The 72,089-nt window shown below is 40.7% G+C and overlaps 1 protein-coding gene and 1 pseudogene across 1 annotated transcript; both read left to right on the top strand.

Moving 5' to 3' along the window:
* Positions 1 to 18,143: 18,143 nt before the first annotated feature.
* LOC149500353 (uncharacterized) lies at positions 18,144 to 21,374 on the top strand (annotated as a pseudogene).
* Positions 21,375 to 21,387: 13 nt separating this feature from the next.
* Positions 21,388 to 24,702, top strand: LOC149500352 (uncharacterized). The gene has a single exon (XM_089737057.1). The coding sequence runs from the start codon at positions 21,388 to 21,390 to the stop codon at positions 24,700 to 24,702; it is 3,315 nt and encodes a 1,104-aa protein (XP_089593183.1).
* Positions 24,703 to 72,089: the final 47,387 nt, after the last annotated feature.

Here is a 72,089-nt window from a genome sequence, read left to right as displayed (position 1 = left end):
AATATCGATTCACTGAATCGATTCAGTACGACATATCGATTTAAAAAATCGATTTATTTGGTCCGAGAAATCGATTCTTCGATTAATCGATTTGAGATCGCCATCCCTACTTCTGATGTCGCATACTAAAGGCCACTGCTCAAATCCATTTTCCATAAATATTTTAAGACAGCTTTGGAAAATTATCGAAAAACTCAATTTCAAGCATTTAAGAAAAAAAGAGGGGATAGAAAATTTTGTTTTTATTTATTTTAGCCTTCATTTTCTAGTGTCGCCCAAAAATGTATTGAATGGAACGCAGTCTACATTTAAAAAAGTTTCAATTTATTTATATTTATACGTAGTTTTAAGACATAAAACACACCGTGAAAGATTTAAAAAAAAATGTGTGGTGTCGTGGGGCACCGGATAAGATCGAAGTTCCTATAAAAATATTAATTTTAAGTTCTATTCGAAGTATAAAGAAAATAATAATTCTGGTATACATCATTTAATATTATTAAAAAAAAAAAATATGGGTCTCTGCGGAGAGGTGCCCTAACCGGGAAAAAACGTCCGTAACGTAAGATTTTTACTAGTAATGCACACAGTGTACGACTTAACTTTGTAATAACGTACAAAAATATATTTTTTTATTATATATTTTTTTATAAATCATTGTGAATAAAATAAAGTTGATAACTTTGTAAAGAATTTTTTTTATACCCGAATAATTATTTTCTTTATACCTCGAATAGAACTTAAAATTGATATTTCTATAATAAGGAAATTCGTTCCTATTCGGTGTCCCACGACACCACACATCTTTTTTTGGTATTACACATGGTCGTGACCTTGGGCGAAAGTAAAAAAAAAGAATGTATCGATCCTTGGAACCTGTGGAATTTTTCGGAGTTCATCAGACTTCTTAAATTTGGTGATAATGATTTTGAAAGATTTTGTTTCAAACGGAACATATAAAATAAGTAATACTATAAAAATATATATATATATATAATACTATAAAAGAAAATCCAACTAAAAAATAGAAAATATATTTAATGTCAATATATTCGATTTTACATGATAATGATGTTTAAAATATAATATTAATTTAAATAGAGATATTCAGGGCTCTAATGTTATATTTTGTTAAATGTAAGTATTTACTATAGTTTTAATTTTATATTGTCAGTAAAATCGTATTTATATTACGCAGTATAAACGCAGTTAAGTCTTTCATTTTCTGGAATGTACGATATCATAATATGTACATGAAGTTACTTGATATCGTTTTTTTTAGGAATTAAGAATACATTTACAATGAAAAAAATGACATATATATTGACAACGTTGAAAGATGTGAGATAAATAGTCATATTCCTTAATTGCTTTAATTTAGAAATTTGAACTTAAGCACTGTGTAGAATGCAGTAGTTCGACAGTTAATATCAAGAGGGTAAATAAAATAAAATTTAATAGACAAACAAATAATCCATCAAAAAATGCAATATACGAGGTATCAAATACAAAAACGGGAATCAACAAAAAAACAACAATCTTATATAAAATCAAAATCCACTTCTTTTGTTAAAAAGGTTCAACAACTAAATAAAACAAACATTCAAAGGGTTGGCCCTTCAAAATGAAAGCTTCGTGTTGCAGTTGAAATTCTATAGCCCTTTTATTTAATAATAAATGGAGAGGCTTTGTAAAACGATAAGGCGTATTTTTAATCGTACTTTTTTTTATCGAAGTAATTAATTAAACCGTGCTGACGTCGAAAGTGGGGCTTCCGCTAATCAAAAGACACGGATGAGTTCCTTGACCTTTCCGGATATCTTATTCTTAACAAGGAATCGATGAAGCCTGTAACCGATACCGTAATCTTGACGTATTGGTTATTTAATTTACGAACGTTTTGCTTACGTTGCCACCATACACGTTACTTGAAATGTGCTTAAATTTTATCACATATAGCGCTTTTGAGTAAAGCCTGTACCAGACAAATTAGATTGTAATTGTGACTTTTAGCTTTATGAATAACCTCATAAACGTGGCTTCTGTAACTCGATAGCCATTCGCGTGACTCAGGAAAAAAGTATATATGGGTACACCTAGCAGTTAGTAGCAGTTATGGTAGATATGAAATCGATAACGTACAATCTGGGGAGACAATTTCGAATTTCTCGATGATATGCATGCGGAACTTGAAATGTATTACATTTTTCGTAATTTCTCGACGTCAAATTTACTTACCAGAACGTAACATATACCGTGACCACGCGATTGTAATGAAGAAACCATACACTGATTTGTATAATGTGACAACTGTTATAAAATATAATTTGTAACTTGTCTATGGCGGATGGTGTTATCCACGCTGTAATGTTTGAAGAATAATGTCTAACACCAGATCATAAGCGATAAAAAATCTGGTGTTTTTATTTCCATTTTTGTATCTAACTTATATGTACATTTATAAGCTCGAATCGTTTGAGTGCTTAAGATTTACATAGCACTTAAGAATAAAGGTTGCTCGACCACTGAACCACCAGTTTTGACTAAATTAATATTCTCTTTCTCTATACACCATTCGCCTAAAACCAGTCAATACATATAGACATTGTTATATTTTGTGTATCTTTATACATACTTATATTCCATATAGCGAAAAATGATGTTTTCTCGGTCAGTTTGTATATTCGAATCGTGAATTTAAATTTTCAAGGAATTACTTAATTAATTCGGGACATTTTTTATTTAGAATTTTGAATTTATTTGAATTTCCTAGAATCTGGACATAAAACAAAATGTTCCAAGTAATTTACGTTCCCATTATAAATTGATACTCGTACTTGTTCCCTCCATTTATTGCTTGTATTTTCTAAGAACAAAAGCTTTACTTAGTGAAGCTTAAAGATTAATTGGTTTCCGTTCTTACTGTCTAGCTTAAGAATTTTCCGAAGTCTAATCTTTTTAGTACGTATCCAACATTATATGTGTGGGACATTTGAACACGCTACTGGAATAAGCAGTTTGGAATTCAAACAGTTTTTGAAACGTGTGATGTGTGTGTGACCTTTAGATTCATACATGAAGTAAAAGTCCAACCGAATCGTATCTCACTTCAGTTCAGGCACTCTTACATAATTCAAACACGCGTACTTAATTCAGTACGGAATCCGGAGCGAACGCGGATCACATGATCATTAAGATATCCAAGGATCATCAAAACAGTGCTTACTCCACCACTCTTTTGTGATCTTCATAATTAATAGGCTTAATATTTCATACACTTCCTGAGTATTCTCGTTAATTTTCACCTCCTCTCCTGCCCCCCCTCTGTGTCTCCCCTGCTCGTAGTGCTACGTAGATTAAGGCTTTTACTCGGCATAGGATCCATCAGTCAAGATTAAGAAGTGAAAACGACTATTCCGTTTAAAACCCTCACCTTATTTCTTTCTTATATTCCCACATTAATGTAACTTCTCTAATTAAAGAGTACAAACCAGCAAATTCAAGTGTCATATGATAATTATGCGTTTTTTCTTTGTTTAATGTATGGCGTCATGGTTTTTTTGTTTCCCGAACGAATAAGGTGCGTTGATTTATTAGGAATATTTTTTATATGCAATTGAAATGAAAAATAATAAGTTGAAACTTTTCCTGAATTAATCTAAATAAAAAAGTGAGTTTATATTTTAAAGCAAAAACTCATAGGTAGTGAAGATGAGAACAATATAAACATTTAAAAATTCAAAGCAAAGAAGCAGAAACATCACTGTTGAGAAGAGAAGCGTCACTAGCTAAAACGTTTCGAAATGGTTTTATTGATTTTTAAACATTTATCGCGATTAAATTACAACGCTACAAGAGACACTTTGAAGTCATAGGTTGTAAAATAATTTCTGTTTATGGAAAAAAAAATTACGATGTAAAATATACGGTAGCGATTTGGTTGTGGCTCTGGCATTGGCGATGCTCTTCTTCTTCTTCTTATCAGCCCACAGACGTCCACTGCTGGACATAGGCCTCCCCCAAGCCTCGCCACAAAGACCGGTCCTGCGCTGCCTGCATCCAGCGGATCCCCGCGAACCTCAATAGGCGATGCTCACGTATGATAAAATGCTACCGGGTCCCATAAGCGCATCAACCCGAATCGAATATAATAGAACGGTTTAACCTCGTTATTTTTTGGTTACTTCGGAAGCTTTAAATTTACTTTACGGTTTTCGTGGTCACGTACTGGTAAATTATTATTCATCCATATTTAAATATAACGTTAAGTACGGTCTATTTTTCTGTAAATAAACAAGTGATTATTGCAATGTATATTAAAGGTATGCTCATCGTGTTCGTGTGACTATCGTAGCCTTCGTTGATAACAAACAAAAGTACTAAAGTAAAGCTAGCAACTCAATTTATTTTCGCATTTTTAGCATTGTTAGCTATTATTTCGCCAATCAAGCTTGCAGTTCGGTTTTAATTGAAGAATAATTGCGTTTCATAGCAATACAGATTTCCCTGTTATGTTTGTTCCATGTAGTATGTTGTATGTAGTTGGACAGCAGTGCTCACGTTTTGATGCCTATAGCTAAGGTCTAATCTTTTTTTTTTTCCGGCCGGGGGCCCGACCTCCTACAAAGTTCCCGCGGCTAGGTGGCGCGCGGGGTATGTGGGACTTGATGATCTGCAAGAGGTTGGGAGCAGACCGCGGGCCCAAGGAATTTTAGGGCCCTACCCACTAAACGACTCCCCTGCACTCTTCGCCCAAGCGTCCGATCCCCTGCGAGGTAGCTAAAGTCTAAGCACGGGATCCCTTTTTCCCTTACCTATTCGTTGGTAGCCTATGGGGCTAATCCAGCTACGCCCGGACGGCTAGCGAGACCATAGACTTGCACATAAACGCTAAAAACACAAACATAAGAAAGAAACTAACTAAACACAAGTTGATAAAACAAACACAGAGCGATACATCATAATTAGCAGGTCGTTGCGAGCGTGCGTAGTTAATTAATTTCAATCAAAACGCACGACTGCTATTAGCTCCGGACACCAAGCCGGCGTTTCATTTTTGTAAAGCAGTTATCAAAAAGTGAATGACACTTTAATTGGCTTTTACTGGAAAGATGGCTTCATTCCATATCCAGTTGTTTGATTAGCGAATGGATCGTTTACAATTTTGTTAACTTAACACGCTATTTTAGCGTCATATGTGTTTATATATAGTTGATCATGGTATCGATAGGTTTTTTTTACCAGTGCCCCGCCTATTTTTGCCGCGAGGCTGTCATACGTTCCAACATGTAGACTATGACAGCTGCTATACAATACGTTTAGACTGTAATTTTTTTAATGAGTGACAAGATGAGTGAATAGCCTCACGGCACATTTCGTGTTAAATGCCTAACGAATCCCGAAGTCAATAATCAATTTAAAATATAACGGCTATCCCACTCTTCAAACTGGGACGCATTACTGCTCCATCAAAGAAATAGGTGTGATTTCCATCCGTGTGATATTCACGTTATGATGTCTTTCTGGTTGAGCCTTTATAACCAGGCAGACCGAGAAGTCAAGGTAAAAAAGATAATATTCAATTTCTATTTATCATTATGCTGCAAATTTTTTACAAAACACATTTGTACACGTGTATTACTTTTTCAAATTCAAACCAGGGAACTAAATCTGCAACATATTAATAACTAACGAAACCCTAGTAGCGAAGTATAGATTTCCAGCAGAGCTTTCTATTTATGCGATACCGGAGCAATAAAATGGACTTATGCATGTGCCGTCACAGCATAATGCAACTATCATACCTAGGCTGTGTTCTCAGTTCTTGTACATTATTAATTTCCTGTCGGTCACGTATTTTTCGAGAGGCTTGAGTCCGCTTTTCTCTTATGAATAAATGACGAGCTAACTTACGTAACGATTCAGGTAGCTTCACGCAAGAATTTCCTGTAAAATTCACGTTGGACGTATCGGTGGCTCGATTTCAAACTCACAAACATTCGAGAACAATTCTCTAGGATTCTGTGTCTGTTTAGAAATCCAAGGCTAATGTACTGTTTACTTGTGAACGTCAATTGAAAGTATTCGATGATTGTGATGATGAACAAAAATTAATGGTTTTCTAACTTCAAATGTTTCTCGCATTCCTTTAACTGGCTCCAAACTTTCGCAGAGAACACAATTTTGCTGTTTAAAAAAAAATTCGTTGATGTAATCAAAGATTGTTGGCTTGTAAAGGTTTCAATCCTTTACACTATTCATTCATGAATTCAAAGAAAACGGTTGCTATTCGTAGAAAGTGTACATTTCAATGGAATAATATTTTGTGCTGATTTATAGTGGAAAAAAATCTATTTCTGTTACATAATATGTCAATTTATTATAATAATTATATTATTATTAGTATTTATGACTTTGTACGGTGAAGAGAAAAATACACTTTTTCAATTGTTTGTTTTTATGCAGATTCTTGCAAGCAAAAACTCATTAATCTCAATAAAAACTCATTCAACTAATCACAACGATTTTCCATTAAAAATATGTTTAAATTAAATTTTATGTTTGTAAACATTTTATAGCAAGCATAAAATAGAATAGATTGAAACATTCTTTTTATTAGCCTCATGAAACCGGAGATGTATTTTTATTACGACTTTGAAATATGCCCAGAATTTTGTTGAAATTTCTTAAGAGACAGAGCATCTTTCCACTTTGATTAATAATTGCATCATTATTTTCGTTAATCATACTTTTTTTTTTTTTTTAAAGGTGCAGCAAATTTAATTTACAATATAATTTAAATGTATTATGACAAAAAGTGTTCCCATTAAGCTATTACTTAGATTATTTCTACTATAACGAAACGAAATATTTTACGCATTTATATCTGACGCAATTCTGTTATTTTATTCCAATTTCAGAAAAAGCATAGTCGTTTCTTTAATGTACATGTAACAAATTGACGAAAAATTATTTTTTTCGTAAAAAAGTTTTTCTCAAATCAAATCAATTGTTTAATCATTATTCTAATTATCTTATATCATATTCGAGAAAATTTCGATATATATACGAAATAAAAAATAAAAAATTCTATTTAAAAAACTAAAGTAGGTACGTGTATCACATTAACACTTCAAATTTAACCTCACCATCGTTAATTAGACTTTAAAATCCCGGAGAATGTGTTCCCGTCCGACTCAACAAGGTACAAACCCCCATTATTCCAGTTTGAAACTCATTTCAAACTCCCGAATTACAGATACTCCACAGCGTTCCAAATAGCCCGTTACGAAAGCCTTCTCAGTTCTGTATAAAACGACTGTCTAAAAGGCCATCAATCATCCTCGCCGCGATCCCACGAGGTACCGCTGTAGTGGTTAGATATACTAGGTAATAACAATCGGAAGCCCGTAGACTGTTGAATTACTGGGGCGGGCGAGCCTCTATTGCCTCCCGAGCAAACAAAGATGCAATAAACCCAGCCAAGACGACTGTAACGCTCCTACTATCTTAATAGTGCTTTTATCCATCGGGCTGGGTTACACATGTCGCTTTGTGAACGTTCCCAGACCTGCTCGACTGAGTTTTATTTAGGGCTCGTGTGTTTCGGGATATTGAGAATGTCCGTACAATGCCCGGATTGTTTGCTGTCCTATTGTAATCTCGAGTGGGGATGTGTGCGGTATGTTGATGCGTTTCTTACGTCGATATTGTTGGATAATGGCTAAGTGCTTTCTTCGATTCGTCTTGTATCTAAGCAAGTTATATAAAACTAAAACATAATTCGAATTTCTTCTTGAATTCTTGAAATCGAAATACCATTGGTTAAGCACAAAGAAAACTCGATATTTGAACGTAACATCAGAACTCTAACACGGTAGGAAAAGAACCATTTCGTGTCCAGCTTTGCGACTGGAAAAAGGATCCCGGTAGCGGAAAATTTACTCTCCCTGCTTCCCGTATCTTATTTGCTTTTGAATCTACTCACAATGTGTTCTTAAAGTCTTACAGAACTTTTACCAGTATCGAATTACTTTGGAATTTATTTGAATTCGCAAACATAGATAAAATTCGAGTTTTATTCGGAGAAAGTTCTTTTTCGCCGTAAGGCAAATCTTTGTGTTATAAAGTTCTGATAAGAGTCATTAACTTTTCAAAGGTCAATGTGAAGATCCAAAAGTTCAATTACTGAAATTATTTACTGATTGTTTTTCGTAGTTGAAATACAACTAAGTAGTGAAACTTGAAAACTATAGTACTTTAATCCATCTCCGAGTTATATTGTCTATTTTATTATTGTAATATTATTATAACCAATAATATTGTAAGGTCTCCAAAATATTAGGCTGAATAAATAAAAACTGATACATACTCAGTGCTGAAGCCAATGGCTCAGCGATTAAGGCAATTGGGTTTTAGAAAATTGCAATATTTTTTTTTATGTAAAATGAATAAGAAATATTACAAAAAAAAAACTTGATAACAAAACTCTTACTGGCGATCGCTCAATGCAACTCCTTCAAAAAAATCTCTGCCACCAAGTATATGTACGGGTGGCGCAGACGCCTTTCTGTCTGTATATTAATGAAATCTAGAACAATCTCGAAAGACATCTAAATAATTTATAGCTCCGCAGGTATAGCCTTGAAAATTTACATAACAAAGCGGATAACGTAATTTATGGCGGTTTGTGTTTTGTTCGTTTAAAAATCGATGAATTACCAGTACTACAGTTACGATTCATTTGCATAACTAATTCTTTACATAGATTCCTATTCCTTTAAAATTAAATTACGACATTTTTTCCATAGAAATACTTTTCAAATTTTATACAAAACTTATAAAACAGAATTACGTTTTGATTATGTTCATATGTACACTTTTTGAGGTCGTCGTGACCTAAAGTTCAAATCCCTTAGGCGCATGCCAACTTTTGTAATGAAGTACGTACTTTGTACTAAGTTCAGGAGTGACTTTCACGATAATAGAATAACATCATGTAAAACATTTTAATGCGCAAAAATATATGTTTGAGTAATTACTGGTGGTACATTGTGGCTACGACAGTTATGCGTTCTGACTTCAAAAGATCAAGGTCAAGGCTTCGATGCACGTTCTGATGTCCTTGAGCTCCAATAATAATTATACACCAATTTTGATCTATCATCCTACCATTCACCATTTCCGATTCACCCAACAACGCAAAAAAACCATTAATTTGTTACCTAACTATCTCTAGGAACATTTTTAACTGTTCTTTCTCCTTTGCAAGTGCTATCCTTTGAAAGTTAGGGACCTTTTATACTATACAATTTCTCAAGAATCTAACCCAACTTTGTTTTACTGTTTACGGGTTTTATCCATCGGCCGTTTACAACGTAAAGAACTAAACCCTCAAGTGGACATTACCTTTTCAAGTAGCCAGTCTACAAGAGAACATGGTTGACAAACTGCGGTACACATTCGGTCGTAACTAAAAAGGTAAATCTAAAGTTTGTTTTGTATCGCTTTTTTATTTTTTTATATATCTGTTGTAATCGCTACGAAAATATATATTAATTCTACTTGAAAAATAAAGTAGCTAAGACGTTCTTTTCAAAGAAAAGCCCACATATCAACAAGGAAAAAAATACAAAAATAGCCACATAAAATATAACGTTATTCTGCTAATACTGCTTACAGGTGAAATTATTAATAACAGGGCGCGATGAAGAAAGCCTATCTGACTAGTAATTTAAAATCAGGCACACTTTAATGATCAATAGCGTTTCGATATTCAGTAGATTAATCAGTCACATATATTGACTCCTTTTTTTATGAGTTATGACTAACAGAGAATCTCTTACTCTATCTGGTTTTGAATAGCTAGTAATGCATTTTAAAGTGATTATTGCGGCCTTGGCAACCTTGACTCGCAATAGGAATAGGCTGGAGTGTAGTACCTATCAGGACCGTGAGATCGTTCACCTATTCAAGATAATAGAACTGCAGGCTGACACAGGCCAACACCACGGTAAAATTATGTAAAAGTAACAAAGAATTTGGGAAAAACGATAATTGTGTAGAGGTATTCTTAACGGTAAAGAAATGTAGCCAAGATTGCGTGTCCATCTTACGGCCTGGCCACGGGGATCGGCGGTGCGAACAGCGAAGCGGTGGGCGAGGCGACCATTCGCGCAGCACCGTTTGCAGGCCACGGGTACTCACGTTCGCCGCCGCGACTAGTAAGGAAGTCCGACAGCGAAATGTCTATATCGAAATTATCTCGATATTGCTTACAAATTAATAGTTTTTTGGTTCAGGACCTATTATTTGGAAAAGATTGTGAAGTACATGATTTGAATAAGAATTGGAATATACCTATAGATGGAGAATTATTATTCCACAAGAAGTACGAGAAATACTTTGGGTGGCTAGACTTCCAAATAGCTGGTCTAGCTAGTATCTCAACTATTTTTTTTTTATTGCTTAGATGGGTGGACGAGCTCACAGCCCACCTTGTGTTAAGTGGTTACTGGAGCTCATAGACATCCACAACGTAAATGCGCCACCCACCTTGAGATATAAGTTCTAAGGTCTCAAGTATAGTTATAATGGCTGCCTCACCCTTCAAACCGAAACGCATTACTACTTCACGGCAGAAACAGGCAGGGTGGTGGTACCCACCCGCGCGGACTCACAAGAGGTCATACCCCCAGTAATTACGCAAATTATAATTTTGAGGGTTTCATTTTTATTACACGATGTTATTCCTTCACCGTGGAAATCAATCGTGAACATTAAAATTTGTTGAGTACGTATTTCATTACAAAAATTGGTACCCGCCTGATATTCGACTACCGGTGCATCGCTCAACACCGGACGTCTTATCCGTTCGGCCACGACGAGTTTAAAAATATAAAAAAAAAAATTAATAAAAAATATAAAATATAAAAATTTCGGCGTTCATTTTTCGCGGCGAAAACAACTAAACTCATTTAATCACTGCACTATTCGCCGCGACTACCGCTCGACTCCGTGGCTTGCGCCGTCGGCCTGGCCACGGGGATCGGCGGTGCGAACAGCGAAGCGGTGGACGAGGCGACAGTTCGCGCAGCACCGTTTGCAGGCCACGGGTACTCACGTTCGCCGCCGCGACTACTAAGGAAGTCCGACAGCGAAATGTCTATATCGAAATTATCTCGATATTGCTTACAAATTAATAGTTTTTTGGTTCAGGACCTATTATTTGGAAAATATTGTGAAGTACATGATTTGAATAAGAATCGGAGTATACCTATAGATGGAGAATTCCACAAGAAGTACGAGAAATACTTTGGGTGGCTAGACTTCCAAATAGCTGGTCTAGCTAGTATTTCAGCTTTTTTTTTTATTGCTTAGATGGGTGGACGAGCTCACAGCCCACCTTGTGTTAAGTGGTTACTGGAGCCCATAGACATCCACAACGTAAATGCGCCACCCACCTTGAGATATAAGTTCTAAGGTCTCAAGTATAGTTATAATGGCTGCCTCACCCTTCAAACCGAAACGCATTACTACTTCACGGCAGAAATAGGCAGGGTGGTAGTACCCACCCGTGTGGACTCACAAGAGGTCCTACCACCAGTAATTACGCTAATTATAATTTTGAGGATTTCATTTTTATTACACGTTGTTATTCCTTCACCGTGGAAATCAATCGTGAACATTTGTTGAGTACGTATTTCATTACAAAAATTGGTACCCGCCTGATATTCGAACACCGGTGCATCGCTCAACACGATTGCACCGGACGTCCGTTAGGACACGACGAATTTAAATATATAAAATAAAAAATAAATAAAAGATATAAAAATTTCGGCGTTAATTTTTCGCGGCGAAAACAACTAAACTCATTTAATCACTGTACTATTCGCCGCGACTACCGCTCGACTTCGTGGCTCGCGCCGTCCGTATTCATGCATTTGTTTTGCTCGCCCGCCGCATCGCGCGATTCGCTCGGTACATTTCGCCGGTCGCTTCGCCGGTCGCCGGTGCGCGTGGCTTGTTAGGTACATTTCTATGCGCTTGTTTTAGTCGCTAGACGCTTCGCCGTTCGCACCGCGCGAATATTCGTATCGGCGAATGTCCCGTGGCCAGGCTGTTAAATGTATTTTTTTTTATTGCTTAGATGGGTGGACGAGCTCACGGCCCTCCTGGTCTTAAGTGATTACCGTAGCCAATAGACATCTACAACGTAAATTCCGCCACCCACCTTGAGACATGATTCTATGGTCTCGGTTCAGAAGAACGGCTGCCCCACCCTTCAAACCGAAACGCATTACTGCTTCACGGCAGAAATGGGCGAAGTGGTGGTACCTTCCCGCGCGTACTCACTAGGCGTCCTATCACCAGTTGAATTAAATGATCAGTTTGAAATTGACTAAACATCCTATAAAGACTTAATGAAACTAAAACTTAAACGTTACTATCATAATTATATCGTAAAGAAAACAGTAATATACACAAGTTAGTTGGTTAATAATTTAATGGTGTCGTGAAGGTTCCTGGTCGTAACAACGTGTTACGTGTTTCCCCCGGGAAAGACGGATCCTCGTGAAATATGACCCTGTTGACAATTCATTTTATTTTAGGGGCCTATTTTCTCGTAGCCACACAAACTACTTCTCTACTGGTAGTGTTGGTATTTTCTTAGAAAACTTGTGGTGCATTATTTCTAAAATTTACGCGAGTTTATACATGATTGAAAACACTTCTACGATTTACAAGTTTCTCATAGCCATCACTACTATTGCATAATGTTACGCGCTGGGGCTCGCAATAAATAAAAATTTCACCAAAATACAACTAAAAACTGTATTCAGCACTTAAAACACTTAAACACTCAACAAACACTTTAAAACTCTCAATTCGCTTGTTCCGCTTCGCTTCAGGTGATCCGTTCTCTGTTTCGCTTCGAGTAGTTCCGATTAATGACTGACTGCGTGCCATCCCTACAACGCTTTTATAGTGGATACCTCATCCGTAGAATTATCGAGAATGTTCCACACAGCTCTAGTCGTAGTTTCCGCTATCTGTCAATAGATGGCGTTGCAATTCTCGAGCATTCTGGATCTTTCGATATTCGTTCGACTATTCGGCGATAGATGGCGCTACTCTTACCGGCGTAAAAATAATAAGTCAGTGTCGCTTATGGACTGCAGCAATACTAGGGACACAAACAAGCTACTGCGTAGTGGCAACCTGGTCTTAAAATAAATAAATAAAGTTTGTCGTCGTAAATTAAGTTTATAAAATACATAAATTACCTTTATTTTGCAAATATCTGGATTAATCCTCAAACTTGCTGACCTTTCCGTTTATTTCTGCCAAGCAAACTTCATGCACTCCGTAATAGTCGTCATTTCAATAAAGTTAAGGTTTCTTATCCAAATATATCAGTATTGAGTTAAAGTTTGCCCTGCTAGGTAACAAATTAGGTAGGTCACGAAGCAACAAAAAGTCAATCACCATCAAAAAAGCAATCAATTTATGTAGTATACAAATATCATAATCTGTGTAAGAAACACCCTCCTCCTCCCTGAGTCGCATTCCTCATGTCTGATGGTCGTGACCATCTCCTCCCATTATCCTTCTCTGGATGATGTTTCGCCATCTTCCTCTGTTCACCCAATCGACCCATAAAATCAGAAAATGAATTCTCATTTTAGAGCACATTTTACCGAAATTTGGTCCCTTATTTAGTGCAAAGCCGACATTATACCTAGAACACATATTACGTACTTAGTTACGATCATAACCTGCCTAAGTGAGGTTACACGAGTACCCGAGGCACTTCCGTTTACACAGAACTACTTACACGTAAGTGCTTGATCGGCTAAACGGCGCTTGGCTAGTTACCTTTCGTTTTAGACCATCCGCATAATGATTTTATTACGTTACCGTCGGTGGCAAAGTAAGGTAAGTTTCTGATTCATTCGTTTTATGTACAGTATTTAGGAATCGCGTTAGTATTCCGGACAGATTGAAAAGACCAGCGAGAGGTATACTTAAAAAAAAAAGTTGTATCAGTCAATTTTTACTGTGTTAACGCTGATGTTAACACGGTAAAAATTGACATATCTCAGACACACAGTGAGACTGATATCTACCTCTCATTACCTGACGTTATTTTCCTTTGAAGCATTTTTAGGAAGGACGCGTATTTATTTCAGTATTCGAAATTTAGGTTGGCGAATCGCAGCGTAAAAATTTATACGTAGAACACAAATACACTTTACATACACCTTTTATATATTTTAATACAACATGCGTATTATATAACTGAACTACTATAGACAAAATTAAATGCTGGCCTAAAAACTTACTAACTTTTACTTGTTAGAATGAGAATGTAATTAGCAAAAAGAAGGACTTCAATGTATGATTTGAACACTTTACAGTAAAATTATAATAAAACAGCCGAATAGGCCAATGAACGCATTCAAACAATTTTAATCCTCTTACACAACCAGCATTGGGTTGGTGCAAAATAAGCACATTACATTCAAAATTAAATTTTAAGGTTTTGGTTGTAAAGTTCAAATTTTCTTGTTGCTGGATGTAGACGCGTGGCCGACTACACTCAAAACTGTTGGGGCGAGTGCGTTGAGAAACTCCTGAGTACCCACTCGGGGTGACAAGGGACGTAAGTGCCATTTTGTTGGGTCCTAAAGTGAGTCTCGTAATGTTTTCACATACTTTTTTCGTATTTTCTTCTTCAATTTTAGTATGATTCCCTATTGAATTTTTTTCCGAAATTATCCTTAGTAATAAAATAATATTCGTTGAATTTGTTCTCTGTTTTCTGGTTATTGTTTTATTAGATATAATCAAATAAAAGTTTTCACTATAAACACAAAGTCGTATTTATCGAAGTGCACCTTTTTAAGGCGCGTTGAGAGCAAAATTTAACTCGCGAGATTCGTTACGGCTAGAGAGAAATTACAATTTAAGAAGAGGGAGAGTGAGAAAATGGACAGAGCGTCTCGCGAACGACTCGACCGTGGAGAGAGGGGAAGGACAAAGCGAGCTAGGTCGCTTCTCTTGTACACAGCATTCCCTATTACAAGAGAAATTTGATTTAAGACTAAAAATGTAGAAAACCACAATACTACACACCGCAAAAGAAGTTTTACTTCTTTCACGTGCACCAACTTGCATCCGCACCATTTTTTAACAAATTATTTTTTTTCAATTCTAATTCAATCTCACAATGTATGTAGGTACTTCATAATTTTAAAGACTCATTTGAGGCTGAAAAATAACTTTAATCGAATCCGATCACATAACTGTTTTGCGGCATAAACAGTCACGAGTATAATAATTTCAAAATCTAATATTGTTCGATCTCAAGATACGAAACCACAGACGCATTCAGTCGCACTCAAATTGTGGGAACGTTATTTTCCTATTTTGTGGGCCCGATAATCTATTTTAGGGATCAGCACTAATTTCAATAATTGAAAGCACAATAAGGACCCGACGACGGCTAAAATTGTATAGTTCTGTTATAGTTTACGTTCGAATGAGTCAATTCAATTTATAACAGGCTAATACGGTTTTCGAAATGGATTAGTTATATTGAGATGGGAAATGAGACCAGGGTTATTTGAAACTTCAGTATTTGGAGTATTTGATCGTATTGTATAGATTTTATAACGGGTGATAGATCATATTGTAATGCACTAATGATCTATTCATGTGGGTGACATAGTGAGTTTTTATTGTGATGTTTATGTAATCCAATAATCATTTAACACACGCTCATAAAATCAAAACACATACAATATATTGTACACAATTAGAATTCAGTATTTTGGTAATAATTTTACTGCTTATGAAATTTTCTATTTACTGCTTCATATCGCTCGTGTTTTGACAACTTTTGGTGCCAGCATTCTGCTTATATCGATAGCCAAGTAATCAAGAAAAACTGTTAATTCAATTCAAGTTAAGTTAAAATCAAATTGCATAGAACAACGCTAAATCTTAATTTATTTCGTATAGGCATGTTGGTGGTGGCCTTGCGTGAGTAAGCATTTGTGACCAAACAATATAACTGAAGTATGTAATTAAATTAAAAAGTTGACGATATAATTTTGATTAAAACAGCATTCATGTTTTATTGTTTTTCGACGAAGACAAAACAACTTTCTTACCTTCTTTTATTTGTAAACTTATTTCTAAAGACTTTTATGTAAGTGAGGTCAAATTAAAACAGCATAATATGGTATAATAATTCACTTTTCACATTCAATCTTATATCTATGTACTTACATTGTATTTCTTAATATAAGAGATTTTTTGAGTATTTTATGAATTAAAGAATGTGAATGACTGAAAAAAAAACAATATTTGATGGAGTTACGTCAAATACGGTAATTATATTCTTCTTCTTCTTCCTATTCGTACACTCTTGACAGATTGGTCATGGTCATGCATCAGTCGGATCATGCGATACCGATGCTCTCGCGATGCGACGCCATGTGACACGGTGTTTCGCAGAGTGAGAGCAATCATTTATGTTGGACATTTATATAGACAGTATTTTCTTAGATTTTTGCAATGTTATATATTTTATTTTTAAGAACCATATAGTATGTGATTCAGGCTATAGACATTGCTATGTAAAAGCCTCCTTGAGATATAATGTCTCAACTTATATTGTATCACGGTTTTTCAACAAAAAACTGAACCGTAATAGAAAACCATCTAAGTATTTTCTTCAGATTTCTTCAATACTTAACTTTGAGAATCGCTAATAAGATTTTTTTTTAAATAAATAAAATTACAAACATCGAAATCTTATTTCGGTTGTAGTGCCATCAACCAAATAATCGTTTACTCAACAGAGAGTAGCATTAAAAAAAAAAAAACGTAACCAAAAATCCTTTTAAACGCAATTTTCTCATCAGCGCTATTTAAATATTTTCAACATCCAATCGCGGTGCAATTTAAATTGGAGCCGACATCAAAGATTGGTACCGTGACTCGGCAAAAGGGTGAGCGCACACGGTAATACCCAGGAAGCTCTCTGGTTCACGGGCACATTCCTCGCGACGCGACTCCGCACTATGAAGCCGCCTATTGTAAGGTACACACGGGATGTTGACACAAGAAAACCCATTACCGAGGCAGAACATCGGATTTACGACTGTTTGCTACCGGCGTTCTCAAAACCTGTATGTTTTGCCTTTACACGTGGATCGTTTTTTTCTTTTTAATTAAAGGTAGGTTGTCGCTTTTACGTGCACTTGGGAGTCGTTACACTTCATTTACAGCTTTACACGCCCCGTTCCCCCGGCCTATCTGATTTGTAAGGTTTACAATCCGTACGGAAAATTTATACGCATGAATAATGTATTGTATGCTTGTTTTACGATCTTTGAATAATTGGACCCGACTTATTGTAGTGCTAAATACTAGTCAGGTGACGTAATTCGTTTTGTAAGTAATTTATTGTTTTATGGCATCTTGTTGAGAGATTTTTTGGTATTTAACAATTATATTAGTTTTAAGTTGACGAATTAATTACTCTTTCAATGCGTTTAATCATATAATAGGTGCTTCGGAAGGTGGTAGAAACAACTGGCAAGGCGCTACTAAGCGCAGATTTGGCCATTCCTGTTCATGTAAATGATTTATTTTGGTAAATTAACGCTTAAATACACATTACGAAAACGTTTTGAGAAATAATATTATAATAATTTGCAAATTTGTGTATTGGCTTTCATCATTCTACTGTTTCTTAGAGGTTTTCTTTAAGAATTTAAATAGTCTTAATAAAAATCACATTACACATTTTATTTGTTAAGGTTTTTTTGGGTGCTAAGTGTTCGCGACGGACATAAATAAATGCAGTTAAATAGATATTGTTCACGACGGACATAGATAGTTTTAAAAGTAGATAGAAAATATAGTTATAGGTTGGCTGTAAAATAATAGAAAAATGTCCGTAACAAATAAATGAATAGTATGTTAAAATAAGTTGAAGAATAAATAGTTATAATAGGGAAATGTCCGTAAATAGTTAAATAGAGATATGTTCGCCAAGAACAGCGAAAATAAATAGACATCCAAATAAACGGATATGTTGTGAAATAATAAACGTGAATAGAGATAGTTAAAAATAGGAAAATAGATATAAGTAAATTTGTAAATATTTGTTTGAAAATAAAGATTGGTCCTCGTGGTCTTTAATTTGGCGTGGGAACGCAGGAGCGAGTCACAATACGGGCAACTAATAGAGCGACTAGGCAAAACAATAGGCGAGCGAGGCGGCCGAGAGAACAATAGACGCCCACCGTGCTCGGACTCATAATAGCGCTGGCCGAGTGCGTGTGGGCGACCATAAATAAGGGGCCTACCTCGCTGCAAATTCAGTTCGAGACAGCGAGCCGACGAGTCAAGACCTCTCCGGAAGAAGAGGAGAGCGCCAACCGAACAAGAAAAGACTCGCTCCTACGCCCTGCGCCGGTCAAGCCACGAGGACCGTGTGAACGCCATACTTGAAGCCTTCGTTATTTTCCTCGAACCAATCCCAGCACCCGTTCCGCGACAGCCACTGCGGCAATACTCGAGCCACCACGTTTCAACGAGTAAGAAGTCTAAAAATCACACGTGGTGGCCGAAACCTGAGCGGTGGCCGTCCGGAATATTGGTCCTTCGAGCCGGATTCATTTGAGGAAGATCGAAGAAAATTGAAGATTGAAGATTGAAGAAATGGTGCTCACACGGTCCGAGAAGATGAGGTCGTCACGCCTTGACCGGCCCGGCGACGAAGCTGTCTCGGGCTCAACTTCACAAGACGCACAGCAACGAGCTGTGTCGGCCGCGCCGCGTTCGGGAGTGACGCAGGGACCGCCACCGATGGCGGCAACCTCCTCCCAGTCAACCGCGCCGCGTTCGGGAGTGACGCAGGGACCGCCACCGATGGCGGCACCCTCCTCCCAAGTGGAAAAGTGTCCGGGAGTGCCGCGGGGCTCACAAGCGATGCCCCCCTCCCGCCATATATTGCCTACGCAATACTCGCCGGCGTCGCCAACGGGACCGAACAGCGGGGTCTGTCGTCGAGTGGTCAGACCTCCCAGCACCGCGACACCGGCAACAACTTCAGGCGACGCAGCAACGGAGAGCGTCGTATCCGCGAGCCAGAACAGAAAAGAGTCAGCGCTCACGGCCAATCCAATTGTACACGGGTCCCACATCACGGACGCCGCTGCCAAAATCTCGACGACAGAAGAAGGCTCCACACTCCGCGACGGGATGGCGCCACCAGTACGAGGATCTTCAAGAAAGTCGAGTCAACAGTCACAACGGCTGTTGCTTATGGCGCGCCTCAAGGAAGAGCATCTTCGCGCCAAAGAAGAACAAGCCCGACTCCAAGCAGAGCTCGCCGCCGCCCGCATCTCAACATTAGAAGCCGAAGCGCTCGTTGAAGAGGAGGAAGATGCGCGCACAACACTCACGGAGGACGAGAACGAGCAATCACAGCGCATCGATACATGGCTCAGTCAACAACGATCGATCGCGCTACAGGGAGTCGAAGAAAGAGTAATGCAGCCAACACACGGATCACCAGCCACCATCGAGCAACCGCAACTGGAACTTCCCGCACCAATAGAACAGCTGAAGCTACCGGCCCCTGCCGCGGCACCGATTGCCGTACCTGTCGCACCGAAGAGCGACATCGCCGAACTAGCAGCTGCCATCGCGACGGCCGCCCGCCAAGCCAGGCCCGGACCATCGCATCGGTACTACGGGGAGCTTCCAGTGTACAGTGGATCGCACCAAGAATGGCTCTCCTTCAAGGTCGCCTACGCCGAATCAGCGGACAGCTTCAGCGCCGCAGAGAACACTGCGAGACTTCGGCGTACGTTAAGAGGAAGAGCAAGAGAAGCGGTCGAAAACTTGTTGCTGCATTACACCGAGCCCGCCGAGATCATGCGGACTCTAGAATCGCGCTTCGGACGTCCAGAAGCAATCGCCGCAACGGAGCTGGAACGACTGCGCGCGCTGCCACGCTGCACGGACACACCGAGGGACATCTGCGTATTCGCGAATAAGGTGAACAACGTCGTCGCCGCTCTGAGGGCCCTCGACCGCGTACATTATATGTACAACCCGGAGCTCACCAACATCACATCAGAGAAGCTGCCGTCCACTCTACGCCACCGCTGGTTCGAATTCTCAGCGACTCAACCGGCGGGAGAACCGGACCTCGTCAAGCTGTCGCGCTTCCTGCAACGCGAGGCGGACCTGTGCAGCCCATACGCACAGCCGGAGCCAGAGACGAGAGTGGAGAACACCAGCGGTCGGCGGAAGATGGTGAATACGCCTCAGAGGACGCACACCACGCAAGCAAAGGAAGAGAGGAAATGCGCAGCATGTCAGAAGCCGGGGCACATCCCACAAGATTGTCCCGAATTCAAGAGAGCAGCCGTCAGCGAGCGCTGGGATACGGCGAAGCGCGAAAATTTGTGTTTCCGGTGCCTACGGTTCCGGTCCCGGGGACACGTATGCAAAAAGAAGAAGTGCGGCGTCGACAGCTGTGAACGCACGCACCACGAGCTGTTGCATAAGAAGTCAGCATGGCAGAAACCAGCAGAGAAGGAAGAGGCGGTCACCTCGACGTGGGCCGCAAGCAGAGCGACAGCCTACCTAAAGATGGCGCCAATTACTGTCATCGGACCGGCGGGAGAGACAGATACATGGGCTCTGCTGGACGACGGGTCAACGATCTCGCTGATCGACGAAGACTTCGCGAGACGAGTGGGCGCCAAAGGACCGATCGAACCCCTCTTCATCACTGCCATCGGAGACAACAAGATAGACGCAACACGCTCACGACGCGTCCCGCTGAAGCTATGCGGACGCACGGGGGAACCGCAAGAACTGAACCTACGGACAGTCAACGGCTTAAAGTTAACACCACAGCGACTGAACGTCGAAGTCCTCGCGTCGTGCCATCACCTCACCGACCTCCGCCATCACTTCAAAACGAGCTACGCCTCGCCGAAGATCCTGATCGGCCAAGACAACTGGCACCTGCTGGTGACGGAGGAGATGCGGACGGGACGACGCGATCAACCAGTGGCGTCTCGTACTCCGCTCGGGTGGGTCGTGCACGGAGCACACCCGGGAAGCAAGAGACAGCGCGTCAACTTCGTGGCACACGCGACGACGGCCGACGCGAACATGGACGAAGCCCTCAGGCACTACTTCGCGATCGAGGGACTCACCGTCGCCGCCAAGACACCGAAGAATGACCCAGACGAGCGCGCGCTGAAGATCCTGCGAGAGACCACTCAACAGCAACCCGACGGCCGCTACGAGACCGCACTGCTGTGGCGTGAGAAGAGCCTGAAGATGCCCAACAATTTCGAAGCCGCGCTGAATCGCCTGACGTCCGTAGAGAAGAAACTGGAGAAGGATCCAAATTTGAAAGAGCGCTACAAGCAACAAATGGACGCACTGGTAGCGAAAGGATACGCCGAAGTAGCTCCGTCAACGGGGACGAAGGACCGAACCTGGTACCTGCCGCACTTCGGCGTAACACATCCGATGAAGCCGGACAAGATTCGCATCGTGCACGACGCCGCTGCGAAGACTAGAGGGAAGAGCCTTAACGACTTCCTGCTCACCGGCCCGGACCTGCCGCAGTCGCTGCCCGGAGTGATGATGCGCTTCAGGCAGCACGCCGTCGCAGTCTCAGCGGACATCACAGAGATGTTCATGCAAATAGGCGTCCGAAGCGAGGACCGCGACGCGCTCCGGTACTTGTGGAGGGAGGACCCTTCACAGGAGCCTACAGAGTACCGGATGAAATCTATAATCTTTGGCGCGACAAGCTCACCCGCGACCGCCATCTACGTGAAGAACGCCAACGCGGAGAAGTACCGACTGCAGTACCCGGACGCCGCCGACGCAATCATACGCAACCACTATATGGACGATTACCTGGGAAGTTACCGGACAAGCGAAGACGCGATCAGGATCGCAAATGAGGTGAGGGCAGTACACCGGCAAGGCCATTTCGAGTTACGCAAATGGACCTCGAACAACGAGGAGGTACGGTGCCACATGACCGACGAGGCCCCACCTACAAGTGTGACGCTGTCCGATGGAACGGAAATAGAACGAGTACTTGGCCTGGTGTGGAGACCTGCTGAAGACGTCCTCGCCTTCAATCTGGACATGGCGCGAATCCCAAAAGAAGTCTTGGAGAGCAGCGCGCCTACGAAGAGACAGGCTCTGCGAATAACGATGTCCGTCTACGACCCCCAAGGCATCGCATCACCAGTCACTGTCGGAGCGAAGAAGATCCTGCAAGAAACGTGGCGCCGAGGGACGGCGTGGGACTCCCCCCTCGATGAAGACCTCTGCGCGATGTGGAGAGAGTGGATCGACCACTTAAGACGCCTGCGCGACGTCTCAGTGCCGCGCTGCTATCCCGGCTACTCAGACGCCGCCAACCTCCAGCTCCACACATACGTAGACGCCAGTGAGTCCGCCTACGCCGCCGCGTTATACTGGCGCGCCGAAATGCCCGACGGGGAGATCAGGACCTCCCTCGTACTCGCCAAAGCCCGAGTCGCGCCCTTGAAACTCACCTCGATACCGCGCCTCGAGCTACAAGCTGCCGTGATGGGCAGCCGCATGGCCGCGGCTGTCACAGAGGAACACGATAGAAAACCAGACGCGAGAGTGTTCTGGACAGACAGCGCCACCGTATTGACCTGGCTACGAACGGGGTCGAGGTCGTATCGACCGTTCGTCGCTCACCGCATTGCAGCGATAGAAGAGAACAGCACTGTGGAGGAATGGCGCTGGGTCCCCACGAAGGAAAATGTCGCCGACGACGCCACTAGAGAACTACCCGTCGGCTTTGAAAGAAACCACCGCTGGTTCATAGGCCCGGAATACCTAAGACGGCATCCGGATGATTGGCCCGTACAACGGACTGCAAGAAGGGCAGAAGATACGGGCGAAGAGAAGTGCGCAACGCTCGCCGTGAGCAGAGAGAGCCTCGGTGAAGCGATCCCGGACCCAAGACGCTTTTCAAAATGGAAAAAGTACCTGCGTGCAACGGGGCGAATACTGCAATTCGTCGACCTATGCCGCAGAAGTCGCGAGCGCACTCATTACAAGAGGACCAGACGGAACCCGCGTTCGGATCCGACGTGGGAGAAGAATAGAAAGAAGACGACTTCGAAGACCCCGCTGAACACACCGCGGACGCCAGAGCAAGCAGTCATTCAATGGAAGACTTTAGACGCCGAAACGCTTCGACGCGCCGAGACGCTCATTTGGCAACAGAGCCAGCGGGCGGCCTTCGAGGAAGAGATTTTGACGCTCCAACGAGGGAAACAAGTATCCCCAGCGAGCCGACTGCGAAACTTGTCCGTAACTTACACGGACGGGATATTAAGAATAAACGGACGCATCGGCAATATTGAGGGAGCTGACGTCATCACCTCGCCTCTCGTGCTAGATGGATCCCGACGCGAAACGAGACTGATGATAGACTTCATCCATAGAAAGATGCACCACGCCGGAACCGAAGCTACGATCGCCGAGTGCCGACAGTCGTACTGGGTCTTACGCCTACGCCCAGTGACACGGAGCGTAATCCACAACTGTCTTCCGTGTCGTATCCGCAAGGACACACCACCGCGTCCAGCCACAGGCGACCACCCACCGAGCAGACTGGCACACCATCGGCGACCATTTACATACGTGGGCCTCGATTACTTCGGGCCCTATCAAGTTACCACCGGCAGAAGCACCCAGAAGCACTACGTGGCCATCTTCACATGTCTCACTACGCGTGCGGTGCATTTAGAACCGGCAGCGAGCCTCAGCACGGACTCAGCAGTGATGGCACTCCGACGCATGATCGCGCGCCGGGGAGCCCCGACGGAAATATGGAGCGACAACGGCACCAACTTACGAGGTGCCGACAAGGAGCTGCGCCAAGCTATGGACAAGGCGACTGAGCATGAAGCAAGCTTAAGACTTATCCAATGGCGCTTCATCCCACCGGGCGCGCCTTTCATGGGCGGCGCCTGGGAGAGAATGGTGCGGGCGGTAAAGGCCGCGCTCTCGGCCACGGAACAGCCGAGGCACCCGACGCCCGAAACATTTCATACTCTGCTAGCTGAAGCAGAATTCACCGTGAACAGCCGACCTCTCACTCACGTATCGGTGAGCGCCGACGATCCCGACCCTCTGACACCGAACCACTTCCTGTTGGGAGGCCCGGCGCGAGTCCCCGTGCCGGGCAAGTTTGACGACGCCGACCTCATAGGGCGCGCACACTGGCGCGCAGCTCAACGTCTGGCAGATGTGTTCTGGAGTCGCTGGCTCCGGGAGTACCTGCCCGACCTGCAGAACCGGCGGGAGCCCCACAGCCGCGGGCCCGCTCTGAAGATAGGCGACGTCGTGATAATAGCAGACGGAACGCTCCCACGGAACACCTGGCCACGTGGGATCATCCAGGAGGTTTACCCGGGGGCCGACGGCATCACTCGAGTGGTCGACGTGCGCACCGCCGGCGGTATCCTGCGACGCCCGGCGAAGAAGATTATCGTGCTGCCCACGATGACCGCCGCTCACCAAGGAGGATGCAGCGACGTGAACGACGCTGCACGGCGGGAGGATGTTCGCGACGGACATAAATAAATGCAGTTAAATAGATATTGTTCACGACGGACATAGATAGTTTTAAAAGTAGATAGAAAATATAGTTATAGGTTGGCTGTAAAATAATAGAAAAATGTCCGTAACAAATAAATGAATAGTATGTTAAAATAAGTTGAAGAATAAATAGTTATAATAGGGAAATGTCCGTAAATAGTTAAATAGAGATATGTTCGCCAAGAACAGCGAAAATAAATAGACATCCAAATAAACGGATATGTTGTGAAATAATAAATGTGAATAGAGATAGTTAAAAATAGGAAAATAGATATAAGTAAATTTGTAAATATTTGTTTGAAAATAAAGATTGGTCCTCGTGGTCTTTAATTTGGCGTGGGAACGCAGGAGCGAGTCACAATACGGGCAACTAATAGAGCGACTAGGCAAAACAATAGGCGAGCGAGGCGGCCGAGAGAACAATAGACGCCCACCGTGCTCGGACTCATAATAGCGCTGGCCGAGTGCGTGTGGGCGACCATAAATAAGGGGCCTACCTCGCTGCAAATTCAGTTCGAGACAGCGAGCCGACGAGTCAAGACCTCTCCGGAAGAAGAGGAGAGCGCCAACCGAACAAGAAAAGACTCGCTCCTACGCCCTGCGCCGGTCAAGCCACGAGGACCGTGTGAACGCCATACTTGAAGCCTTCGTTATTTTCCTCGAACCAATCCCAGCACCCGTTCCGCGACAGCCACTGCGGCAATACTCGAGCCACCACGTTTCAACGAGTAAGAAGTCTAAAAATCACACGTGGTGGCCGAAACCTGAGCGGTGGCCGTCCGGAATACTAAGTAATATTTTTATTTATTTATTTATTTAATATATTTTGTACACACAGCTGTTAGAAAAGACACGTCAATAAGGATACAGAGTACAAGTAATAATGTCAATAAGTAATAATGCATTATATTTCACTAGATTGGCTAACGAAGATTGTTATTGAAAACCATCGATATCACAACGTAAATTCTACGATCCACCTTGAGGCATGAGGTCGCAGTCTCAATTGTATTACATAATAGCCACCTCAACCTTCAAAATGAATGCATGATTTATTCGCAGTAGGAAATGATAAGACGTAATAAATACGACTTCACGATTGATTCTGCCGCCGGTGCTACCTTTACAGCTAAAACGAATTCTTAAGGAATTAATGTAATTATTTGTTTAGCTCGAAAACCTTAACAAATCGATGGTTGCGTGCTAAGATAATATAAAATGTAACACCTCCCGGGACATTAGTTTTCGTTTCCAACTGTTACTTCTTATTAGCGCGGATAGAGAATGAACACGCTAGCCAAATAAATGTTAATAAAGAAACATTATTTCCTGATTAATGAACTAATGATATTTGTTTACGGGGTGATATTAGAAAAATCTAGATTTTGTTTCTACAGATTATATTTATTAGTATTATTATTATTAGCTTAGGAGTTCCCTGTGGCTCAATAAATTTTTGTTAAGGGTTTAACTGGCGCTCGTAGGTAACAAAATGTGCGATATTGGTACGCCTCTGAGTTATTTATTCACCAGTACTTGTACAGTTCCCGTAAAGATCGAAAAGCATTACGACTTGAGCACACAGCACCCCATGCTGGTAACTTTGGCACTGGGTGGCAGTCGAGTTACGGCCACGTCACTTCGACAAAAGGTCGACTGGCATTTGTTTAGGGGACTCATAATTGACCTTCCTGTAATCCAAGATCCGGGAGTGGACCGGTATTGCCTCCGTCGAAGAGCTGGCTGGAGCTGGAAAACCTTCAGGATTGAAGAGGCACTGGAAGAAGAAGAAGAAGAATCCAAGATCCCACAACCCCTGAGGGTATCGACGAAGTAGCAACCTGCTTTGTCGAATCCAACACGATCGACCAAACAACGATTCTTGTGCTCAATGGCTAGCTCAGAGCTACTCAAATTTATTGAGTAATAGAGAATTTCAATTTACTTGTAATCGATTCTAATGTCTCGGCCTCAGACTAAGACTATCTCGGGACTTATGTTTGTTATGCATTCCTGAACCTGTCATTCGATTGACTATAATTTTTGTTTGATTTTTTACTGGTGGTAGGACCTCTTATGAGTCCGCGCGGGTAGGTACCACCGCCCTGCCTGTTTCCGCCGTGAAGCAGTAATACGTTTCGGTTTGAAGGGTGGGACAGCCGTTGTAACTATACCGAGATCTTAGAACTTATATCTCAAGGTGGGTGATACATTTACGTTGTAGATGTCTATGGGCTCCAGTAACCACTTAACACCAGGTGGGCTGTGAGATCGTACACCTAACCAGGCAATAAAAAAAAAATTAAAAAAAATTCCTACTTCAACATAGGTTTTTATTTACAGTGCCATCAGCGCAAAATATGGGGCATGCGAGTAACTGTTACAAACAATTGTTTTTCATACACCTTGCAATAGTCCGCACCATTATCGAGTTTCATAAGTGTGGTATGAGTAACTTGGAATACGCTCTTCCTAGATTTTATATGTATTTTCATTTCATTAGTTAAAAATAGTCACTTAACTTGTCTTTTAATTGTGGTCCTGGACTGCTTGTGCTTTTATCAGTCAGTGATTAATTACATATAATTTTCTGCATTAAGAAAAATGCAAAAAAATCAACGCTCAAAATTGGTTAAATTTCATCTAGGTTTCGTTATTTACACCTGAATATTATAATTTAATATCATGTTACACTTACTAATTCCTCATAAACCCGTTCGGCTATTTTCAGACCTATTATTAAATAAGCCTGTCTGACAGTGTCGGATATTAATCTAGTCGTCATTAACTATGCAATATTAATGAAACTATTCTATCCAATGTCAGTGGATACCAACAAATATCCCTTATATACAATACTTCCTAATGGAACGATAGATCATATTCTAGTATATTTCAAATGCTAAACTAATCAAAAATGTATGGCGTCGAATACTATGTTATTTGATTTTATAACATTATTGAAATAGAAAGGCGGGTTGATCAAATTTAAAATTACAATAATTGCTACCTCTTATATATAATTATTTTTGGTTCCGAAAGAGCTTATTGATCCAAAGGGTGTTTATCGTATTATTCTAGTTGGATTTGCTTTGTTTGCCGAATGTTTCTTCTTTAACTATTTATTTATTAACCATTAAAGTCCAATTACGCGAGTCATGTTCATGATTTAGATACTTTTAAAACGAGCCAATGACTATTTTATATTAAAAAAATTACGGTAGTTAGCACGAAATTGAAATATCGATGAATAGCACCTTAATCGTCCGTGGCAAAAAAGAACTGTTTGAAACATCTGAAGTAATAAAATGAAGGAAATAAACGCGAGATTCAATCGTAAAAGTAGTTTTAATTATATCGTCCCATTCACGCCAATTGTTATCAAGGAATGAATAGCTAAACAATTGTAAAATATGCCTGGCTTCAGTGAACCGCTCTACCTCTTCACCATAGCTGTAAGAGCTAATTATAATCTATGCGCTAGGCTATCGCTGCCACATGATTTTATGAAAAAAAGCCCAGTATCTATATATTAATATGTGAAGCAAGAATGTTGTACCCCTTTTTACAAAAATTGCGCGGTCGGAGGAGTATAAATTTCCCACACTTATAGAGAATATAGAGAAGGAGTGCAAAATGTTAATATTGTGTTTTTTAATTATGTATAAAAATACATTAAATCAATAAAATAAAAATTACTCACACTACCATGTATTTGACACACACACACACTCGCATGCATAATGTAAAATTTTTCTTATTGCTTATAGTCTGTGGTCAAATTGAGCATAGATTAAATATTTTACTAATATTTGTCTAAAGTGTAGTCTTGGCGAAATCTATGATATAGAAGTTTGACAATAGAACCATAATAATGTTTAAACTTATAATTCCAATTAATTATAGTTGAATTTCGACTACTGAGGGACCACTAGTTATAATAAATTTGCATTGAAATAAATTTCTACTATTAGTACCTACTCAAAACGCGTCGTTGTACTCGAGGATAGTGAGCGATACTATGTAAAGGAGATTCAGTTCTCTCGGCATAAATTATATTTTTGCCTTTCTTCAGAGGCACGCATCCGTTCCCTACGGGAAGTCATTATAATAACTGACGATTCTACTCTTCAATTTACTGTTAAATTCTTGAATGAAATAAAAAAAAATTACAAAAGATTTCGGAATTGCTAAATTAACTGTCCAATAAAGTACTACAATAAAGGTACTAATGGTCGCGCTCAAGCCACTCGTTTCCCAGCGTAACCATTAAATGTCCAAAACAAATATAAATTCAACGACAAAAACTTAATTAAAAAATAAACATTATTTACCATAATTTTAGATACATAATACTGACAACTAAAACCACTTGGTTTATAGTAGTAGTGGCCTAAAGGATAACCCCTCCGGTGCATTCATATCTAGCGATGCACCGGTGTTCGAATCCTGCGGGTACCAATTTTTCTAATGAAATACGTACTTATACAAATGTTCACGATTGACTTCCACGGTGAAGGAGTAGCATCGTGTAATAAAATACAAACCCGCAAAATGATAATTTGCATAATTATTGGTGGTAGGACCTCTTGTGAGTCCGCACCGGTAGGTACCACCACCCTGCCTATTTCTGCCGTAAAACAGTAACGCGTTTCGGTTTGAAGGGTGGGGCAGCCGCTGTAACTATACTGAGACCTTAGAACTTATATCTCAAGGTGTGTGGCGCATTTACGTTGTCGATGTCTATGGGATCCAGTATTCACCTAACACCAGGTGGGCTGTGAACTCATCCACACAATTAAGCAAAAAAAAATGCCCCTAGCATGGCTGCTATCTTTGAGCAACGTTATCAACCAAACATGTGAGCATGTCAGAGTTAGTCGGCTTTTGAATAAATTAAAACTACAAGCTTTCAAGTATAATTTTTAATGCTGAATTTAAATATAATTGACGGAATATAACAGTAGCATTAGCTCATAATACAAAACCACTACTAACGCTAAAGACAGCGCCACAAAGCTGATCAAATATTCAATTATTATACCAAGTCGAGTATCGGCTGTGCCTCGTATGAACTTCGACTAAATTCCAATTATCTGCTTTGAGATACAGTTAGTGAACTGCATCTATTAGTCGCCAGGGGCAGTAGCCCTGAGTTATTCAGTGATCTGAAATATTCATCATTCATATTCGAATACAAGAACTCGTTGAAATATTTTCGTGAATCGGCGATCAGAAATTTACTTCTGCCGTTATATTTTTTGGAGCCATTCATGTTAATTTAAAATTATAAAACGTTCAAAAAACATTAGTGTTCTGTTACTTTATTAGTGTTTTTCTTCTTTATACTATATATTATTGCATATGAAATTTTTAGATCCATTAATGTTAGAAATTTCTGGATAAGTGTAAGTGTAGTGGGTCCACATTAGTTTTGACTGAAATGGAATTTCATTTATTGTACCTACATCCAATAATTTAAATTTTTACTCAACTGTAAAAAATATTTCTGGGTTATTTTGTAGCTGTAGACAAATTCTTCTATCAGGTTTTGATAATGATAAATGTTATGAATTGAAAGTAATAAATTAATAACATACGGTATACAGCCAATATAGATAGTTATAATATATATGCCTATCTGTCTCTTTTTATTTTACAATTAGTAAATAAAACAAAATTTATTTGTATTTTATGTTTTTTTTTCCGTAATTCGACGGTACGGAAGCTACCCATTTCCAAGTAATTTTTCAGGCCCACAGAGCTTACATGATTTTTATCGTCCTAGTATGAATGAAGTAGTAGTAAAACCTCAATTATATTGCACCAACATACGTCTTGCCACTGATTTAATTTTATTTCGCGATATTATTCCCTAATCTTAGAAGTAATTCCTAAGTACATTACTAACATTTCCTAAGTACGTGTTTCATGGCCCTGTACGGTGCACCTGTGTGGGCTGAGCCGCGCAACCGGGCCACTATGGCTCGGTTCCTGCGCCGGCCGCAGCGCACCGTTGCCATCAGGGTCATTCGCGGATATCGCACCGTCTCCTTCGAGGCGGCGTGTGTGTTGGCGGGGACGCCGCCATGGGAGCTGGAGGCGGATTCGCTCGCTGCCGACTATCGGTGACGCAGCGAGCTTCGTGCTCGGGGCGTGGCGCGTCTCCCCGAAAGTGAGCTGCGGGCGCGGAAGGCCCATTCTCGGCGGTCCGTGCTCGAGTCGTGGTCGAGGCGATTGGCCAACCCCACGTGGGGGCTACGGACCGTCGAGGCGGTTTACCCAGTCTTTGGTGAATGGGTGAATCGTGGCGAAGGACGTCTCACCTTTCGTCTGGTGCTGACCGGGCACGGATGCTTCGGGAAGTACCTGCGCCGGATAGGGGCTAAGCCGACGACGAGGTGTCACCATTGTGGACACGACCTGGACACGGCGGAGCATACGCTCGCTGTCTGCCCCGCTTGGGAGGTGCAGCGCCGTGTCCTGGTCGCAAAGATAGGACCTGACTTGTCGCTGCCTGGCGTCGTGGCATCGATGCTTGGCGGCGATGAGTCCTGGAAGGCTATGCTCGACTTCTGCGAGTGCACCATCTCGCAGAAGGAGGCGGCGGGGCGAGTGAGGCAAAGCTCTCCTCACTACGCAGAAACCCGCCGCCGCCGAGCAGGGGGTCGGGACCGAGGTCGTATCCGTGACCTGGCCCCCTAAGAGCTAGGGGTCCCACCCGTTTTGTGCGGGGAGAGACCCAGACGTGGGGAGGCGTGCTTTGCACGCTCACCCGCAGTAGGAAGCCGGGTGATGGTAGACCGCGTTCCCCCGACCGCTATGGGGGATGGTGTAACGCGGCGCCATCAAAGCGGGCTCTCGGCCCGCTGAACGAGGGAACCGGTGGTCGTGTCGCTGGCGGCCGCCGGTCCGGCGTCCGTGGGACGGTGGGATGGATGTAATGTGCTCTGCGTCAACCCTGTCCCGCCGTTTCAATAGCCCCGACTGGGCTCCGGCCCGGGCCGAGGTAGGGCGCCGGTTGTGAGCGGCAGGAGTTTTTAGTGAGGTTCAACTCCCACATACCCTACCTGCCGCGCGGGTGGGGATCCGGCGATTTTCTCCTGTGGAAAAAAAGTACCTGTTTCGATACAAAACTGGTACTAGTTTGCGGGATTCGAACTTCGACATAGTCGCATCGCTAAGTACAAGTACTCCGGTTGCTCAGAACGACATAATGTGCGTCTTACCTATTAGTCACGGACGCTTCGAACCTCTAAAAGATTATCTTTTTACCATTCAAAATTACGCAATTTTCGCTTTTTGGGTTTCATTATCTTCATTCCTTTATTCATTTTTATTACAGTATAACTCAATTTTCAGGAGCTTACTAACTCAATTTTCGGTTTTGTAAACATTTCCTTATATGAAAACGACGTGTTCTTCATAATCCGTTATTACTTTCCAAAATATGTGCTGTATGTACATGAAGGGCCCGATAAAAAAGACGCATGTCGTTTTGTGTACAGTTCGCAAATAAATCAGTTGAACAGGAGGCAAAATTTCAAAAGTTTGTGATTTATCATAATCCGGATTTCCATTTGGCGAGCGGCTGGTCCATTATTCTATGTCAAAGACACAAGAAGGGCGCGTGTTTAAAAAAAAACCTATAACTACATGTACATTTTCTTATGCTTCAAATTATATACGATATACGGAAAGCTTTTTATTTATTATACTACGTACTTTTATGGTACTAGTTTTCAAATAATAACACATTTATATGCTGCATTAAATGTTTTTATATTTTTTTCCAGGCATGGACAGAATTAAAACTAACGGTTTAATCTTGGGTTTATTATTTTTATTTTAATATTTCTGATTTCTAGAATTATACACGCAAAACTAAGGTGTTATTTGTGGATGAATACTCACAATTTCATGAGAATATTACAATCGTTTTCCTTTGATTCCGATATTGGATTCCGTACTAATATCACGTGCACAATACAACATTAGCATTTACGTGTAGATCATTTCCATGCCAAAAATAAGCAAGAAGGAAAACGTCGAAGAAAAAACCTCACACGAGACATCACGTTCCGAACATAGATGTCATAATAAAAGCAGCCACTTAAATTACAAAGCGTATAAAATATGCGTTACCTTCGGGAAATCTTCGCCCCCGCTGCACAGTATGTAGTCGCCTCGTAAAACCATCTAGTAACGAACCTCCGTTGAGAATTCTCGCGGTGTTTTATTCTCGTCAAAAAAAGGGACATCTGTGTAGTTCCACTGAATCTACATAGCGAGGAACTACTTTTATTAGTTGTTATGTTTCAAATGACGTCAGAACAATGGTTTGAGTTTCGGTATTTATAACAGCAATAACACATTTTTTTCTCAAGTAGTTCTGCTACTGGGTCTCTATCCCACGGGCTGGGGATGTCTATATAGGTACCAATAATATAGACAGTCATATTCACCAAATAGAGCCACTGTCATACAAGTCTTCAATTCACAGCGAAGGAGAACTCGGAAAAGCAGAGCAGTATTTTCACTAGCGTTTTACTAGCTTACACAGATTTTACAAAATTTTGTTCATTTTTATAAGGTTCGAGGAAGGTAATCCAAGGCACGGATAGCATTGACAATTTTCAATTTAATGATCGTATATTTCTTGCCAACTATTTTTCTTTTAAATTAAAGTAGGTTATTTAAGTATTAATTGTTTAATTAAGTATCAAATGTTTACAAGTCGTCGCTTGAATCAGTCGATATAAAATAAAAATAAATCATTTTTGTTCCACAAACAAGCGACATCATTGTTTTCTCAAAATGATAATTAAAGAAATTAATAATAGGATTCAAAGATCGTCGGGAACATAAGGTCATAGCAAATATTATCGATAAACAAACCTAGCTTCTTACTATGAGTGTCAGACACATTACTTCCAGTAAGAAATCATGATAAACAACATAAACGGTCAAACAAAAACCAGCTTTCGATAATAATTATTATAAATATTATTAGCTAAGCTAACGCTATCTATGCTATCTAACGAGATGGGTAAAATTATATTAATGGATTTGAAGAGAAATGTGGCACTGTAAAGTAACCAAAACAACCAAACTACTTGTTTTCATTAATCAATCATGATGATGATTCATCCGACCGATTTCGGTCATGGCGACCACTTTGATCCGTCGATTTGGCGCTCGTGCGCTCGAAGATGGCTTATATAGCCTATCTTCGCGGCAAAACTCCTTGCGCATTGAGGGCACGTAAGCACACCGTTCTTGTAATTATAGGTTATGGCAGCAGGTGGGCGGGCCTTCAACTGGTCGCGTTTGTAATCAAGGTCAGCTTTACGCTGATCCTCGAGCTCGCGTACTTTGCTGTTCACCATTCTGCGCCATTGTGGCCGCTGTGCTGCCAAGCGCTCCCATCTCTCTCTCGTAATCAATCATACGTAGAAGACGAAAAATATGACTGAAGGTCCTTAACATACAGAACACAAACTTACCTATATATCATGCACAAATGCATTATAATCGTGCACTTTTACGACTGTGTTAGGTGGTGTAAAACTATTAAGGTTGGGATAGACTCAAATTATATTTTAAATTAAACGAGCCCATTGAGTCTCTCGCCGTATCTTCTCAGTGGGTTACGATTCCGATCCGGTGGTAGATTCTGCGAAGCACTGCTCTTACTAGGGTTAGCGTGCGCAAACTCTCTCAGGTTGAGCCCGTGATCTCACATACCCGTCCGGGCCTAACTGGAATAGTTCCTCAAGCTACCAGCGAATATATAGGGAACTGAAACGAAACATAAAATGATAACCAAGAAAACAAATTCTAAGTCAGTTCAAAAGCTATTTTAATAGTAGTTGCAATCATGCATTGTATATTCAAGGAAAACATTCAAGAAGCACAATCTTGCTTCCAAGGCATTTACAATTGTGTCTTTTGTGTTCACAATAACTCTTTGAGATGAAGTTACAGACTCTATGTTAGATAACCGAGCATCACCGGGAACACGTATGATATCGCAGTTCCGTTCGCTTATAAATGCATTACATAATATGAAATTGCATCCGAGCAATTTCAGGTATGTTCTTGCAAGTTTAACGATACATTCAAGAATAGTTGAGGTAGAACGTTGTAAGTTTCAGAATTATTTCGACGGACGAATAACTTAAACTTCGAGGAAATGTTTAAAATATGCGTAGAATAAGGAATGTGGCGCACGAAATAAAACTGATTCACTGTTGTAAATAGTTTTATTGTTCTCATCCCAAATCTTCTTTATTATTATAAACTAGCTGGCCCTGCAGACTTTGTAGTGTCTCAATCGATAAATAAAAGACCTAAACTTTTGTATAAAATAAACTTAAAACAAACAAAAGGAATCCGTCCGACGGGGGACACATCAAAGGACCTTTTAAACCTTCCCTGGACTTCCACAAATAATTCAAGACCAAAATTAGCCAAATCGGTAAAGCCGTTCTCGAGTTTTAGCGAGACTAATGAACAGCAATTCATTTTTATATAGATAAAAAAATATTGACACCTTTCTTATATGGACTATGGTCAACAATGACGTATTAAAGATAATAATAAAAACTAAGCTAAAATTTCAATGACAAATCAATTAAACAAAACAAAAAATATCACGCGGCATATTACAAAAAGACTAATTTGCGAACAATTCCTTCATAGTTGAAAACATCTTGAAAGCACCTGTCAGATCTGAATCTCGCTTTTGTTAAGTAAACAAAGATTATTAACGTAACGTTACTTTATTCAACAAAAAAAAAGAGAATTCTTAAATATGTTTTTTTAAATGGCAGAGCCGTTAAAACAAACTGAACAAACGTCATGAATAATATCGCCGGCTGTTTATTGCTGGAATTTATCGCACAACTTTCTGCCTCAAAAACTTCAACTGAAAGCATAAACAAGGGATTATGCTCTAAATTATATAATTAATTTGCCGTTTTAATACTTGACAGCTACCTGAACGTGTTGATAATATACGACTTACTTTGTTATTTTTTTTATTCAATTAAACAAACCTTATTATACATTGTGAAAGCTAAGTTTCAAAACGTGCCAAAGCATCCGATAAAATTTCCACATAATAATCTGTAATCATTTAAAATAAAAAATCTACGTTTTAAAATTCTCTTGTCGGATTTTCGATAAATAAAATAAATGAACTACCAAGCGATTCTCCTCCAGCAATTCCTTTTTCCTTAAATTCTTCCTGCAGTGATGCTAGTGTAATCGTCCATCCATTGTGTTTTTATTCTAACCCATTTTTTTTTTTTGGTCAGGAGGAAATCGCCGGACTTCCGCCCTCCACTGGGGACGGCGGGCGGAGCATGTCGGAGTCGAACCGACTAAAACCTCCTGTCGCTCAACAACCAACGTCCAAACCTCACATGAGACAGAACTCATGAAAAGGCAAAGGGGGAAAGTGAAGTGTTTAGTGCGGAGCACATCTCTCCCATCACCCTCCCCCTCGGGACGCCGGACTGGCGGTCGTCGGTACCACGACCACCAGCCCTCTCGGTCGGCAGGCTATCCGGAGCCCGCCTAGATACACAGCTCTCTAATTCTCAATCGCAAAATTAATTCGCAATTCACTACATCGAATTCTGGGAACAATCCATTTGTACATTACGTCATAATTTGCTCCTTCGCTTTGTAGGTCCCTTTTCATATTATAGTACCAAATAGTAAGTACGGTGCGACCAAGATTTTTCTAGACGAAATTCTGACTTGAAAAGTGTATGAAGATTTTTTCTATGCATATATGTTGCTACATATAGCTTAACTACAATAAGCAATCTAGAAATATCATAAAAATACAAGAAAAGACATGCCTGATATGAGGACACCGATCGTCTTACCTATTAGATCACGAAAGGTTATTAAGTGAAAAATAATTTCCTTTAATATTGTATTACATTTAAATGGCAAGCAAGAAACATAAATAGTCTCGGAATAATGTTTATAATATAAATGTTTCTGGAAATGAATTCTGGAAATGTTTTCTTAATTTTCAGTAACTAGAAACTCGGCGATTCCTTTAACAATATACAAAAACGACTGCCGTTCCGAAAAGGAGCACAATTAATTTTAATTAAATACACGGGTAGCTACTCTAGTGCGTTGGTAATTTTCTTACTGATTCTGTAATAGGCACTTGGAAATTAATAAAATTATTGAAGGGTTAATTATCGTTACTGAAAATGAATGAAAATTGCTAAGTTGTTTTAAGGTAACTGGAACGAGTATTGGTATATATTGTATAATAATAAAGGGTATTTATTATATAAAATATTTAAAACAAGAAAGACCTCGTTATCTTTTAGAAAATTAGACAAAAATAAATGTTCAAATTTTTATCTACGTGTGCAAATAAAGTCGAGGTCTATCTGGTGTTAGGTAGTTACCGATGCTAATAGATTTCACCTATTCATCATGACTATTTCACGGCAAATATCGGCGGAATAGCGGTACCAACTAATTCAGGATAACAAATGCCCTACAACCAATATTTACGTAAATTTCAAATTTTCACATTTGACTTGACCACATAATGTATGTTTCTCCCAATGTTCTGTGTATTATAACACAATATCAAACATTACCTAATAAGCTACTAAGGAAATTAGAGATGGAAAGTTAAGCTACGTAATTATTACAACACCTTGTTTGTGCAAGCGACCACAATCCCCCTGCAAGAGAATGGTACTTCCGGCGATATTCTGTTCTATTTCCGTTTCCGCAAATGGCCGGAAATGAATTCAAAACACTCTATAGAGGCATCCGATCTTGGTTAACGTAGACTGCATTCACGTTCCTCGTATGGGCCGATGCCTAAATTGGAATTAATGTGTACCTGCGCTAGTTTACTTTCCAAGTATGTGGTAGTAGTTGCTTTAGGCTTTATCAAATAAATCTGTGCTTAGTTTTAAAGAATATGTTGTATGGATTTACCAAAAGGATAGAAACGACATTACCTAAAAATACGAGCTTTTCCAAAATTGAGGTTTATTAAGCGCAGGTTTAAATAGATATCACCATTCTGCCTATATTATTTGCAACGATGCATTCCTGATTGGACAGTATGCCGATACGACGGTACAATTGAAACTTCGACCACAAGATGAATACTTACGTACTTACTTAGGGGTGTTTATGAGGTTCCGGTTACCTATTAAAAAATGGGTACATGCAAATGACAAAGACTCAGCTGAAGCGCGACCAGGGTAATCGTAAAAGCCAAAATTTTAGAGTTTCAAAGGAACCATTGTCAAACCCCAAAATTTTCCAATAACCCGACATAAACAAAACATTTTAACAGAACAAAAACGACAACAGCCCGCTTTGTAGTTGATCATCTCAGTCAACCGAATCGCGAACGATTTCGAAACTCCTCAAACCTTTGGAGATCTTAACTTTCTGTGAAACAAAGACCCCGCTAATCTAGGCTTATCCGCCGAAACTTTGAGTTTCTATTAGAACGAATCGATTGTATCTTCATATTTTATTAGTTTTTAATTTGAATTAATACATTTATAGTGTTTTACGAACTGATTTAGTATCGGAGCACACTTGCAAAGGCTTGTAATGAAAACAACCAAAGTAAAAACGTTTTTTAAGGTGGCCCTTTCTAATCGTCATCTTCACCTTACAATTTATTTAATTAGCTTTCTGAACACTTAATTATCATAAACTCTTGAACATGACAATGACATATTCACATAACGTAGTAGTAACTAAGGCATTTGAATACCACAAGTAAGATGTACGCAATAGTCAGGTATTTCTAAAATCTTTCAAGAAATGTGTTATATATAACTCGTATAACATTATTAAGCAGCCTACAAACCGTACTCGTTGATGTAGTTGAGGCTTCCAGCGATGTAAACTTTCAACGTTGGTTCATCCGAGCTCCTTTCGCTAGCATCTTTATGGCATTTAAGTTTTATTAGACCGCTTGCCGAGTGCGTAATCCATGCAATCTGTTTTACTATTCTCAGGGTAGAGCATGTGTCTTTAATAAAACGTGACGTCATTATCTTTGGATTACTTCGGCGAGAGCGCTATGGCTTGTTTCGGGTGAAACTTTTTTAATTGGGGTCAACTTGCCTTGAAGAAAATTGTAGGGTATTCCTAGCTTAAGAAGTATATTTATGGAAGTAAAGTGCACAATCCCGTTATTAAGTGGGATTAAGTTTTATTTTTGCTGGAAGTGCTAAGGATTGTTAATTTTGGGGATGTGAAGTTTGGTTTTTCTTTAAGGAGCCTTCGTGTTTAGCTATTAGGTAGAAAGTTCGTATTTAATCCATATCAAGTTTAATTAATGTTTTTAATAACCTTTCTACTTGAGCTACTGGTTACTATATCTGAAATGTTTTCGTAAATTGTGTTCCGAGAAATTCTGCTAATTAATTCTCGGAAACACGAATAAGTAGGTGTGCTTTTAGGTACCCCAAGCACCGGTCATCGTTCTTGTCGAACCCGTCGCTTGTGACTCGGGGAGCAAATTAACCCACAGACACAGCCCACTGAGCTTCTCGCCAGATCTTCTCAGTGGGTCGCGTTTCCGATCCGGTGGTAGATTCTGCGAAGCACGGCTCTTGCTTGGGTTCGTGTTAAAAACATTGTCAGGTTTGAGCCCCGTGAGCTCACCTACTAATTCGGTGAATCTCGAATAAGTCCTCGAGGGTACTTAGAATAGGTAGGGAAAAAAAGGATAAGCACAAATTGATTTGTGCTGCTTTTAGCTATCTATTTGACCATCTATTAAATCACTTCTCCACTTTATTTTCGTTTTTCATAATCTCACTGTAATATTTTTTTATTCCGATTCGTGATCAGATATCAAACATTGATAAAGCGTAATAAACTTACTAAGGAATTCATAAAAATTAATGTCAATATTTCCTTTAAGCCTTATCCCGTCGAAAAGAGTTTCCGACTTTGAGATCTTGTACAAATAAAGAGATATCGTTTCTTTATTTGCTTCTTTGATTTATTTAGAAATCGTGATTTCTTTAAATAAATAAATGCCTTGTATAAATTAAATCTATACTAAGAATATAGATTTGAAAGTTTGTATTGGTCAATGTTGGTTGACATAATAATAGCATAACTAAATTTGGACGGATTTTCAGACAAATTATATTACTATGCTGGAGTCATGGTCCAGACGGCTGGCTGATCCTTCGGCCGGTCGTAGGACCGTCGAGGCGATTCGCCCGGTCCTTGTGGATTGGGTGAATCGTGACAGAGGACGCCTCACTTTCCGGCTCACGCAGGTGCTCACTGGGCATGGTTGCTTCGGTGAGTTCCTGCACAGGATCAGAGCCGAGCCGACGGCAGAGTGCCACCATTGTGATTGCGACTTGGACACGGCAGAGCATACGCTCGTCGCCTGCCCCGCATGGGAGGGGTGGCGCCGTGTCCTCGTCGCAAAAGTAGGAAACGACTTGTCGTTGCCGAGTGTTGTGGCATCGATGCTCGGCGACGACGAGTCGTGGAAGGCGATGCTCGACTTCTGCGAGTGCACCATCTCGCAGAAGGAGGCGGCGGGGCGCGTGAGAGACGCACAATCCCGCCGCCGTCGAGCGGGGGCCAGGGAGGCGGATCTCGCCCAAGCCCTGGCCCTCTAAGTGTTTCGGGTCCCCCCTCACATGTCGGTCTGGGGACCGGCGAGGGGGGCCTAAGAAGACGACGTGCAAGCTGCTCTGCACGCGTTTTACGCAAGAGCATCCGGGTGATGGAAGGCCGGCTATCCTCGACCCACGCTGGTTCTGGTCCAGCGGGGTATTCCGTAGGATAGCTCACTCTAACCGGCGCCATCTAGGCGGGCTTCGGATAGCCTGCCGACCGAGAGGGCTGGTGGTCGTGGCGCCGACGACCGCCGGTCCGGCGTCCCGAGGGGGAGGGTGATGGGAGAGATGTGCTCCGCACTAAACGCTTCACTTTCCCCCCTTTGCCTCTTCATGAGTTCTGTCTCATGCGAGGTTTGGACGTTGGTTGTTGAGCGACAGGAGGTTTTAGTCAGTTCGACTCTGACATGCCCCGCCCTCTATCCCCAGTGGAGGGCGGAAGTCCGGCGATTTCCACCTGAACAAAAAAAAAAAAAAAAACTATAATATAAATGACACTCTGCTCACTGATTCATAATTTTACGTAATAACATATCTGGATATCGACAGGTAGTTTATAGATCAGAGAGTGACATATATGACGTAACTTCTCGTAAATGTATTTTAATGTATAATGTTTTATGAATTTCAACCTTAACCTGGGTGAAACCGCGATGCTTATCCAGTGAGCTTATAGTAGCTTAGCTTATAGCGGCTTAGTATAGATACATTTTTAAAATCAATACAAACATTACTATTATTATCATAAAAGTGAACGATCATGCATTGCGTTCTATTAATAGAAAGGTTTCAAGATTAACTGTCTTTGAAATTTTTTGAATGTAGTGATAAGGCTTCCAAACATTCCTCTGTTGTTCTTAATATACTAAGAATACACCTGAATTGCTTATTTTCATTACTCTAGTTGAGCAGACAGAGCTTTCAATGCACTTTCATTTAAGGATTTGTCCCACTCCACAGACATTAGAAGACAGATAGACAGAAATAGGCAGGATCACCATCCAGTCTATTTCACCAAATGTATCCGCACAAACTCAAAGTTAACTTTGATAACAAATTCAGAGTCAGTAGTTTGACATCTTTTGATCACTTCACTAGTTTAGCTCTAACTCTGTCTGGGCCCGTTTTATCTCTCAGAGAGTCTAGTGTCTTTATTAAAGGTATTTGTCATTCAAGGTCTGGCGTATTTATTTTGGACACATATATTTTTTATCCATATTACAAGAATATATCCTATTTGAGGATTAAAGAGTCCAACACGTTTAATTGATTACTACCTTTTGGTTTTTGAAATTGATAAAATTTTAATATTAAACTCAATGAAATCGTTATTTTTTTTTATAAAGTGGCCTTAACAGAAACAATTAACCTATTTCATTTGAACTGTGTAGATTGCATATTTTAAAAGGAGAATATTAAAATCAATTTGGATATCATCAATATTCCATTTTCCGTTCGTTACGATGGCATGCCGACAAAGAGATTTTATTGAATAAATTTCCTTTCATTAAAATATGTTTATCGAAGAAAAAAATCATCGCAATAGTTTGATTGAATCAAATTTTAATATTGTTTTGTTAGAAGACCGTGAATGTTATTGAAAAAACAACACATATTCAATCTAGATTTTTCCATGTTACGGGTGATCTAAAGTCTATAGATACCGTGAATATCTATTGTTGGGGTTCTTGTCATAGACAAATAGTATAAGTTCATCGTAACAACAAAATTTTAAAAGGAAAATCATATTCTATTTTTAAATTACATGAAAGAATAGTCGTAAATTTTTTTTCTTTGTTTTATAAAGCTGTTTTGTCTTGATTTCAAAATAACGCCACGAAACTCTTCGCGATGTAAAAGGAATGTAATGTAAACTGCATTGACGTTGCGAGACACGTTTTGTTACTTCACTTCAACAGATTAAACATATCAATGCGACACTCTCGCACGTTTGTAAATGTACTCTCAAATGTAAGCAAGAGCTGAATGCTTTTTGAGATGAAACGATACAAAAATTTGTTTTACTATACTAATGGAAAAACAAAGTACTAACTTAGCTCTTATTTCGACTTTACAAATGCGAACGCACAACCAGAGTAAATTCTACATAAAAAGAATTTATGTTTTCATCTTTCATCATCTCAATTGAATACAAAGAGAAACTATAATTTGAAGAATTTTCCAAGAAATCTAATTTTACAATTAATAATAATGGATTTAAACATTAATATAAAATATGAACTACATATTATACTATAAATGTATATGCAGTGCATTTTACTACTGTCTGTCATCATCATCATGTTTTCCTATTACCCTCTGCTGGGGTGTAGGGCTCGAATCAATTTTTTCCATTTGTATCGGTCTTGGGCAGTCTGTTCTAGCTCCTCCCACGTCATGCCCAAGACCCCTAGCTCCTGCTCCACCGAGCGACGCCAAGTTGTTCTGGGGCGGCCTCTCTTCCTTTTACCAGACACTTTCCAGGTCAGTGCTCTCTTTGATAGGTGTGTATCGGGCTTTCTCAAAACTAAGATCATTTAAAGTTACAAATTACGCAGATTAGAACAAACTTTTTATATCTCTCCCTTTTTATAATTCGTTTCACAAACAGGATTGTTGTGTTTTATTTGCCATAGACATAAAAGTTGAATTCCCCCTGTAAAGTCACTACGCTTCATGTTTCAGTTATCAAGTTTGTTAAACAAAAAAAAACTTTCTGGACGCTTTCCCATAATTCTCAGTAGCCTAAAGAGACCCACTGCTGCATATGGACTTTTTTATTTTATTGCTGGAAGGACCTCTTGTGAGTCCGCACGGGTAGATACAACCACCCTGCCTATTTCTGCCGTGAAGCAGTAATGCGTTTCGGTTTGAAGGGTGGAGCAGCCGTTGTAACTATACTGAGACCTTACAACTTATATCTCAAGGAGGGTGGCGCATTTACGCTGTAGATGTCTATGGGCTCCAGTAACCACTTAACAACTAGGTGAGCTGTGAGCTCATCCACCCATCTAAGCAATAAAAAATAAAAATAAAAAAGACTTTTCTCACGGTTCGTTCGGATTGAACAATCCAGTGATTCGCATCCAATGGACTCCAGCGGCATCCAATATATCGTGAAACCTACCTAGTGAAAAGTTTAACGACATTGCGCCTACCGATGCCGGTCGCAACTCGAAAAGATTTTGGCACCAGTATCCATCTGTACTATGAGCCCTCTACACGGTTATTTTGACCTTGCAATCTTTCGTACTATTTGGCTTACCATGGTTTTCGCGCGAACGCACAAGCAAACACCAAAGGTTATCGTCTTCATTAATCTTTAGGTGGGCCTTTTTTTATTTTTATTGACTAGATGTATGGACGAGCTCACAGCCCACCTGGTGTTAAGTGGTTACCGGAACCCATAGACATCTACAACGTAAATGCGCCACACACCCCGAGATATAAGTTCTAAGGTCTCGGTATAGTTACAACGGCTGTCCCACCCTACAAACCGAAACGCATTACTGCTTCACGGCAGAAATAGGCGGGGCGGTGGTACCTACCCGTGCGGACTCACAAGAGGTCCTACCACCAGTAAAAGATGGCCTTCAAGTAAGGTGATCATATCATTACCGTACATCATCCTTGGTAATATACATTTGCCATAGACTTTCCTGTTGAGACACTATAATATTTGCACATCAGAGTTTGATACCCAACTGGATAGTTCGATGGTATTTGTTAGTCCTTAAAAATTATACTCGTATAAGATTCAATGTAATGCAAACATTACCACGTTCGTAGTAAATTAATATAACGGGCTCGCCGATCACAATAAGGTTATCAAGAATGCACAGAAAGTCTATCATCATATCGTAACGCGAATTTCATATAACGTATAGTCATGGCCCGACGAAATCCGGAGAACTTGGAAAAATTTATAGTTTTAGGTCACGTGGAAAGAAAGAGAAGTCGAAGAAGGTTGCCAACCAGGTGGACGGACATTGTCAAAGAGGCCACAAACACCAGAGTCCCGGGCGCCATTAAGCAAGCCGAATGCAGGCAACATTGGAGGAAGCTGGTGCAAAAACTGGACCAAGGTGGTCACGACCCTCAGTAATGAAGAAGCGACGAAGAAGAAGAATAGACATGAAGTCTAATTCTCAATTTAAACATATATCGGATATTCAGTCCTTCAAATAGGCACCGCTTTACCGCCGATGCGAGCAAGACGTTCACACTTAAATTCAGAAATGACATATTTGTTCAGTATAAATATAAAATCAGTTGGGAACGCGGTTACCAGACATCGCCTCGTCGGTTGCTACAAGACGTGAGAATCATTTTAACTGCACCAGTCGACGTTGCGGGAGATGTATCGTCACTCTACCTTTTAGCACTAAGCTCTACTATAATATTAGGTACATTTGACATATTTTACTGTCCATTGGATTCTGATCTTTATTATATAGAATAGAATAGCTATATATCCTAACCAGTTTTGGTATGTAAATTTATAATACTTTTATAAAGTATGATAGAAGAAATTGGAAATCACAAGGGTTTCACTCTTCTACCTTATTCGACAGTGAAATTATTTTTTGTTCTGGTTTTTGGTTCTGAAAATTAGGATAGTCAAGGTACATATAAAATTAATATTTCAATCATAATAAGTCTTAATGTAAGCAGTATTCACGCTGTGTCTTTAAAATCCGATAACCACTTTATCAAAAACTGAGAAACATTGCTTACACAAATAATTTAATTCACAAATGGTTTTTGTTTAAAGATTTCTGTAACTGCGAGTTAAGTAGTTGGTTTCAAATTTTAAAATAGAGATAGTATTAAATAAAAATGCACAAGCTCATTAGTTTTGAACGTACATGTAGACTAAAAGATAAGTGGAACATTTAAATGTAAATTTAATTCATAATGTAAACAGACCCGTCTCCACTTAACCCGCGACTGTTTATGAATATTGCACATTTATTTTAGAAAACATGTAAAATGAACGTTTTCAAAAAAGATAAAAAGTTTTACAATGTAAATTTTCCAAAATACGTTTTTATGTCTTCACTAAAGGTTAAAATGACAGTTTTATTTTATTATTTTCTTAATAAAAGATTTCGAATATCTTACAGTTTTTATTTGTCTCTTTGAACTTCACTATCCATTATCATCCATAATCACTTAATTACATTTTGATACTAATGCAATTTGTAAATGCGAATTTACATAATTTCGTCTTTTTAGATTAGATGTAAATACTAGTATAACATACATTTTTAAACACAAATCTCCTTACTAAAATTTATTAATTCATCTTTAGGAGCTACAGGATTCGCAATTTAAACTGTTTTAACCCTGTAAAGCGATGTAATGGGATTTGTTCGGCTTAATGTTTTTCAAGTAGATTAAACACGAGCCCCACTATCCGAGCACGATAATATTAGTATTCTTTTATCGTTCATAAAAGGATTAGTTGTGTTATTAGTACCTAATGCTTGGTATTCAGAATTAGAAGACAGTAGAAGCGATTGGCGAGCAACGTAGAGATTAATTTGCATTCACGACCAAAACGGTCCGTGAGGCTATTTCGGCAGCAACGCTCCCATTTCCCGTCTGCACACAATGTGTATACATATAGACAGTGAGGTATCCGGACATAACTGTATCAAGCGTTTGCGTTCACTGCCCACGATGTTATAAGAATTATTATTTTAAATGTCAGTTTGGAAACTAAAAAAAGAAAAACATATTAATACGGATATAATAGGAGGAATATAATAATATAATATGAGGAATACTTTATACAGGAATGAACTTTACAAACCAAAGACACCTTAGTTGGAGTCCGTCCACATTACTGTTCCCTTTTGAGACACAATGGATGGTAAATATCAATATTCTTCGAAGTTTACGGTGAGTTGAAATAAAGAGATAATGCTGTGTTGGGTACCTTCGGGTGGCAAAACTCCAAAAATAATTGATTTTGGTACCATACAATCCTAGGACAATGGTGGACTTTTACGAGTAAGATTGAAAGTGCATGGCACAAACCTAGGTAGACCAAGAATAAGCTACGGTAAGCCTGATTGGGACGGTGGGATGGATGTAATGTGCTCTGCGTCAACCCTGTCCCGCCGTCTCAATAGCCCCGACTGGGCTCCGGCCCGGTCCGAGGTAGGGCGCCGGTTGTGAGCGGCAGGAGTTTTTAGTGAGGTTCAACTCCCACAAACCCCACCTGCAGCGCGGGTGGGAATCTGGCGATTTTCTCCTGTGGAAAAAAACGGTAAGCCTGATGATGCTGGGATACTGGCAAATTGTGGGGTGAATTTGAAAATTAGTTCGATCCATGGATGAGCTGAACTGGGAGTGTCAATTATATTACAGCGCTTCTTATATAACGGATTTATGGCATGTTATTCATCACAGGTCACCAATTTAAAGACCATAAAACCCTTGTACTGAGACTATTTTGGGGTCCAATTTAGGTACGGTCGTGAAGTTTCCTTCTAATAACTTAAGCGACCCACTAAAACTCATAAATATACTAAGAGAAAGATTGTGATCTGCGATCACTAAAACTGTAAAGAAGGTCACGAAAACGCCAGATTTTACAAATAAATTAATGGAATAAGAACTAGATTCAATTTTAATTGGTTTGACATATTCTTGAAATGCTTTTAACATGATACTTTTTTTTAGTGTACATAGATAGATATACTCAGGCCTACCTAGTAGTGGACTAGAGCTCATAGAACGCGAATTGCCTTCTTCATGTAAGCCATGGGGTCAAAGTTACAATGCTATTGCATAATGATTTGACCTTTACAACTCAAACGCATGCTGGTTTCCATTACGCCATATCACCAGTTAGTACGAGTAGTAGTAGTCTTCACAACGTTCACGACAAGAGATGGGTTTGTGCTATTCTAAAGCTACCAAACATACCACACTGCATACTTTATCCGTTGCAAAGAGTACAGTGCACGTAAAATCCAAACCTATAATTTACTATACGTTTATTCAGGCAATGTACGCAGCCAGAAAATACGTTCATTACATTGAAGATAACGATCGAAGCGAAACTAGTTTAAAATAAATATTACCACCGACACCTATTAAACAACGGGCCGTAAACGAAAAAACAATTCAGGTAACGAACAAAGAGATAAAACAATAACTTACTGACTCAATTTTCACTGAAACACAAATATGTATTAATAGGTTTCCGATGAACGTTTTGTTCATTGATAGCCCCGATGCAAATGCACATGATAGACGCATGATCCCACCAATATTTTTTGAGGCACGCGTCACCGCTGTACATACGCAGTGTAAATTGGAAACAAATCAAATATGCATCGCTCGTCCGACCGTGAGATGGAATACTCGCATTAGCGATATATTCGAATATCAGATCTATTCCGAATTCGCCAGCAGACAGAATCGACAAGTTATACCACTTTTTCTGTGGAATTTGATTTCCTTTTGGAATCGCTTGACAAGGCTATTTTATATTGCGCCAAAACATTTCTTGAAATTTTTACAAATGTTACTATCGACAAACGATTTCAGAAAATCTGAATATACATAGTTATTTAATGTAAACTTAACTAATTGCTAAGTTATTTCTAAGATAATTTGTATCTCTGATAAATGTGGTAAATGTAATCATCAATTTAAATTTTGAAACTGGACCCAAAACTTCACCAGACACTTCCATTTGGCTTGAATATAGCGGTTTAGAAATGTTTATTTTGTAGCCACATTCACTCAATGATTTCCGCAATCTCTCGAGAAGCCGTGTAGGTTACTCGTAGGAGTATCTGTCGTAAAATATTAGACCGCTTACAGCAAAAATTTGAGAGCAGACGTCCACTGAAATAACCTAGTATAGTACTTTAAAGTGCACTTACTGTGATTATATTCTATTTACTGTATCTTATTTGGAACTGGAAACTTCGGCTGTCAAAGTAAATCTAACCATTTAAAGAGTAGTACAAGACCAAGTCGGCGAAGGGAAAGCAAATTTATTTATAGTAGTGGTCTTCGGAGACGCTATCATGCAATCATTTATCTTTTTTTTTTCAGAGCTTCATTATATGAGTACAGATTTAAGGTACCTACAGCCCTTGATTTTAAAAACAAAACTGCTCAAAATCCCAGTAGCTATGTTGTGATTAATTTAATTTCTCAATCATTATTCGAGCAATAAATATCAGCGTGAAAGTCTAAGCACAAAACTTAATTATGGCCGTTATTCTTGTTGTTGTGTAATTTACTATAACTGTAGGACTGTTCTGAGAGATAAATTGAATTTAACGTTGAACTTGTCAGTGCCAGACGTCAAACGCGTAAACTCACCGACCCAAGATTGAGAGCCTCGACATTGTTGTGATATTGCAGTATTTTGGAGTTCGAAGAATGGGCTTGATCGTGAAGTTAAATTTTCAAGAGTTTCCAGCAACTGATAATAATTTATAGGAACACAAATGATTTAAATGAAACAACGTTTTAAGCTTTTTTATTTTTTTCGTAATTGCGGTATGTTAGCGCAAATTTGTACCACCATCTTACCTATTTCTACTGGTTGTGACAACAAGTATACAATACAATTGAAATTTTGACATCATATATCTCAAGGTGTGTGGCGGCATTTACGTTGTAATGTCTATGTTTTTCGGTAACTATTGAACTCATAAGGTGGGTCAAAGATCGTCTGCTCATTCACAACAATAACTATAAGATTTATTAAAGTTTAAAATACAAGTTACATACAACCTACAGCACCTTAATGTATTTTTATTTATTTAATAGCTTAAAATTCCCACACTTTTACGATTTTCACTGAACAATTTCTGCTTATGTGTTGGTTTATATTCCCGCGTGGTGTGAGTAAAAGCCTTGTCCGCTATTTTTTTCCGCTTTTATTTGTCAGCAGCAACGCTCTGTACTTTTTTATTTATGCTTGTCGATAGCATCGCTTATTCTATTTCAGTATGAAATTAGAAAGCCTTAATTTATCCTGAGTAGCAAACAATAATGCAGAAAGTAATGATGACATCCTATGGCACGAATGCAAATATAGCTCAGGGCTGTTAAGCCAATGTTTCAAATCAATAGGTTTTTTTTTTATTGCTTAGATGGGTGGACGAGCTCACAGCCGACCTGGTGCGAAGTGGTTACTGGAGCCCATAGACATCCACAGCGCAAATGCGCCACCCACCCCGAGGTATAAGTTCTAAGGTTTCAAGTACAGTTACAACGGCTGCCTCACCCTTCGAACCGAAACGCATTACTGCTTCACGGCAGAAATAGGCAGGGCGGTGGTACCTACTCGCACGGACTCACAAGAAGTCCTACCACCAGTAACATAGTTGAATTCAATATAGCGCGTGCTTTATAACCAATCGGTTTACTTTTACAATGGCGAAAGCTGATTAATGAACGAATTTTAGTTAAGTGTAGCGTGCGTGCGGTGAAATCGTTGGAGAGCAAATGGTGTGGCAAGCGAACGGACAGGCCGGTTTCGGGTTGACTGGTCGAATGCGCTAATTTGCAATGCGACTACGGCACTTTTCATCGTCCCTTGCCGTGCATTTGCACAGTAGCTGCTTTCGACAGCTGAAGCGGTAAAATTTTCGCTCGTTTGTTTGTTTTGGACATCCTTTGTGTTGCCCGTTTGTGATTGTCTCGCTACGTATAGTGGTGCCTTGAGGCTGGCTATAATTGGATAAAAGCCGTAAATTCATTCCGGCAAAGGGATTATTTGTTTTGTTTCGAATAGTTAAATCTTATCGAATATTAATCGTTGCATCAACATCTACTGCATAGTAGCTTTCATTTTAATAATACTGCTAATTAGTTTAATTAATTAGTTGGAATTGAAATCATTTCATATGCAGTTGCCGTAATTTGTTTCAATGCGTTCTTTTGCTATAAAATAAACCATACTTTACCGCACTTGTGATTTAATGGCTGGCTTGATGCTACGTGAAAAGAATGTATCGCAAATGAGAGAAGTTGCCAAAATATTATACCAATTTATATTTCTCCAATATTAGTCAACTCATAAATAAGGGGGGCATGGGCGCCATGCTATTTTTAAAAATAATGACGTCAGCTTTGTTGAAGTCATTCTCTTCATTATTATGCTTGCCCTCCATAGTGACACTAATTAAAAGCTAATTCTTCAAATAATTACCTTTTATTGAATTTCAAGTGTATAACAAAAAGAACCGAGAATGAACCGATTCCGAAGAATCTAAAGGAAGCGTCGAAACGCTACTATGAAAAAACGACGCGACATGATAACCCTCTAATTGTGGCCGCCGCTAATTGGCCGTAACAAATAGTTAGATGGAGTTATTTTTTATGAATTATCTTGAATACCGCCTGAAATAATTGTTTACATGCGTTGTACTTTAACTAGTCAATCAATAACTTTTACATTAAGGAAACAGAGAAGTTGTACTAATTTTATGTAACTAAAAAGTACTGTAGCGACGATAATATATTCATAAATAATTAATAAAAAACCTGGTTTATCTGGGTTAGGTTCACGGAACTCCGGACTTTTTGACCAAAACTTATAAAATCTATTTAAACTTTCGTTACCATATTTTCATTTATGTATTTTGTTTCATTTCTTCAGTTTTAAAAGACTCAGTTCATGGTTAATGTTTAAGCTATTCTGTCAAATTCATACAGTTTTTTTCCCGCGCAAATCATAGAAAATTAAGTTCGTCGACGTGTCGCTCTGTATTATCAATTTTGTTAATTGAAGCGTCAGGGTTTGGTCACGCGAGGAGCCGATTACGCGTAACAAGCTGTCTCTCGGCCCAGAATTGAGTGGCCCTAATCACGAATTCATAATGATTGACGGCGATGATCGCGCTATTTCGGGTGTGGTCTATTGAAATGGATGAAACGTTTCGTACATAAGTAAAATAAATGTGTCCAGTCCGCGACAATTTAAGCTGAGTTTTAAACGTAAACCTGACATATTTTGAGGTAGGTACCACCGCCCCGCCTATTTCTGCCGTGAAGCAGTAATGCGTTTCGGTTTGAAGGGTGGGGCAACCGTTGTAACTATACTGAGACCTTAGAACTTATATATCAAGGTGGGTGGCGCAGTTACGTTGTAGATGTCTATGGGCTCCAGTAACCACTTAATATCAGGTGGGCTGTGAGCTCGTCCACCCATCTAAGCAATAAAAAAAAAAAGTTGAAGTTCTGATACCGTTGCGTTTGTTGACTTAATTAAAATTTAGCTCTTGCTCTGGTTATTTAAGTTTAAGATGAAACAAAAGCATCTGTTTCTTTCTTTACGAACATAGATGAACAGACAAACACGGTAACTTAAATGGACATTGCTTAAGAAAACGAAGAAATAAATTCTATTATATGTATAAGTATCACTTGGCTTACTTGGGTACTATATGTATTAGTACTCGTGTCGTAGTAGTCTTTTTACTGGTGGTAGGACCTCTCTTATGAGTCCGCGCAGGTAGGTACCACCGCCCTGCCTATTTCTGCCGTAAAGCAGTAATTCGTTTCGGTTTGAAGGGTGGGGCAGCTGTTATAACTATACTGAGATCTTAGAACTTATATCTCAAGGTGGGTGGCGCATTTACGTTGTAGATGTCTATGGGCTCCAGTAACCACTTAATATCAGGTGGGCTGTGAGATCGTCCACCCAACTAAACAATAAAAATAAAATCATACTTCCTGAGTATTACATTAACACATGTTATTTAACCACACAATGCCCTCAATTGGCATTCAGGACTAAAGGTTTTTGCCTTTCTGGTTATTCAGAGCCTTCCGATATATACTCACTGAAAGTTGTATGTTTTTTGTTTGTTTCATACACTCCTCACAATTATCATAGAAAAAATCGTCTTTACTTAGAAATAACCACTCTAAGCTGAGAAATATGATTCAAAAGCGTTGCTTCTTTACCTTTAATGAAGTACAATACCCATTGCTCAAAAGTTTCTCATGAATAAAATGCTTATTTAAGCCGCAACGTCATCGAAATTGACGCCTAGCAATTCACAAATTTACCTCAACTAATAACAGAAATAGATTAGAACACTCAACAAACAATCTCCTGCACTTGACTTTGTATTCCGTTAACATTCAGTCACTCGGGTAAATGAATTAATCCTTCAATTTCCCGGCTCATTTAGATGATCCTTGAGTTGCGCCTTGAGCTTGCCTAACAGGTATCTACGGATGAGGATTTGCCTTAATATACACTCGCGCAGTGTGCCGATAAATAATGAGAAAGTTATTTGCTTTACCAGAAATCCGAGGATTGTTAGGTACGAACGAGATTAATATTATACCGGATATAACGACGATGCAAAAGGCCCTACGACCGCTTACGACTACTGGCTTAGTCTTTCGAAGAAACGTTTCCTTGTTCGTAAATTACATAACTAGTGCCGGGCTAATTTAGGAATAAACTATAATAAATATAATGTATAAGTGTTGTGTTAGTAAAGATAGAAAACACATAATTCGTAGAAAAACAAACTATTTAGTAGACAATTATGTTTAATCGTTTAATCCGTGCCAAAGATTATTTGGATTAAACCCAAATAACTCCGAACAGTGGTGCCGAATCGGATTAGTGATTTCAGAATCGCGGCGCACGAAAACCCCTCATGAATAAAACACCTGCCTCCACTCTTCATTCAATTTACGGAAATCACACTTAGTACTAAATCTGTTTTGGGGTATCAAACCTTTTTGATCCATTCCGACCAGATCGAGATTCTGTTACATAAGCAGATTAACAGCGTGTTTGTGCTGGACCGGCTCCAGCAAGTAACACATATCGTAACAGAAAACGACCTCTTTAATCACTGACTTACGTCTCTGTCGGGTTTGAGGTGTACGAGTGGGACGGGCGATAATCCATCGTCGGCTCCGGGCTTGGTAGCCCATCGGCGGGCATGCGGCATCAAATCAACGGACCGCAAATTTGTCGGAACTACGAATGAAATCGGATTACTATAAGAACAGTCAAGAGGAAGTGCTAACGACCGAGAAGAACATTAAAAGCCGTTACATAGAATCTCAAGGTGTAAACTAAGATTTCAATCAAATTCTTATCGGGAAAATTCTTTTTTAAAAAAAAACATGTTTGTTTAATCAAAGAAAAACAAAGCATACTGTTACGCGCTAGGGCTCCAGAATTGAGGCTTTTATTGGTACCAGGACGTCTTGTCAGCCCGCATGGGTAGGTACCACCTTTCCTTTTTCTGCAGTGAAGCGGTAATGCGTTTCGGTTTGAAGGGTTGGGCAGCAATTGTACTGTAAAAACTGAAACCTTAGAAGTCATTTCTCAAGGTTAGTAACGGCATTTACGTTGCACTTGCCTATGGGCTCCGATAACCACTTAACACCAGGAGGGGCGTGAGCTCGTCAATACATCTGAGCAATAAAATAAACTTTCACCGAAATTTAAGTTAAAACTCTGTTTAATTGTTACAACACTTAAGGTACACTTTAGGAATTGCAATTCACTTCTTTCGCTTCGTTTCTTGTGATCCATTGGTAGCTTCCCATCGAGGTCTAGGCGCGTAGAATAGAATGTTTTTGATTAGGCTATGTATATACTTTTAAATACTCGATATGTAGAAGATAACATCAATTTTTACTAACAGTTCATATTCGAGTGGGATTTTTTGGCTGAAAAAGACTAAATAGCGGCTTCTACCCACAAATGCTCAGAACACGCCTAACCGTCAGAAATCACATAATGTTAGAAATGTTACACACTGGTGTTCGGGATAAATAAAATTTCACTAAAGCACAACAGCTAAAAAATTGTATTCAACACTTAGTATTCAACGCTTCGCTTCAGGTGATCCGTTCGCTGTTTCGCTTCGAGTGGTTCCGATTATTGACTGAGTGCGTGCCATCCCTGCAACGCTTTTATAGTCGATACCTCATCTCTAGAATTATCGAGAATATTCCACACATCCCTAGTACTGTTTCCGCTATCTGACAATAGATGGAGTTGTACTTCTCGAGCGTTCTAGGTGCTACTAGATCCTTCGATATTCGTTCGAATATTCGGCGATAGATGGCGTTACTCTTACTGGTGTAACAGAAAGTTGTGCTTTCTATTTTTATCCCACGGAATCCTTCATTTCTTAAAGTCTAAAAAAACTAAGCCAAAAAAATTATAGAAAATTGGCACCCGCTAAAAGATTCGAAGGTGGGGTACCCGAGTCACTAAATTGACTAGGCGTTTTACTTATTGAACCACTTCGAAGACTAAATACCAATTATACTCGTCAGTTAATGTCTTATTTACACTTCATAATTAAATTATAATATTTTAAACTAAGAGTTTGTTAGTCAGTCACACCAATTTCAATTAAATATACATAGTTTATAAACTGGATTAACTACATTATCGTAGTAAATGATCAGGACAAAGCCAGCTATATCTATAATTAAAAATGACATTGTGTTTTCTGGGTCGTGATTATACCAATATATTATTGTAGATCATACTATGAATAGACTATGCAAATTGACTAGTAGTTTGTGGATAAAAGCAATAAGTTACCCTTAGTTATTATTTATCGTATGGCATTCGTTTACACTGCGTGGTTATAATTTAAATTTACAGTTTGTGAAATAATCGATAGCTTCTTCTGTTACATTTTTGAGATCTTCCACTTGGCCTGCGAATTTCGTTAGTGGGCATTCCATGACAATGTGGCGCATAGTTTGCTCTGGGCATCCGCATTCACAGCTTTCGTTTTCCGTCCAGCCCCATCTCTTCCGCAGTTGGTTACAGTAACCAACTCCCGTTCTCAGGTGGTTAAGCATGCACCAGATTGGGCGTTTTTCTTTGAAACCAGGTGGGCGGGAGTGTGGATTCAGCTCGAACAGTTCAGGTGGGATACATCTGGCTGACCATTCTTTAACCCAGGCCTCGTTTGTGTTCCAATTGGAGTGTAGTTGGTGTGCCTGTAATGCCGGTGGGTTTCGTGACTTCAATCTCGTCGGTTTGAAGTTGGCTAGGTCCCTGTTGATAGGCAGCTCGGGTCGTCTAAGCGCCTTTTCTATCTCTGCGTATAGGTGGTGGGTGCGGCGAAGGTGGGGTGGGGCAATGCTGCTCAGAGCCGGAAGCCAGTGCAGAGGGGTTGGTTTTAAGCACCCCGTGATTAGGCGCATGGTGTGGTTTAGTTGCATATCGACTACAGTAGTGTGGGAGCTGTTTAACCATGCAGGGGCGCAATATTCTGCCGTCGTATATACCAGGGCCAGGGTGGATGTCCTCAGACAGTTGGCTGAGGCTCCCCACGTTGTCCCTGCCAGCTTTTGTAGGATATTGTTCCTGGTTCTCAGTTTCGTTGCGACGTTGTTCAGTTGGGCACTGTATGTGAGAGACCGGTCTAGGGTGACACCCAGATATTTGGGATAGGGGTTAAAGGGGAGAGTGGAACCTCTAAAGGTGACGTTGGGTTTCTTGTTAGCCTGTCGGTTATTTAGGTGGAAACAGCAGACTTCCGTCTTGGAAGCGTTTGGACACAAGCGCCATCGAATGAAGTAGTCATCAAGCGTGGCCATGTCGTTTTCAAGCTGACATTCCGTTGTCTCTATACTGCGGCCTTGTGCAACTAGAGCTAGATCGTCGGCGTACGCAAATTTCCTGGAGAGCGTCTTTGGCACATCGTGGGTGTACACGTTGAAGAGTGTTGGTGCGAGGACTGAGCCCTGCGGGAGACCGTTGTTCAGGACCCTGGATAAGCTAGACTTGTTTCCCAGATAGACACGGAATGGTCTGTTGGTAAGAGCGTCCTCAATAACTTTGTAGATCTTTATACAGGGGATCAGCTTGAGTAGTTTGTACAGCAGTCCCTGGCGCCGTACTGTGTCGTAAGCAGCTGTTAGGTCCACGAATACAGTTGACGACTTGAGGTTTTCGTTAAATCCCCTCTCCAAGAGTGTGGTCAGTGCTAACACTTGATCGCTGCAGCTGCGTCCTGGACGGAATCCAGCTTGCTCTTGAGGAATATGTTTTTCTATAGTTGGTGCAATGCGGTTAAGTATGATTCGCTCAAGTAGTTTATACATTACGCTCAAAAGGGCAATGGGGCGATAGCTATCTGCACTGTCAGCCGGCTTACCAGGTATGAGTATTGCCGTTATCTTCGCCCGTTTCATCGCAAGTGGGATTTTTCCAGAGTCAATGATATTCGTGAGGAATTTCGCGAGCCACTCACGGGTGTGGGGTCCACTGTATTTTATGAACTCTGGAAAGATTTTGTCTTCTCCACAAGCTTTGTTTCCCTTAATAACTCGGATACTGGCAGTTATCTCGTCTGCTGCAACTGGACGGCTGAAAAAAGGGTCTGAAGCAGTGTCCGCCTTAAGAGATTTAATATCCTTACGCACCTCACGGGTGTGTTTTTTGTGGCTGGGTGCTTTAGACAGTTTTACAATCCTATCCGCAATTTTACTGGGGCATACTTTTGGTTCACTCTTCTGGCTGGTAGTTCCAGAAGTGAAGCGTTTAAGTAGGTGCCAGGCTTTACGGCTTGAATGTGCGAAGTTCATGTCTTGGACTGTGCTTTCCCATTTAGCTTGTCGTGCCTCATTGAGGGACTCAATGAGTTCGTGAGCAGCATTCCGGTCGCTAGTGGTTATGAACTCTTGCCATAGAGCTTCAGTTTTGGCAGTCCAGCATGGTATATATTGCTTCCGGTATCCCCTTGGAATGCATTTTTTAGCTGTGGAAAGTACTAGCTTTAGAAATCTTTCATAGTTTTCCCGAAGGGGTGGTATCCACCTAATGGAATCATCGAGTATCTTCGTATAGCGTTCCCAGTCAGCTTTAGTGAAGTTCCAGCGTGGTGCGGGATATGATTGTATGATTTGTATTTTCAGGCCGATGTCGAGAAGAACTGGGCGGTGTTGGCTGTGTGGGAAGTCTTGTAGTACAGTTCTGTTCACCTGGAGAGGTCTGCGTTTGCTGTCCAAGGAGACGAAGGCGAGGTCCGGGTTATATTCACGACCCCAGCGCGCGGATTTGAAGGTGCCTTTGTCTTTGTTACTGTGGACCAGGAAGTAGCTGGATTCGTCTGCCCACTTGACAACAGATTCTCCGTTAGCATCATTATTTTTATATCCCCAGCTGGTGTGGTGGCTATTAAAGTCGCCTACTACGATGGACGGGTGCCCATAGTTTGGAAGTGCTGGTTGGGGCCATGTGCTATTCGGAGGTTTGTACAGGTTACAAACTATCATTTCTCCCACTTGGATCGTTGACATAGCGATGTTTCCGGTGTCTGTGGAGGTGCATATAGTTGAAGCTGAAGGCAGCGGGGCTTCACGAATGTATATAGCAGTGCCGTATTGGGGATGGAATGTGGCGCAGATCATGTGGAAGCCGGGAATCGTTCCTCTTCTAGCGAGTTGCGCGAGGTCAGCAGTGTGGGTCTCTTGTAGCAGAATGATGTCAATCTTATTATCTATGGCAATTCTGAGCATGCATTCAGTTTTGGCCTGGCTAATGCCTTCTATGTTTAAAGAACAGACACGGACGGAAGGTCCTATATCTTTAGTCATTTGGCACTGATTAGTGCTTCCATTTCTTCGAGCGCATCCAGGCATATTAGGGTTTATAATTGACGCAGTGTAGTTGGAACCGGGAGATCCTCAGGAGGACAGTTCGGTTGCCAGGTTGTTGCACTATTAGCACCACCCAGGGGTCACGTGTAGGGTAGCGGTGGGGTAATCTCCTACGGACGTTATGCAACTTCGACCCCTAGTACCGGGAGTTAAAAAAAAATACAAATGTATACCGGTGAAAGAAGGAGGCGTTCTTGGTTGTTTGCTGCAATTTGTTAACTATTAACTAAAACCACTTTTAGGGCTCATGTTTTTCATTGTAATTTTTTTTATTTTTTATTGCTTGGATGGATGGACGAGCTCACAGTCCATCTGGTGGTTGCCCATAGACATCTACAACGTAAATGCGCCACCCACCTTGAGATATAAGTTCTAAGGTCTCAGTATAGTTACAACGGCTGCCCTCCCTTCAAACCGAAACGCATTACTGCTTCACGGCAGAAATAGGCGGGGCGGTGGTACCTACCCGCGCGGACTCACAATAGGTCCTGCCACCAGTAAATTATTTCTAAATTATTTCCGAAGTTTCGAATACTTTACACGTTTTCGGGGTCACGAATGACTTGTTGACTATTAGTTAAGATCTAGATCATAATATCAATTTCAGCAATGTATAAATTTAAATAGATGCCCATAATTTTACTATACTACATTCAAACATCAATAATAATACTCTAGCCGGATCTTCTCAGTGGGTCGCGTTTCCGATCCGGCGGTAGATTCTGCGAAGCACTGCTCTTGCTGGGGTCAGTGTTAGCAACTCTCCGGTTTGAGCCCCGTGAGCTCACCTACAAACGTTAGGGCGAAGCTGAAATAGCCTCTCAAGGCTATCAGCATAGGTAGGAAAAAATAATAATAATAATAATAACACATTTAACGAGAACTGTAATGAATCCAGTTTCTTCTGTAACTTGATCATCGTACATTCTATCCACTATCATCGTATTATGTTCAATGGATTCTCATAAATAGACGATTACTATCGTCTCGTTTCGTACAAAGGAATGTAATAAATTACAAAAGGTATTATTAGCTATGTTTATGAACAATTCGTTGAAGAGAAGCAAACGATTTTCCTTTACTGTACTGTGTTCCTATATTCTTTACTGTGGTGACATATTAATAGATAATTTTGTAAATTATATAGTTACATCCACGTAATTATGCTTTATTGCTGTTGATAGGTATTCTTTTAGTCCTAAAATGACTTTTGTGGGCTTTGTGAAAGTAAATATGCCAGAGAAGGGTGTGAGTGCAAAGATGACATTTGATAGGCTCATTATAAAAAGAGGACATGCGGCACCAATCCCACAAGTGGGATAAGGGCAAGAAGAAGAAGAAGCATTCTCATTTAGTAAAAAAGATTCTCAAACATGTCCGTAATCGATGCGTGACGGCCATTAGGTCGGAAAGTATAAGATGAAGCAAAGATATGGAATATTAATGTTACGCGCTGGAGTTCGGGATAAATAAAAAATTCACCAAAGCACAACTTAAAACTGTATTCAACACTGAGAACACTTAAACACTTTAAAACAAACACTTTAAAACACTCAATTCGCTTGTTCCGCTTCGCTTCAGGTGATCCTTCGCTGTTTCTCTTCGAGTAGTTCCGATTACTGACTGACTGCGTGCCATCCCTACAACGCTTTTGTAGCCGATACCTCATCCCTAGAATTATCGAGAATGTTTTACACATCTCTAGTCGTGGTTTCCGCTATCTGTCAATAGATGGCGTAGTAATTCTCGAACATTCTGGATCCAGCGATATAGAAATAAGCAAAGATATTCAGTGATGACTTTAAAGTCATATACTTAAAAAAACATTTTCAGTATTATGCTGTACTGAAATGAAGCTTGGCTTCAAATTGTTCGTGGTAAGATAATGATAAGGAAATAAATCATAAGAAAATCAGAAGACTGAAGGTCGCCCGAAGAGCAATGGAGAGGGCTATGCTCAGAGTTCCCCTGCGAGATCAAATCAGAAATGAGGAGATTCGCAGGGAAACCATGGTAACTGACATAGATGGGGCCGGAATGTTCTTGAGTGGCGATCGTGTACCGGACGACGTAGCGTGGGTAGGCCTCACATAAGATGGCCGCGATGAAGTTCGCAAGGATCCGCTGGATGCAAGCAACGCAGGACCGGTCCTTGTGCTGAGGCTTAGAGGAGGCCTATGTCCAGCTGTGGACGTCTGAGAGCTCACAGAATAAACTGAAACATAAACAATATTAATTTCTTAAGACGCCGCTACAACCCCTTTTATGGCTTTAATATTTATATGTTGTCTCAGCGCCAGGGATGGCTGAGCGGTAGTTTCCGTCATCACTCGTATTTGGTTGAACTCAGTTTATAAAAAGTCAATAAAACCTTTTGAATAATAATTATTGAAACTCAACACCCACAACTTTCACAATGACAGGATAAACCGACAGTTTCGTTGCACATACCGACAGACCGACTGACTGACTGACTTACTGCCAGAGACTCACTGACTGAGACGGACGGAATGACTGTCTGACACGGAATGCCACGACTCTGTCCACGTACCGCCATTTTATACTGTGGCGTTACGGAGTCTACCCTTCATTTTGTGATATTTATCAAAACAACATTTCATCATTTAAAATAATAATCAAAACCACCGTCTTAATATTACTAAAAGTCGTTATCCACGACAACTAAAAGTCGTTATCCACGACATATATAAATATCATATATGTCGGAGAAGCCACATTATTAACACCATCCTTAGAAATCGTAGGGGCGAAAAGAGTGATCGAGCTAAGAGAAATATTGAGTACACCAATCGCGTTTGTTGTCTTGGAACAATTTAGAAATCTTCTCTTGACGTTACCAAACGAAAACGAATGACAGTTCTTAGGACGGAGGCACCGCTCTTCAAGAAAGCTGGTTGGTAAGTGTGATAGCGTCTACGCGCCTCCATCGGCTAGGCTCTGTCGTAGCACAAAATTCCGACGATACCGCAATCGTGCTGCCATCTCTCGGGAATCGTGCTACGTTTTGTTTAGCTACCAAACTAATGACTGTCTCCGACATAATTAATTTTATTTTATTTTATTATGATTGAAGGATTACTGGTGGCCCGGAGGCCTTTCCAGTTTCACCAGGACAGGTGGGCGAGCAAAGGCTCAGTCAGGAGGGATGGGATTTGCTAACAGCTACCCGAGCGCCTCCGAAGGAGACCTAACAGCTCAAGAGTAGCTGGTTCGCGAATGAATCTACTACCGGATCGGAATCGCGACCCGTTGAGAAGATCCGGCGAGAGCTCAGCGAGCTGATTCATGGGTTAGGTTGCACGGCGAACTCTTTGTCGAGTTCGACGAGTACGGTTACCGGGGTCCCTAAGCCTGCTCCTAGTGTTAGAGCTGAAGGCGTCTAATGCAAAGGTTATTGGATCTGATGGATCCGTAAGGACGTGTCTAGGGCGTCGACGGTGACTGGCTCCTGCGTGATCAGGATTCAGGGAGTAGTCAGCGGCAGCAACGATAAGGCGATTATCATGACGCATAGCCTTATCCAAGTACCGTTCCGACGCTGACTTCATGTATTTCTGGATAGATTCGGGGCCCAGGTCGTCGTATAGGTCAACGTTCCTCACGAACCACGGAGCTCCGACGGCTAACCTGCAAAAGCGGGATTGTAGAGATTGGAGGGTGTCTATGTGTGTGCGGGGCCGCAAGAGCGAACACCACACTCGCGTAAGTCATGACGGGCCTTATGCAAGTTTTGTAAAGTGTCACCTTGTTCCGAAGGGACATTTTACTCCGCTTACAGATCATGGGGTAGAGTCTACCGAGAATAAACGCGGCACGGTCACAGACTGATTTTATATGCGGGCGGAATGTCATCGATGCATCCAGGGTAACGCCCAGGTACTTGACCTTCCTGGCCCAGGGTATGGGTTGTCTAAAGAGAGTAATCGGGGGTGATATTTATATATTGCTTCATTCATCTCTTACATCTATTCTAATATAATAAAGCTGAAGAGTTTGTTTATTTGAACGCGCTAATCTCAGGAAGTACTGGTCCGATTTGAAAAAATATTTCAGTGTTAGATAGCCCATTTATTGAGGAAGGCTATAGGCCATATAACATCAGGCTAAGATAAGAGCACCAATAAATAATATTTCAAAATCGGGGTTTTTTTCTCGTTTGAGAGCTTCCGCTGCGTGCGCTGCTGAAACGGTTAAAGCTTCGCTAAAATAATGTATGAAAGAATTGTTTCCCTTTAAAAAGTCTAAAAAAAAGTCCGCAACAGCATATGTCTATATATTAAGGTTGGCTCACTATAACGTTTTTTATGCTAACCAAGTTTGTTCTAAAATAAAGCATTATTTGTGAACTATTCCACGTAGACGAAGTCGCGGGCAAAAGCTAGTAGTATTATAAATAAACAATATTTTAGAAAAAACTGTAAAACCAAACCGTCTAGACGGTTTGAGTGAAGATCAAATTATATTATTATCAAACAACAACTAACTGTATTCAATGTGTCTTAATTGTCTTAACTAAAGTAATTACCACATCAGCTACATTAACTAAACGTCAATCACCTCTATAAGCCATCGAACTGAAACTACGCCAAGCAAGAACAATTTAACGCAAGAGAAAATTCAATTATAAACCTGATACTTTTTTATTCAGGCCACATCCCTGATTAACGCAGCCAATATCTAGGTACACGGGACTTTCGAAAGAGAAAAATAATTAAGTAGCCAACAGGGAAAAACGAGACAGAAACGTCTCATTAATAATGTAGTTACTCCCGGGCTATTACTTCCTGATTAATTATGTCACCCGCAAACTCTGATATTTCTTTGTGCTTTCTCGAAGATTGAATATAACAATGTTTATGGGATATCGAGGAGATTTAACGGAATCCATTACTTTGTACGATTGAGACAATGTAAGTCGACAATACAATAGTATTGTTCGAGGTTATCATTTATACGGCACCATTCATATATCGATACATACATACATACATAGAGTTTTATTAATTTTCTTATTCTTACAGTGCCTTGAAAAGAAAAGCTGTACAATGGGTCTTTCTGTCAACACATCCTAAATAGCTGACGGGCACTGTTTTGTTAGGGACGTGTCTCGAACATTTTTTTATGTAAGACTGTGAAAAAGCGACCTTATCGATATATTATTCTAGACCTTCATTCTATTGATGCTATGTGCAAATACAATCAGTTTTTTCATTTGTTCTATTATTATGTTATTGTTTTTAAACACAAATAGATTGTTTGGTCAAACATGATTTTCATTTAAGAACTTATAATATAATATATAATATAAGCTGTAGGACTTACGATAGTGCAGCGGATTGGCTCTGCCCTTGGCATTGCTGACGTCTATGGGCGACTGTAATCACTCACCATCAGGTGGGCCGTATGCTTGTCTTCCTACAAGGGCAATAAAAAAATTACCTTGAGTCATTTGACAACCTTTTTTTATTTATTTATTATATTTATTTTTAGAATATACTTTTTATAGTTATCCTTTAAAATTGAAGCGTGTCTCATACCGTTACATACCCATAAGCAATCAAAATATGTTCTTGTTTACTAAGTCTTGACATCAGCTACGAATAAATGAATGGTGATTTTTTTTTTTTATTGCCCTTGTAGGCATACGAGCATACGGCCCACCTGATGGTGAGTGGTTACCGTCGCCCATGGACTTCAGCAATGCCAGGGGCAGAGCCAAGCCGCTGCCTACCGCTTAATACTCTCTACAAGCCTCGTTTGAAGGAGGACATGACGTCATAGCGCTCGGGAAACACCGTGGAGGGGAGCTCATTCCATAGCCGGATAGTACGTGGCAAAAAAGACCTCTGGAAACGCACTGTGGATGACCGCAGTGGCTCCAGGTAGTATGGATGACCCGGGACCTGGGCGGGTCCCCGATGCGCACTCTGCGTGCCGTGGGTTGCGTCTGTGGGGGAGTTTTGCTGGACTTCCACCGGGCGCGTCCGTAGGTGGCGGATAACGGGCCTCTGGGAGCAGTCATACTCCCAGGGGTATCGCTCCTTCTCTCTCGTCGTGTTATGGCGGGACAGATTGAGCGACGTGGACCAAAACCAGCAGGGGGGGTTCTGGGCTCTCTGCGCCCTTCACCTAGTTGAAGGGTATTTCTTCCGGGGATGCCCGGGCCCCCGACTTCTTCCTTATTGTTTTGAGTTTGTTTTTACTGTCTTTTTGTTTTCTTTATATGACGAGGGGTTTGGTCCAGAGGAACTTTTAAAAGCAGTGACGTCAGCATTGCTAACTTCACTGCCTTCACTATTCAGCGCACTCATCGCAAACAATAAAACACAACCAGAAACACACTAAACAATTTATTTTACAAGACACCAGAGGGTTCTCAAAGTAATAGTTTTATAATCACAATTATAATAAAACAATAGGTAGGTACTCACAAGATATAATACACCAGCTCACCACGTCTTCACCGCCCGGCGCTCGAACAAAAAGTGTTTTAAGTTTTAACATTCCGTCTATCGTTGTTTCGTGCGTCAGCGAAATTAAACACTAAAAGATGGCGTCGGGCGGCAAAACGTCAACCCACTATTTAAATTGCAACTTCTCTAAATGATTAATTTTAATTACAAAAATAATTCGTAAAATAATTAAACATTTCGAAAGTAATTATGAACAATTGAATTAATTTTTAAATCTTAATCAAAGTTGAAACATCCGGTCTATAAATGGCGACGAATGTTTCAACTGTTAAACAACTCAAAATTTCATCAATTCATTTTAGGTTTTATTCTAACGCAAAACACATTCCAAAAATCATAAAACTAATTAATAACTAAAAACAACCAATTTATTCGACACAATGATTGATTTCATAATCAGAACAATTACATTTGTTAATTATCATGGACTTGCGTCGACATATATTTTTGATTTAATTTATGTTGAGTTTGTCTGTCCTTATCTTCGTTATTATTTTGTTCTTTGTGTTTTGTTTGTTTACTATCTTCACTCTTGTACTGTTGGTTACATTTTTATGTTAGATTTTGTTATATTTTCCACTTCTTTCTTTCTTTATTCTCACCTAATCCCAAGTTTTGACGCCCGGCAACGGGACGAATGGCTGGTGGGAGACCAGTCTCGAGGGCGTCCCAGGGTACCGCACCCTAGGTAAATAAAAATAAAAAAGCATGAGCATGTCCAGCCTGAAAAAGTTATTACCCCAGGAGTATACCTCTTGCTCTGCGGGAGGAGAATCCCTCCGTGCGGTCGAGAAATCGGCCGCACGCTGCCCCTCGTATTCTGGGGGGGGCACAAGCTGTTCCGGGAAAGAGTCCGAGAAGGACGGGGAGAAAAGGAAGAGGTCCACAAGGGACGAAAGAGAAACGGTGCAAAACGAAGACCGGAGGAGAGAAAGCAGCGTTTGCTCGGAGGACAGCATGGTGGTCAGCTCCTGCTGTTCATCACCAAAGAGAACGACGCGCAAAAGGGCAAAAGGCTCGAAGAACGCAAGCTCCGACAGCAGTACCGAATCGGAGGCGTCTAGGTCAGGATCGTTGGTGTCCAGGACCAGACCATCGAAGAGAGGCCGAGGTCGTCCTCCAACGACCGGCCAATACGTGGGATTGGCGGCGGCGAAGCAGGCATACTTAAAAGCTCAACGTGAAGAGCTGGAGCTTCGCGCTGAACAGGAGGTAGTGGAAAGCGTGCACAACCTGCGTGAGAAGAGGCGCGCAGTACATTTAATATCCGGGAACATAACAGCAGATCCCGCGACTAGGCTCCAGGAGAGCGCCCAGATGGCCCTTACCATCGCGGCGAAAGCGCGCAACCCGAAGGGGATGTACATCAAAGCCCTTAAGGAGATGGCCACAACAATAAAGGAGGCCACGGAAGATCTAGCTTCTAGATCGGCCAACGAGGAAATCCTGAGGCTGCAGGCACTCAGCGAGAGACAGGAGGCGGAGATCCTGCAGCTCAGGAAGGAAGTAGAGGACGTAAGAGCGGAAATGGTGCGCCTCGCTCAGACGACAGCGCTGCCCACTCCCGCCCCAACACTGCCAAACGAAGACGACGAGCGACACCTGCAGATAATCATGCGAGCAGTCGGGTCCATGCTGAACGCCCGACTCGCGGGTCTGGAGGCCCGTCTACTCCCAGAGCTTCGCTTGCGACCACCTTTGGCCGCTGACGCAAGAAGGAGGGGCAGAGAGAGACACTGCACGTCTTGTGTCGGAGGCGACGCCGCCTTATGCGGCTCTGCCCCAGCTTGAGACCAACAAGAAAGTGAAGCCCAAGAAACAGAAAAGCAATAAATAACAAGAAGACGACGCCGTCAGCTCCACCCGAGCCGCCAGCTCCACCCGAGCCGCGCGCATTCCCTCCGGCCCCCGCTGCCCTTACGGTCAGTTGGGCGACCGTTGCGCGTAGAGGAGCACGGCCGAGAAGGGAAAAGGAGCCAGCGCCGACGACCAACGCGGAAGGCCAACGATACAGAAACCCTGCCCCGCTCAAGCCTAAGAAGAAAGAGGTAGAAAGAAGAGACTTCGAGCCCCGCGCTCGCAGGCCGTTATTCTGAGGCTGCACCTGGAGGCCATCGAAAAGGGGCTCTCCTACCGGGAGGTGCTCGCCGAGGCGAGGGCCAGCATCGACGCCGGAGCCTTAGGGATCCCCATCGAGAAGGTCCGGTCAGCAATAACCGGAGCCAAAATACTCATAGTGAGCGGCGAGGACCAGATCGCGAAGGTCGACTTGCTGGCCGAGAAGCTCAAGGAGGTTCTCTCTTCCAAGAGAGTAACGGTGACAAGACCGATGGTGACCGCTGCAATCCGCATAAGCGGACTTGACGATTCGCTGACGGAGGAGGAGATATGCACCGAGCTTGCGCGCATCGGCGAATGCTCCGTCGATGCAGTCAAGGCTGGCTCTATCAAGCCCGGATCCGAAGGAATGGGCCAGGTTCTCGTTCGTTGCCCGATAGCAGCGGCGAAGAAGATTGTTACAGTGACGAAGCTGCGCATCGGGTGGAGCGTTGTTCGCGTCCACCTGCTGGAGGCCCGGAGGCTACAATGCTTCCGCTGCCACGCGTTGGGCCATGTGGGTGAGCGGTGCCCGTCGTCGGTCGACCGCAGCCACGACTACTACCGGTGCGGACAGACCGGCCACGTGGCATCCGGATGCACACTGGCACCGCGATGCGCCGTCTGCGCCTCCGCCGGGAAACCAGCGGACCACACTTCGGGGGGCAAGGCCTGTGCAAGGCCCCCGAGAAAACCGAGGAGAGAGGACGTCGCTGCACCCGCGGCCGCACCCGTTGCTGCAGACCGAAGTCAACTGGACGAGACGACGACTCCGATGGACGTCCAGCCTCCGTCGGGCACAAGGAAGACCGGGGCTTTATGAAGAACCGGGCATGCTGATAAACCGAGGAGGCAGTCGTGAGGAGGAGGTCGTGGATCTCGGTTCGTAGGCAGTGAAGGCGGAGCGGGTGGTGCGGGCAGAAAGCCCCCACCCGGCTCCTGCAGGGGCCGTCGATTGCTGGGTGCGGGGGCGCCCGGTGCTCGGCACTAAGGTCCTGTGGGGTGGTGGTGCGCTGTGGCTCCGGTGCGCCCCTCACGAGTCGTGGAGATGAGAGGGGGAAGAAGTCCCCGGTGGCAGATCCCGCCCAACGTAACATTGGGGTGGGAGCCGGCGAAGGCGGGCCTATGGCGCGCACATGGCGGTACCTGGGTCCCCGCCCAGCCGGAGTGGAGGAGCTCGTTGGGGTTTAGTCTGTAGTCGTTAAGCTGGGCGGGTTTGGCGAGAGCTGAACTTAGCCCAGCGCGCCTTTCTAAAGGCGTAGTCTCCGTGGACCAATTGCTTGAGGGCGCGGACCTCGGTTTGCGACTTCTTCCTCTTTCTTCCACCGGAGGCGCGGAGTCCGACCCCCGTCGGCAGGGTATCCGTAAAGACTAGGATACCCCATCGATACCAAAAAAAAAAAAAAATTGTATGGATGAACTCTACTCCGATGACGGGCGGTGCGATGGTAAAAACGAGATGCCGGTATCATCTCGAACAGTGCCTCAGAATACCTACCCTATAGTTTGTTCACGTTTCATTTCCTTTGTAACCGGAATACAAAATTTTAATTTTAATCATAATTGAGATAATTATTCAATAAACAGAGGTGGGCGCGTAACGAATACGAGTGAACGTTTCGAAATAATTAAATTAAACATAATAGAAGATTAGTTACGAATATTTAATTTAGATAATATTATTGTTGTGCTTTCCAGTGCCAATGTTTCGGCCTTGTTTTTATCAGACGTTTTGAGCCAACCGTATATCTTTTTAAGACTGATAAATTAGCTCCTCTGACTGAAGAACATGACAATGACATTAAGAAGACTTCATTTGCTATTTAGGTACGTAAAATGCTGTCAGTCGACTACCACCAACATGATTCTATAATTTTATTAACTAGATGGGCATATGGGTGCTATGAGCTATATATTATATGCTATTAAATTATATCGTAGTCGAAAAGCGGCTTAAGCAGGCGTTACGTATTGTGGGCAAGCTATGCGCGGACGACGACGTATCGACCTGAAAACAAAAAAATACATGACATACGGAACTAAATCTCATCTTATTTCACCACCAAAACCTCCGTTTTAGCTATTTTACCACTAAGCATTAATGCTATGAAAACAATTATTACAATTAAAATTTCGTTTAAGCTGTCTCTAAAGACATCACTTGCTATTTATAATTGTGAAAATCTAACGCAAATAATTTATATAGACGATGAGCGAGCTTTGTTTGGTTTTTTTTTTTGATAACGCCATCTTGGTTAGTTGCCCTCAATTACAAAAACAGTATTATTATTCGCCAATAGATGTCGGGAACACGAATAAAACAACATTTTCTGAAAATAAATCGTAGCTAGATCGATTTATGGCCCCCGAAATCCCCTGTATACTAAATTTTATGAAAATCGTTGGAGCCGTTTCCGAGATTCAGATTATATACATATTATATATTAATATACAAGAATTGCTCGTTTGAAGGTATAAGATAAGATATATACCTATACAGCATATCCGTGAGACATTACAACATTGTGACAATCAATCATTCAGTATTATACAGGATAATCCTGTCCAAACCGCTACGAGTGCCGGCGTAATTTCCTATCACCACGAATATTAGAGCAGTAGTTATCAACGAGGCATAAATGAACTAATTTTAATTCCGTAATCTTTATACAATATAATTGAGATTTCAGCGTTTTGTCTTCGTGGATTGAGAGCATTCACGTTATTTATGGGTTTAAAACCAAATAGTCCTTCCTTGTGGTGAAAGAAATCAATCTAGGGTCCTACGATCTAGTGGGGACTATTAAATTTAAATGCATTATCAACCCTTACGTCCTATAATTTTATTGGAAAGAGATTATGGCACAAATGCAAAAAAATGTGATCACGAAAAACTCAATAGCTCACCAGCACTCAGATTTCCTTTTTTTTTGTTGCTTAGATGGGTGGACGAGCTCACAGCCCACCTGGTGTTAAGTGGTTACTGGGGCCCATAGACATCTACAACATAAATGCGCCACCCACCTTGAGATATAAGTTCTAAGGTCTCAAGTATAGTTACAATGGCTGCCCCACCCTTCAAACCGAAACGCATTACTGCTTCATGTTAGAAATAGGCAGGGTGGTGGTACCTACCCGCGCGACTCACAAGAGGTCCTACCACAAGTAAATATATACAGTAATTATACTCAAAAATGCCAAAAACAAGAGAACCCGATCAAAAATGGATCCCGTACCTCGAGGTCTCGTATTGCTGGCCAATCGATCAACGAGGCGGACATTTGATTGTTTGTTAATTTGATTGCTATTACAGTTTGTATTATGTGCATTCAAGCTTTGCTTATCCAATCTTTTCCAGTTATCCGGTTTTGGATTTTTATACCTTGTAGAAATAGTCTGCCTGTGTGTCTAGTTTAATATAATAGTACCATTACTGTCAACAGTTGGAACGTGCGTCATGTAAAAACCAGTTGATTCTGATATAAAGTGAAACACTAAAACGCTCCACTGTAACTATCGCTAAATGTGCGAAACACACCCACACATATACACATTATTAAAACTAGGCTAATCCTAATATTTATTTTTTATTAGACGCTAGCTGTGCCCGCAATTTCATCTAAGTGGACTTAACTAAGTATTTGAAAATGAATTTTATAATAAACCATGTAACATAACCATATCGAATTACTAGCGTAATCGAGTAATGATATTAACGCGCTTACAATTATTTATTTATTTAATTTAATGAAAGGTTCTAAGTAAACTTACAAAAGAATCTGTAATGTATCCCCTACTTATTGCGTGTACCTGTATCATATAATTAACACGAATTTCAGAAACCTGTGTGTTCCGTTTTCAAAATCTATCGCTAGTCTCATTTTCTATTAAAAAAGAAAACAGAAAAATATAATGTTCAAAAGTGAACAGAAAGATAAGTTTTTATTGGCAGTCGTCACCCACCCACCGTTGTGATTGAGTTAGTTCTTGAAAGTCGCGCAATTTTGCGGGGTAAACTTTTATAAATTTTTACAGGAAACAACGGAATGACTTTTTGAAACTGGCAGTTGGGAGTTGAATTTCGTTCTTTTTTCTCGAATAATCTCTTTATAGCTATAATGTTACTAGTTCAAAAAACTTTTTATCTATGTTTCCGGAGAAAATATCGTATTAAATAAGTATGCTATATTTTAGCTCTCGCTATCCTTAGTTACTGTTTTTAATGTGATTGTTCTGATGTTACTTCGATCATACATTTTAATATGTGAAATACTAAACAGAATCTTTATTTTAGAAGGGCACACTTCACGGATAGGTATCATATATATTGCAATACCATTTAGTATACCAGGCTCACCACAAACTGGGAGAAGTAGCGATTTCTCATGAGGCGCATAACATCTGCCCACAGCAATGATACTGAATGACGATCGTTCTGACAAGAGTAATACAACAAAGGAAATTATATATTTTTAATTCAAATTCCTAATGCACTGAAAGCGAATTTTAAGTTAGCCTAACCTGTTGAGATAATCAAATCCGTTGGCATTTAATATAAGATGATAAAAAAACTGATTTCACCTCGTGTATATAAAAAAAAGTAATAAAGAATAAATCCATCTATCAATAATTGTAAATAGTTTTATGTTTAAGCACCGCAAAATGGACGAGATTCAGGATTGACGTGAACCCCGCGGTCGTAGCTAAATTTCCCAGCGGGTGCCACCTAAATCCTTTCTACTCTGTAACCAAAGATCTATTGGCTTCCATAAATCATTACCATATAATTCAAATATATTATTATTTTACTATCCGGTATAGTTTTTTAAATAAAAATAAAAATTCAAACGAGTAGTTTAAAATTTTATTTTCAAGTGACTTTCATTAAATGTGCCGTTAATATTTTAATTTATATGTAATCAAAGATGTAATATTAATTAGCATCCTAGCAACGCGATGGAAATTGCTAATGCGTGAATCATCGGGGTTGTGTCTTCTCCTGTAATAAAACCATCATTGAAATAGACCGTTCTTGAAATTACTGACCTTCGCTCAGCTTTGCTTCTCCTTTAATTAAGAAACTCCTATCTAGTGTCTGTATTTTTAGTATTTAAGAGCTAATCGGTAATCTTTCTATGTGTATATCTCTCTGTCATTGTCATAATCACCAATACCTAATTGTGTTCGTGAGTAATAAGAGTACTCTTACTCTTCAAAGTAACACTTTAGCTGATACGGCATTCTTTCAACGACCTATAAACACGCTATTAATACTCGCACAGCTGTCATTGTCACAAAGAGAACAAAGAAGTTTCAAATAAATCAGTAGTTTCGATTACAAAAATCTAACACGTATGGCAGTTTAAAAATATTTTGCACGCAATAAGTGAATATAAAGAACAGTTTTATTTTTAGCACAGATCGAGTTTTTTTCATTTATATTTAGATT

The sequence above is a fragment of the Bombyx mandarina genome, chromosome 22, assembly GCF_030267445.1.
Source record: "Bombyx mandarina strain Sakado chromosome 22, ASM3026744v2".
NCBI lineage: Eukaryota > Metazoa > Arthropoda > Insecta > Lepidoptera > Bombycidae > Bombyx > Bombyx mandarina.
The sequence above is the reverse complement of the archived record's forward strand: the minus strand, read 5'-3'. Positions and strand labels throughout refer to the sequence as shown.

What these genes read in the sequence shown, in the direction of transcription:
- LOC149500352 (XM_089737057.1), top strand. Translation starts at nt 21,388, where the DNA reads ATGCCCAACAATTTCGAAGCCGCGCTGAATCGCCTGACGTCCGTAGAG.